Source organism: Armigeres subalbatus, chromosome 2 (assembly GCF_024139115.2).
Source record: "Armigeres subalbatus isolate Guangzhou_Male chromosome 2, GZ_Asu_2, whole genome shotgun sequence".
Classification (NCBI taxonomy): Eukaryota; Metazoa; Arthropoda; class Insecta; order Diptera; family Culicidae; genus Armigeres; species Armigeres subalbatus.
The window spans coordinates 291,859,288-291,931,376 of NC_085140.1; the positions used below are offsets into that span (position 1 = coordinate 291,859,288).

The window sequence follows — 72,089 nt, forward strand, 5'->3', positions numbered from 1 at the left end:
ACCGAGCTGAATGGAGAAGTCTTTTATGTGCAGCACAGGCCACTCCGGCCTTAGTCTGATGATAAATAAATAAATATATATGAAAAAAATGTTCATCTGATTAAAAAACGACATTGCTTACAAGTTCCATTAGTGCAAAATATGACCTTATGCAAATCGGTTTGTCCCAGCAGAAATCGAGAATGAAAAGGTTATGTTCAATGCCAAATGACTCAAAATTCATAAAACGTCAAAATCCATACCTACTTTGGCATCAACTGAACGACTTACCGGACGCTTTAATTGCTGCAAATTGAAGTTGATGGAAGTCAACTCTCTACATCTCAATGTTCTATATCTCGATATCTATCCCTATTTCGATGGTTTTCTCGGTCCCGTCACATTTGAGCATTCTACATCTCGATATCCTCCCTATTAGGTTCTGCAGCGTCTGTATCTAACCTCAAACTGATGACTGATTAGTAGTACTTCGCGTTGGACTCGGGGGCAGCCAACCAATCACGAACTCGATCCTTGTCGGAGTCAGTGGAAAGTACTACTGAACTGTCAAAAAAGTTCATTCGACGAGGACCGAATTCATTCGTGACGTCATGCTGCAGAACCTAATAGACTAACGCAAAATTAACTCCCCCAAGAAATTATGACGTTTGAGCGGGTCGCATAATGAACGCAAAATGAACTTTTGTTCGAAAAAACGACCCGCTCAAATGTCAAAATCCATCGGGTGAGTGAATTCGATGAACCCCTGCATAAGTCTATCTCGATATCTCTCTATCTCGATGAACTTTGTTTCTCTCTCCCTATGTCAATATATTCATATTTCTAGGCTACTAGACCATTTTTGGACAATAATATACACATCAACAACAAGAGATGACCTTTGTTTTGTTGTCGTTTTTCATAGCAACGAGCTTTTCTTTCCATTCCTCGATCTCTCCTTATCTTGATGGTCCCTTCAATATCGAGAGGGGCACCTGTATATGAAAATCATTGACCTATGACCTACTAGAGCAAAATCGGCTCCAGGATCATTCCATCAATTGATTTCCGTTATACCGATAAATATGTCATTCTCGTATGGATATCTAGACGTTATATGGGGTAGAAAAATACGGAAAATACGGCTAAATCAGCAAGATTTTAAGAATTTGGATTCACAATGCTCCCAGAAAAGGGTTATGTTGGGAATCAACCAATGAACCAATTTATTAAGACGTTTTCGAGTTATTTCAATTCGGATGTAAAGTCATTCGAAAGGTCGAAAGCCGAAGAGAAAGTCACTTCTGAGAACCAGAGGAACACAATCGAAATCCAGAGCCTCGGAATCGGGTAGATCCGGTCAATGGCCCCGGGGTTAAGGCTAATTCTTTCCCATCACTTGGTTTCCTACAAATCGTGTGCTCCGAATCGTCCACGTAATTTTTCTCTGGGGTGCAAAAAGGAGGCACATGGTACTTTGTTTCCGCATATAAGATCCGGTTAAAGGAAACCACCCCCGGAGTGACCACTGGACTGAACCACTGCAAGTGCAACGTTTTTTCTCCGAATGTGCGCAAGCTGTGTTTTGAAGCTTCACAATTAAAATAAATTCCAACGATAGCTGAAAATGTACCTGTAAATGTAATAGCACCGTATCCAGAAGAATAATCAATAAGGTAAACAATCAGCTTGCAATGATGGTCGGGATGCAAAACTCGCAAACACTATCCGAAAACAATGCGTTGTTACTGCTACTGAGAATATGGACATATCGGCGAACGATGTCCAGCGCAGACTAATATGGCAAATGTTCCTGATTGACGAAGCTCCCAACCTCCCGACTAAGCGCTTCCAATGTCCGAACCGTGCTTTCTGCAAGTTTTGTAATATCGACAGCCTACATCAAGTCGAAAATGTGCGGACGAGGTTTCTTATATCAGGGTTCACTCACTTCATCACCAGATGGGGGAGTTTGGCAATTCATTTCCAGTTCAATACGTAAACAAACTTGGTGGCTGTCTCATACAAAAATCCAAGATAGCTTCCTTAGCCGTGCGGTAAGATGCGCGGCTACAAAACAAGACCATACTGAAGGTGGCAGGATTCGATGTCCGATCCGGTCTAGGAAATTTTCTGAATGGACGGGACCAGCGGGAACATAATCTCCGCTCTTGATCGAGCCAGGGAAGTTTCTATGCAAAGGTAATCAACATCGGTAAAAGAGATCAAAGATCTTAAGTAAACATTTGGTCACCAGCAGGGCCAGAAAAATCCAAACAGATTTACAAATAGCTGCTATCAGAAGGGATTGGAAATCGTCAAGGGGGGACCAGAAAAGCAGCCCAGTTGAAAATGTGGTTCAGCAGATCTCCTTTCTCACTAGAGCCGCATCCAAAATCCGGACAAAACTGTGACGTTACGAACCAAATGATCAGCAAGCTGCGTGATGCCATCAAAACCAATCCTTACAGCGTACAGAGAACTGTGGTTCTGTTCCCCAACAAATCCACGGACAACGACAAGTAAGTATACGAGTAGCCGAGGTCCCGTCAGTACCATGGACGCCTACACTTACAAGAAGAATACAGCATCTCTAGACCCGGATTTATTGGCGAAGAGAATGTTCTTTGGTGAAAAAATTAGGCCTGAAACGGGTCCATTGTCATTCGGAACCTCGGGTGAAAGCAATTCGTTGATGTGAGATCACGCTAGGAGTAAGATGGGCCTGAAGAAGTAAACCTCCTGAAGATGTGGCTTAGTGGATCGGCAACTGGAAAGCCATCTTGCTCTGCCGAAAGTGACAGCCGAGGGCGTATTTAATCCCGGAATCCACCACCTCTCGTGCGGTTGAGCTACGTGAGACTCGCACTATCGTTCGTGGCCAGCCGCATCAAGCAACCACTCGTCATGAAAAGAAGCTAGCCGGAGTTCTCGGCCATGTCGTCAAAAATTTGAGTCTATTTATTGTCCAATTTTTTTCTTCTTGCAATTGGGCTTGGTAAAAATTACCACAGCAACAGTTCGCTAAGGCTGTGAACCATTCCACCGATTCGTTTAACTTTTAGTTAAAATTTGACACTTCGATGGTTATTTTCCCATCGTGGTTAAAATTTTACTCCGAAGCCGACCCATTTGAGTTTTGACAGATTGGTAGTTATTCGGAACGAAATGGATTTGGCGCCAATTTTCTCGCGAACAAAGTTTAACTATTGAACTGTCAAATCTAACCATGCTCCGGAGCAGGGTTATTTTTAACCACGGCGAAATAACCATCGAACTGTCAAATTTTAACTAAAAGTTAAACGAATCGGTGGAATGGTTCACAGCCTAACTTGGCACTTTTTAACTGGATTGCTTTTTAACTGGGCGTTCGCTAACTGGGACAAAGCCCAGTTAAAAAGTAGTTATCTGTCAAAAAACAAAAACAAACACTAGGCTGCGAGGGGAGACTAAATGGTATATTGTTGTCGTTCCATGTAAAACATTGATTATAACAATGCATCGTGAATCCCCTCGACAGCCCCGTTAAAAAGAAGCGCTCGTTAACTGGACTGATGTTTAGGCCCAGTTAGCGGATGGATGCTGTATTTGACTTCAATTGATCAATTAGCGGACCCTGAGTTTCATTTATAATTCCTCACAAAATTAGGGATGTGTGGATGTGGGGAATGCAATGCCAATAAGATGATGGAAGTCCGCTGTAAAGACGTGTAGATGCCACAGGCAGTTGTATTGTTCGCATTGAGTTAGTCCAGGCGGGCTCTGCAGAATCAACAGGAAATGTCATCCCAGAACAGAACCAGGACAGTTCGGACGCTACAAAAACTATTGGCAGTTTAGCTTTCATTTCACCAGCGAGACGTACAAGGGATTGGCCCTCCGTTTCCTGTGAGGAGGGAGACTCGCAACGTTTTTGCTATCAACGGTAAGCACCATTGGAATACATCTCACCAGTGGAGAAGTCAACTCTTCAACATCTATCGCACCTTGGGCTGGTCCGTAAGGGCTGTGCCGGAGCTCTTCCCACCGCTAGGGCCCGAGTAAACTTTATATCTCCTTTACGATCAACTTCACAAGGCACGATACGGTAAACATGTTGCTATTGAGTCTGGCCCATCGGGGCATTATGTCCCTTTCCAACATGGGCGTAGCCAGGATTTCGAGAAGGGGGGGGGCAAACTTTTTTCTAAATCGTAGTTTTATAGTAGTTTTATAAAACACATGAATATTAACGCATGAAACCAATTCCAAACCAAATCGAAACAATAATGATTAAAACAATAATGGATTTAAAAATGCGTGATTTATTGCTCATCAGATATTTTTAATTAAAGTGAGAAAAATATTAACGAACTTAGTATTCAGAAAGAATATAAAATCGGCTATAACAATTATTATAAAAATCCTGCATTCTTCCATAAGTCTTGTCTTATGCATTCTTCCATAAGTTTAAGAAAACTAGAACCATACATCTGAATTTCTAAACAAATCCTCTCTGAAATAATATTTATTATAAAATAGGCAGAAAAATCAATATGCAAGCTTTCTCCAGGAATTCCTTCGACAATTGCTCCTGGAACTCTATCCGAAATTCTGTCAGGGATTCTTTAGGAATGCCTCAAGCAACTTATTCGGCAGTGTCTTCAAGGAATTCCACTATAAATTTTGCCGGGAATTGATCCGAAAATTCCACCATTATTTACTCCAAGAAAATCTCCACGAACTTCTTTATAAGTTCTGCAGAATTCTCTGCAATTATTCAAATAATTTCGTGCTGTTTCCCATAATTTTTAAGAATAAGAATATTCCGTGGAAATTCCGCAGAATTGCCAGTAAACATTCCTGAGAATTTCACGAAAAATCTTCGAATTTCTTGTGTAAATTCCATAAAATTTTCCGTGAATTGTTTCGAATAATTTCTTGTGAAAATTTCAAAGAATTTCTCCAGAAATTCCACCGGAAATGTATACAGAAATTATACCGAAATCAACAATGGAATTTTCGGAGGAATTCCTAGATTAATTCGCAATGAAATCCTGAAAGAATTCCGGTGGAAACTTCAAGATTTCCACTGGGAGATCCTCCAGGAGTTTCTCCGAAAATTCTTCCAGGAGTTCCACCGGCATTTCCAATTTCTCTAGGATTTCCTTCGAGAAATAATTCCGGTAATTCTATCGGCAGTTCCTCTGAAAATTCTTCCGGGAATTTCGGCAGAATTGGGATTTATTTAGGCTTCTTCAGGAATTTATATAGATTTTCCACCAGAAGCTCCTCTGAGCATTTCTCCTGGAGGTCCTCTGATGATGATGATGGTCCAGCTACAAACCCCAGCAAAGGTTTCAGCTAGACGAGATTTGTCTATAAGATGAATTATCTTGTTTCCGAGAATGCTTCTGATAGTTTTCCCGGGGTTCCTTTGAAAATTCTCCCGGGAGTTTCTTCAGAAATTCTTCCAGAAAATTCCTTCGAGAGTTCCTCCGGGAATTCCACCAGCAATTCATCCGGGAGTTTCTCCGGAAATTACTCCGGGAGTTTCACCAGAAGCTATTCCAGGAAATTATTCAGGCTTTTTTTCAGGAAATCATTTAGGCTTTCTTTAGAAATTAAGCTGGAAATTCCTCCAGAAATTCTTCCTATAGTTTCTCTGGGAGCTCATCCGGGAGGTCCTCTAGGAATTCTTCTAGGAGTTCCTGCTGAAATTCCTCCGGGAGTGAAAAGGAACTCCCGGAGGAACTCCCAGAGTAATTTCCGGAGGATCTACCGGGGGATTTTCTATAGGAATTTCCGGAGAAATTATCAGAGGAATTCTCGGAGGAACTGGCGGTGGAACTTCTGGAGGAATTTATCGAAGAACTACAGGAAGGAAGGAAATCCTGGAGGAACTCTCGTAAGAATTCTAGGATGAACTCCCAAAGGAACTTCCGTAAGAATTCCAGGAGAAACTCCTGAAAGAATTCTTAAAAGAACCTCCCAGAGGAATTCCCGTAAGAACTCCCAGAGAAATTCACCGAGGAACTTCTGGAGGAATTTGTAGATAAATGCCTAAAGAAATTCTAAATGAATTCCTGGAAGAAAGACTGATTAAATTCCCGAAGGAGCTACTGGTGGAACTTAAGAGGAATATCCGATGGAATACCCTAGAGGAAGATAAAAAATATTTCTGAAGGAACTTCCGAAATCCCATTTCCCGTGAAATGCCTGCCAACTATCGTCCAGGAATTCCCTGTAAAGTTCCTGGAGGTATTACCAGAGAATTTCTTGCAAAAACTCCAGGAAGAACTCCCGGAGGAACTCCCACAAGCACTTCCGGAGGAATTCCCACATGGAAGTCCTGAAATAATTCTTAGAGAAGTTCCTAAAGGAATTTCCGAAAAAATATCTGAAGGAATTCCCAGAAAAATACCAGGAGGAGAAATTAATGCAGAAATTCCCAGATGAAATCCTGAAAGTATTCTCAGATGAATTATGCTGAAGAAAATCCCTGCGGATTGTTCCGAAGAAATTTCTGAAGGAACTCTTGGCAGATATCCGAGTGAATTCCGAGTGAAGTCCGGAAGGAATTCTAGTACACTTCCGCGGAAAATCTCCCAGGAAATTTCCTGAAGGAATTCCTAGAGAAGTACCTGAAGAAACTCCTGAAAAATACCTGTAAGAATTTCTGGGGAAATACTTGGACGAATTCCAGGAGAAATTCATGAAGATATTTCTAGAGGATTTCTTGAAGGATATTCTGAAGTAATGGCGGAAAGAATTCCAGATTGGAATGCTAGATGATTTCGCTATTGAATGTTTGGAGGTATTTCCGCAAAATTTCCTGGAAGTAATCCCGGAGGAATTAAAGGAAGAGTTCCGAGAGGAATGCCCGGAGAAGTTCCTAGAAGTATTTCCGAAGGAATTTCTTATAGATTTACAAGTGAAATTATGGAGCTAAATCGGAGGATTTCCATCATAAATTTTTGAAGAAACTTCTGGTAGAATTTTGGGAAGAAATTCCGTATGTATTCTTGACGGAACTCTCGATTGCATGTCTGAAGGAAATGCCGGATTTTTCCTGAAGAGAGAATAACCGAAGAAATATCTTGAAGTAAATCTTGGAGAGAAGAAAAGAAATCTTCATTTTTTTTCCTCGTGAATTTCCTTTAAAAAATTTAGTGGGGGGTTTCTAGATAAGGAAGAATTACAATTACATGAGAAGGATTTTCGAACGATTTTCAGAGGAATTTGTGGATAACTTTCCGGGGGAATTCAGAAGTTCCTAGGGAGCTTCTAGAAGGATTTCAAGGAGAATTTTGAGGCCGAAATGTTTCGAGTTGTTTTGAACTTTCATATATTATGGATCCTGGATGCCCTAATAAGTTTTGGGAATCTTATGAATTTCAACCACCTATTTCTGTATATGATTGGATCGTAAAGTGCACATGTTTTAGGGAATTCATTTCAGTACCCGTTAAATCTTTCCACAATTTAGGGGGGCGACGGCCCATGCTTTCCAAGGATCCAACTTTCCTGTCCAACCACGACCACCGACCTGCTGTGGGGGAAACTCTACCACAAGTCGATGTTATCTACACCGATTTATTTAAAAGCGGTTTTCGACAAGCTTAATCACAACATCTTGTTGCCCGAACTCTCACGTCTCGGAGCCATAGCCAAACTCACGTCATCGCTTGGTTCTGTTATTTGGCGTGCCACAAGGAAGCAACCTGAAGCTCACTACTGTATACCATTGGGAAGTTGGGTTTCGATAGCAAAACTATCTATTTAGACGAGCTTAAAATTTATCTAATATTACGATCTGATCATGACTGTTCTCGTTTGCAAAGTTGATTGTTTGTTCATTACTTTGTTACATCAGAACAAATTGACTAACAATGTCTCAAAGTGCTCTGTTATAACCTTCTATCGTACAAAACCATTATTGTTTGATTACCATTCCACACTTGAAAAGTTGCGGAGGTTACGGATCTCGGAGTTGTTTTGGGCCCAAAATTGACGATCAACGCTCATTATACGTCGATAATTGCCAAGGCAAACCGCCAGCTGGGGTTCATTTCTAAAACTGCGAAGGACTTCACCGATACGCACTTATTGAAGTCCTTGTACTTTGCGCTGATTCGATCACTGATTCGTAGGAATCATTTCTATCAGGGCAGCCTGCAGGGACTATGTCCAAAGGCTTTACGAACCCTCCTCACGGCCTCTGCGAGTTAGGGGGCCTGCCTAGGACGTGGTGGGGTTTGATATTGAGCTCTGTTCAACTTTTACAAAATGCTACATGTGTCCGTAAGCAGGCCCTATCAAAGTGACCGTGTGGCGCTCAAAGCGCACAGGAGCTCATTGAGTGCCAACTGGCATGGGGAGTGTCCATACTTCGGTAGGGTAGTGCGTGAGCTGCTTCAGCAGAGAGCGAGTGATCTGCTTGTGTTGAGCTGCTTTGGCGGCAGGGTGGTAGTGGGTTGAATCCACACACTCACAGTGAAGCACAAGTGGTGCACGGGAAGTGCCCCTACTTCGGAAGGGTAGCGCGTGGTCTGCTTCGGCAGAAGAGTGAGTGATCGGCCTGTGCTGAGGAAAAAGTGTAGTAGCGCAGTATCCGTAGGCCCAGGCAGTTACCACCGATAGACTCTTGGAGGCATGGCATTAGAGTGTTAGAGTGAGCATCCAAGTAATTCTCAAATGGTATGAATGTGTATATCAAGTAGAGCCTATCCTCCAGAAGTAATGCTGAAAAGCTGTCCCGGGGAGAAATTAGGATTGGAGCCCAAGGAGGGATAAGTGGATAAGAGTCTCACACTCCGGTACACTGCCATGTAGTAGCTTGGCAACTACAACGCGTGCGCTGGGTCAGTGTCCAATGCATTACTCCTTGTAGAAAAAAACCAAGGAATCAGTTTTATCGTTTGTACCTCGAATGACGTGATATGGTACCTGAGAATTGGACGTGTCCAACACAGGATTATTTAAATGGCCCTGCGTCACTTGCCATGGCATGATCCACTGAATCTTCTTCCACACCCTGCTCGGTGCAGATTGCTTAACATGGATATTCTGGGACCGGGAGCTCGAGAAGAAATCCTGAGTCAGCTTCTTGGATGGGATCAACAGTAACCAGTCGTCAACCGAGCAATGGAGAAGAATTAGTTGAGATCAGCATGATTCTAATTTCGTGATCGATCCTCTGGCTGACCACTCACATCAATTGTCGTCCAAGCAGAAGTACCCTGAACATTTCCGAGAAAAAGCACCGAGATCCGGCAGCAGACATCATGGCTTTTCTGATTCAAAGATTTCAACAAACCTTTTTCCGTTGTTTTTTTCTTCATTGCGTTTGGCTTTTCGGGATCTTTCTCACCGTTACAAAAGGCTCAAATCAGTCAGCAGATCCACCAAATTCGCATTCGCTTTATTCATAATTGATGAGCTCTCTGCAGCTTGGCATTGCATGTCTTCGAAACCAGCCAATCAGGTTGATTGAGTTGCGTATTTATAATTTACTCTGTTGACCTTCCATAGAAATCCATGACCAACCATATGCCATACATAATTTTTACAAATAATGTTCGCCTGCCATTACGACTATTTTCATTCCAAAATGTAATAATGGTTACTTGCCTTTGGCTGTGATGATATTCAAGGGTTTAGGACGGTCGTTTGAGATATGATCGTAATAATAAAATAGGAATGAGAAAATAAAACAGGTGTGTACTTACGCGTTCGAAGAGTGATGGATTAGTACATTGGAAATGATAAACAGTTAGGATAGTGATGGAATAGTTTCTACTTTTCTGCGGATTAATTGTGTGTCTGGGAGGAAATGACCATAAGTAAGTAACTTATACCAAGCAATCGTCTACTCGCAAATGATGAAATGGGATACCACAACCTTTCTAAATGGAGAACACTTTTTTGAAACCCCACCCTACCAAAATCGGAAAACACTACAAATTTATGGGAATAAGCCGTTTTCTATTGACATATGCAATACAAGTAGGTACTTGTCTTTTATTTTAAATATCTATAATTTTGGAACGCAGCATAGCATTGATAAAAGTAAACAAACAATAAATCGACACTAATAATGGTGTAAGACGATTAGAGAACAGCTAATAATAAATACCTTTGATGTGGTATCATCCAAGTAAAAAGTACAATTGTTGGAAACACAAACACACGCACAATGAAAGCCTTCACCAACCAACAGAAAATAGTGCGTTGCAGCACTGGTTACATGATTGAAGTTTTTCACAAGTGTACGCAAAATTGACCTCAGATTATGACTACAGTTTAGTGACTGTTACAAACTTAACCAAAATGAATTACGGAAAAACAATTGTACGAAAAATGGTGGAAAGTGAAACGAAGGCCAATGCTATGAACCATGGCTGCTGGCACATTGAACAATTTGTCAATTAAATATACGTTGTAACAAGCAATTCAATTCAATGAAGGAGCTTGCTGCTCGATTACATAGCTGCCAAAGTTGCCACGCAAGGTATCGCTGGGTTTCGAAAAACGTTCGATTCAAGTTAGGTCAATACTTGCTCTGTTTGTAACACAGCTGCCCGCTTTGCGTATTCCGACGCACATGACTGAACACTGGACAGGACGCGCACCGAACCAGTTCAGAAATGGCATGTTTAGGTATCTTAACTACTACGAAAGTGTTGTAGATTTCGGTATCTGATTAGGCATATTATATGGATAAAATTGTGAACCCCTTACCTTGCGTCGAGTGAGTCTTTACAGTCATATGTGTACCTACTTTTTCATATCTGTTTGTTTTACTCTCACGTTTCCGCAAAGCAGAGGGGATCATTCGCTACTCGGAAATGCTAAGGATTACGCAATTTCTGTTCGAATGAAACATACAGAGTAAACATCGGTTATTGGTGGAAGTCACAGAGTCGATTCGAAAGAAATAAACTTAGGTCTACGGGGAACGGTTAGTAATGCGTTTGTTTTAGGACTTAACAGGATCTAGTTCCGAACTTTGATCGATTTCTATCGCATGCTTCTTCGAACAATGTGAACTGATTCGATTATTGTAAGATTTGAATGATTACTGTTGGATTAGAAAACATGAGAAATATAAGGAGGAAATCGTGTCCCTTTGAGCAAAATTTTACCTCCCTGTAGAAAGCTAACTTGTTTATCATCGAAAATTCATGCTCCAAAATTGATATTGTGTCTAAAGTTGTTCTATAATTTCCAGCATACAATGTGGTAACATCCACATTTGTTCCCTCTAATTTATCCGCATTTCACGCGTACTTCTCATCGTGTATAGACAAAAGGCTTGATACTATTTAAACTTGGTACATACTAGTAGAAAGTAATTGAGTGACATACCCCTTTTGTGACTTACGCAGAGGAAGGCCATCGCGTTTTAGCAGTGTCTCTAACAAACCAGGCTCTAGTGGAAAATAGTAGTCGAAAGCATTGCTTATCTGTTTGCGCTCAGTTTCGTGGATAATAATTTATCTCGGAGATACGTGTTGGAGTGAACCTGTCGAATATACATATACGTACGCTACTATTAAGGATTATTTTCGACTTTGAGTGCTATTTAATCATTGGTATAACAGAACTACTGGGTGTTGTATTGTTTATCCGATATGAATGATGAGTGTTTCTAGACGAGCTTTTAAAAGACTGTCATCTTATCTTGCATTATGGTTGGAACTGACCGAAAACAAGCCATCACATACGAACAATTATAACACTCGGAACATTTAGAGTTATTCATCAACAAATAATGTGATATCAATTAATAATCGGTTATAACCAGCATAATGAAATACAGATGTGCCGAATAGATGGCGACATTTAAAACCATTAAATTTCTTGATCAATTAAAATCTCACCAATGTTACGCTTGTTCGTATGCGATTCCATTATCATGGGTAGAATAAACTCGAAAGCATCAATACCCTAACACGACACGAATACTTTACAATTAATCACTGTTCAATGAGTATAGATTAATGAGACACATTCTAACATCAATTACAGCGTTCGGCAGCGAATGGCACTACCAACAAGTCAACAGCTTCAAGCTGTGTTCATTATATTTTAAGAATATCCTGACATTAAATTACTATAGTCCACTAATATCTTGATATCGTTATAAGCTGTTATCTCTACCTGAATTGCAGAAAGGAAAGCAAAGAGAGAATCTTTCGAAACTCGTAACAACCCACGCTTTAGAAAACTATGTAAGGCCTTACTATCTTAGTACTACCCACTAGGTATTTAGGATTTTATAAAATATTATAGAGGAAAAATTGCCACTTGCTTGGTATGGAGAGTCGATGAAGATCCTGCCGTAGCTGGGGCATCCATTCCGTATCCTCCCGTTTTGAGTGCTTTGCTGCTGCAGTGCTGCATGATCTCATTCGCTTTTCGTATCGGGGTGCACTCATGGATACACAATCGGCAGGCCGAAGTTCAACAGAGGGCCAGCAGCCTGCAGCACCACTGGGGCCTGAACTGATCACCGGAAACGGGGAGGCAGCATCGGCAACATGGGCGGTCCCGGGAACACCATACCCATGCCCGGTACCCCTGGAATCTGCGCAATGAGGCCACCTACGGAACAATGCACCCGACACGCATTGGCAGGGTGAAAGGCAGAAAAGGGAAGAGAAAGCAAATCGGAACAAGGATTAGTACCACTGGGGAAGCACTTGCAAAACGGTGGTGACAAAGCATACAAATGTGTATATTCTTTATTCTGTTTTCAATCAATTCAATACTAAGTATATCATTTCACAATATCAAAAAGAAAAAAAAATAATTGCTTTGCAATTTACCCTGGGATATACTTCGATATATATATATACGAGTACAACGAGTACGATAATAATACTTAGAGCTTAAGGCGTATTAAACTAATGATGCAAAAATGTTTACACACAAACGGTTTAGGAGGAAAAGGAAAAATATAATGCTGAAGTAAAGTGATAGTAGAAAACAGAAACCAAATTTTTATTTTAGTATAAGTGGTGGAAGGTTAGAAAAGACAAACAACACTAGTGAAGTTAAAGTTAAAAAAATGGAAATACACACTCTCACACTCATTAGTAAAGGGAAAAACATATTTAAGACTAAGTAGAACACGGTCAGTGAGGTAATTGAGTTATTGAGAGAAGGGAATTGGTGCTAACCTGAGTCCAAACCCATGCCGAACGAAAATGGAACAGAAAATAGTTTTGACGCCTTTTTTTTGACTATGATATAGGATTGCAATATCAATGAAAATATACTTCCAAATGTTCGAATAAACAAAGATAAGATTGGTGGAGCATAACTCTCGCACAATGCACTCAACGGATCATTATTGAGCATGAGAAAAAAAACTGCTTTCTACTACTTCTGCAATTTGCTCATGTTGTCTAGTTCATATTTAAAAAAATCTGAATTATAAAATGCGACAATTTTTGTAAATTAAATAATTTATTAGAACAACAATATTGAAGCAAATAAAAACATTATTGTCCACGTTGTTTAATCGTGATTGCAATCGTGCTCGATTTATGTGGAGGTGAGCAGTGTTGGTAAAATCATACTTAAATCTTAATCATCGAGGCTTCATGCACGAACTAACTCGTCTGCAATTCGGTAAGGAGCAGCATCAAAGAAATTATCCTTCGGAGATTCAGGAAATTTCTCCTCCGAAATTCACAAGAATTTCCCTGCGCAAATTAGGAAGAATTAGCCTTCGGAAATTCGGAGGAATCCAAAAGAATTTCCCTTAGAAAACTCGAAAAAAAAAATCCTTTAGAAATTTGCAGAAATTTCCTTTTGAAAATTCGGAGGAATTTGACTACGGTAGTTGTGAGAAGTTTCTCTACGGATATTTGAAGAAAATTCGGAGGAATTACCCTTCGTAAATTTGGAAGAATGTTCCTTGGGAAATTCGGAAGAATTTTCTTTTGAAGATTCAGAAGAATATCCCTTTGGGAATGCTGAACAATTTCCCTAACAATATTCGGTACAGGAACTTCCCTTCGGAAATTCAGAAAAATTTCTCCTCGGAAATTTGGAAGATTTTTTTTCGAGTAAAAAAAGAATTATTCTTTGGAAATCCGAAGGAATTCCGTTCAGAAATTCGGAGGAATTTGCCTTGGGAAATTAGAGAAAAAATCCCTTCAGAAATGCGAAAGAAGTCCTCTTAAACAAATCAGAGGAATTTCCCCTCGTAAATTTTAAAAAATTTCCCTTTGGCAATTCGAATAAATTTCCTTTCGGAAATTCGGAGAAATTTTCTATTTGGAATTTAGAGGAATATGCCCTAAGAAAATTTAAAGAATTTCATTTCGAATTTCCTTCAAATTTCCCTTCGGAAATTATGGAGAATTTCGCTTCGAAAATTTGAAAAAAAATGTCTTTGGAAATTCGGAAGAATTTTCCGTTGAAGATTCAGGAGAATTTCCCATCGGGAATTCTGAACAATTTCCCTATGGAAATTTGGTACAGCAACTTCTCTTCGAAAAATCAAAGGAATTTCCCCTCGGAAATTCTGAAGAATTTTTTTTCGGAAATTCGATGAAATTTCCCTTCGGGAATTCAAAAAAATTACCCTTTGCAAATTCGGACAAATTTCATTCAGAAATTTGGAGGAATTCCTCTTCGGAAAATCCGGGGGAATTCCCGTCGTGAATTTGGAAGAATTTTTCTTTTGGAATTAGGAAGATTTTTTCTTCCAAAAGTAGGAGGAATTTTCCCTCGGAAACTTTGAAGAATTTTCTTCCGGAAATTCGGCGAAATTTCCCTTTGGAAATTTGGAAGAATATTCTATCGGAAATTCTGAAGTATTTCCCATCGGAACTCGGAAGAATTTTACTTTTAAGATTTAGAAGAATTTCTCAACTGGACATCTGGAACAATTTCCCTTAAAAAAATCGGAGGAATTTCCCTTCGAAAATTTGGAAAAATTTCTTTCGGGAATTCGGAAAAACTTTCCTTCCGAAAATCGAAAAAAAATGTGGATGTAGAAGAATTTCTCATCGCGAATTCTGGACAATTTCTCTTAAGAAATTCGGTAAAGGAACTTCTCATCATGGAATCAGAAGAATTCGCCTTCAGAAATTTGGAAGAATATGTCTTTGGAAATTCGGAAGAATTTCTATTTCGAACTCGAAATAATTTTCCTTTGAAGATTTAGAAGAATTTTTCATCGGGAAATTTCGGTAGAGGAACAACCCTTTGTGAAATCAGTGGAATTTGCCTTCTGAAATTTGAAGGAATTTCCCCTAGAAAATTTTGAAGAATTGCCTTCCGGAAATTCGGAGAAATTTCGCTTTGTAAATTTGAAAGAATTTTCCTTCGGAAATTCATAGAAATTTTCTATCAGAGATTTGGAGAAATTTACCTTCAGTTATTTGGAGGAATTTCCCTTCGTAATTGGATTTGGAGAATTTCCCTTCAAAAATTTGGAAGAATACTTCTTCGGAAATTCGGAAGAATTTCACATCAGAACTCGAAAGAACTTTCCTTTTAAGATTCAGAATATTTTTAATGAAATTCGCTAATTCGGAGAAATTTCTTTCAGAAATTTGAAGAACATTCTTTGAAAAATTTGGAGGAATTTCCCTTAAAAATCGGAGGAACATCTCTAAAACTTCCCATAGAAAATTCATAAAAACTTCCCATAGAAAAGTTGGAGGAAATTTCCCTTGAGAGTTTTGAAACATTTCTGGAAATTTTCTGGAATTTTTTTCTATCAGAAATTTGGAAGAATTTACCTCCAGAAATTTGGAGGAATTTCGCTTTGGAAATTCGGAGGAATTTCCCTTCTGAAATTCGGAGAATTGAAAGAATTCAGAAATCGAAAGAATTTCCCTTCAGAAATTCGGAGAAATTTTCTATCATTTGGAAATTCACTACAGAAATTCAGAGGAATTTCCCTTTGGTTTTCCTTTGGAAAATTGCCTTTCATAGGAATTTCGCTTCGGAAATTCGGAGAAATTTTCTAACAGAAATTTGGATGAAGCTTCGGAAATTCGGAGGAATCTTCTTTCAGAAATTCGGAGGAATTTCTCTTCGGAATTCGAAAGAAATCCTTCTGAAATTCGGAGAATTGAAACAATTTAGAAATCGAAAGAATTTCGGAGAAATTTTCTATCAGGAATTTGGAGGAAATTTGCTACAAAAATTCGGAGGAATCTCCTTTCAAAAATTCGGAGGAATTTCTCTACTGAATTTGAAGGAATTTTCCGGATAAATTTTCTATCAGAAATTTGGATGAATTACTCTTCAGAAATTTGTGCGCTTCGGAAACTTGAAGGAATTTCCTTTCGGAATTCGATAGATTTTCCTTTCATAAATTCAGAGAATCGAAAGAATTTTCCTTCGGAAATAGAAAATTCGGAGAAATTTTCTATCAGAAATTTTGAGGAATTTTCCTTCAGAAAATTTTAAAAATTTCGCTTAACAAAATCAGAAAAATTTTCCATCAAAAAATTTCGAAGAATTTCGGAAATTCGGAAGACATTCCCTTAGAAAGTTTGGAAGAATATTCCTTCGGAAATTCGGAAGAATTTCACATCGGAACTCGAAAGAATTTTCCTTCTAAGATTCAGAAGAATTTCCCATCTGGAATTCTGAACGATTTGTAGAATCAGAGGAATTTCCCCTTGGAAATTAATAAATTCGGTGGAATTTCCCTTCGGCCATTCGGAAGAATTTTCTTTCTGAAATTCGTAAGAATTACCATTTGGAAATTTGGAAGAATTTCGTTTCCAAAATTCGAAGATATTTCTTTTTGGAAATACGGAATAATTTTTCTTTGAAAATTTAGAAGAATTTCCTTTCGAAAATTCGGAGAAATTTTCTAACAGAAATATGGAAGAATTTCGCTTCGGAAATTCGGAGGAATCTCCTTTCAGATCTTCGCAGAAATTTCTCTTCGGAACTTCCCTTCATAAATTCGGATAAATATTCTATCAGAAATTTGGAGGAGTTGTACTTCGGCAATTCAGAGGAATTTTTCTTCGGAATTCGGGAGAACTTTCTTTCTCAAATCTGGAGAATCGAAAGAATTCAGAAATCGAGAGAATTTCTCTTCGGAAATTCAGAGAAATTTTCTATCAGAAATTTGGAGGAATTTCATTCCAGAAATTTGGAGGAATTTCCCCTCGGAAATTTTGAAGAACTCTTTTTCGGAAATTCGGAGGAATTTCTCTTCGGGAATTCGAAAGAATTCTCCTTTAGAAATTCGGAGGAATTTCCCTTTGGGAATAAGGAAGAGTTTCCTTGCGGAAATTGGGAAGAATTTCGGAGAAATTTACTACGGAAATGTTGGGGAATTTACCTACGGAGATAAGTAGAAGATTCCTTACGGGAATTCGGAGGAATTTTCCTTAGAAAATTTAGAAGAACATTCCTTCGGAAATTCGGAAGAATTTTCTTTCGGAACTCAGTTTCAGAAGAATTTCTCATCGGCATATTCCGTAATTAAACTCAGTAGAGGAACTTTCCTCCGGAAAAACAGAGGAATTTCCCAATGGAAATTTTGAAAAAAAAATCGGAGTAATTTCCTTTAGGATTAGGAAAAAAAAATCTTTCAGAAATTTGAAGGAATTTCCCTTAGGAAATTAGGAAGAAATTCATTTCGGATATTCGGAAGAATTTATCTTTGAAAAAACGGAGGAATTAACGAAAAATTCCGCAGAATTTTCTGTCAGAAATTTGAAGGCTTTTCGCTTCGGAAGTTTGGAGGAATTTCCTTTTGGAAATTCGAAGGAGTTTCCCTTCGAAATTCGAAAGATTTTCCCTTCGGAAATTCGAAGAAATTTTCTTTCAGAAAATCGGAAGAGTTTCTCTTCGGAAATTCGGAGAAATTTTCTATCAGAAATTATTCCTTCCAATTTCTGTAATTTCTGAAAAATTTGGAGAAACTTCTTTTCGGAATTGAATTTTTTTCTCTTTAGAAATTCGAAAAAGATTTCTATCAGAAATTTGGAGGAACTTCGCTTTGGAAATTTGGAGCAGTTTTGCTTCGGAATTCGAAAGAATTTCGCTTCGGAAATTCAGAGAAATTTTCTATCAGAAACTCCCTTCGAAAATTCTGAAGAATTTCTCTTCGAAGGAATTTCTATTTTGGAAATTCAGAGGAATTTCCCTTAAAAAAATCGGAGGAATTTTGGAAGAATTTGAAGAAGTTTCGCTTCGGAAATTTGGAGGAATTTCCTTTTGGAAATTCGAAGGAGTTTTCCTTCGAAATTCGAAAGAATTTCCCTTCGGAAATTCGGAGAAATTTTCCTTCTAAAAATCGGATGAGTTTCACTTCGGAAATTCGGAGAAATTTTCTATCAGAAATTTGAAGAAATTTTCTTTGAGAAATTTGGAGAAACTTTATTTCGGAATTCAAAATAATTTCCTTTGCAAATTCGAAGAAGATTTCTATTGAAAATTGGGAGGAATTTCCCTTCAGAAATTCGGAAGAATTTCCCTTCGGAAATTAGGAAGAAATTCATTTCGAAGATTCGGAAGTATTTCTCTTTAAAAACTGGGGGAATTTTCCATCGGATTTTTTGAAGAATTTCGCAGAATTCTTTGTCAGAAATTTAAAAAACTATCGCTTCGAAAATTCGAAGCAGTTTCCCTTCGAAATTCGAAAGAATTTCCCTTCGGAAATTTAGAGAAACTTTCTTTCAGAAATTTGAAGGCTTTTCGCTTCGGAAATTTGGAGGAACTTCGTTTTGGAAATTTGAAGGTGTTTCGCTTCGAAATTCGAAAGAATTTCCCTTCGGAAATACGGAAAAATTTTCAATATCGCAGAATTTTCTGTCAGAAATTTGAACGATTTTCGTTTCGGAAATTTGGAGGAATTCCCTGTTGGAATTTCCTTTTGGAAATTCGAAGGAGTTTTCCTTCGAAATTCGAAAGAATTTCTCTTCGGAAATTCGAAAAAAAAAATCCTTAAGAAATTTGTAGGAATTTTCCTTCAGAAAATCGGAAGTTTCTCTTCGGAGATCCAGAGAAATTTTCTATCAGAAATTTTAAGGAATTTTCCTTGAGAAATTTGGAGAAACTTTCTTTCGGAATCCAAAATAATTTCACTTTGGAAATTCGAAGAAGAATTCAATTTTCGCTTCGGAAATTCGGTGATATTTTCTATCAAAAATTCCCTTTGGAAAATTCGGAAGAATTTCTCTTCGGAAATTAGGAAGAAATTCATTTCTGAGAAACGGAAGAATTTCTCTTTGAAAAATCGGAGGAATTTTCCATCGGATTTTTTGAAGAATTTCGCAGAATTTTATGTCAGAAATTTAAAAAACTATCGCTTCGAAAATTTGGAGGAATTTCCTTTCGGAAATTCGAAGGAGTTTCCCTTCGAAATTCGAAAGAATTTACCTTCGGAAATTCAGAGAAACCTTCTTTCAAAATTTAGAAAAAAAAATTCTTCTGTAGATCGGAAGAGTTTCTTTTCGGAAATTCGGAGAAATTGTCTATCAGAAATTTGAAGGAACTTTCTTTGAGAAATTTGGAGAAACTTTCTTTTGGAATTGAAAATAATTTTCCTTTGAAAATTCTAAAAATAAATTTGGAGGAATCTCATTTTGGAAATTCGGAGCAGTTTCTCTTCGGAATTCGAAAGAGTTTCGCTTCGGAAATTAGGAGAAATTTTCTATCAGAATTTCTCTTCGAAGGAATTTCAATTTTGAAAATTCAGAGGAATTTCCCTTAAATAAAATCGGAGGAATTTTTCCTCGGAATTTTTGAAGAATTTCGCAGAATTCTCTATCAGAAATTTAAAGAATTTTCGCTTCAGAAATTTGGAGGAATTTCCTTTTGGAAATTCGAAGAAGTTTCCCATCGAAATTCAAAAGAATATCTATTCGAAAATTCTGAAAAAAAATCTTTCAAAAACTTGAAGGAATTTCCTTCTGAAAATCGGAGAGAAACTCGCAAATTCGGAGAAATTTTCTATCAGAAATTTGAAGGAATTTTCTTCGAGAAATTTGGAGAAACTTCCTTTCAGAATTCAAATGAATTTCTCTTAGATTTCTATTAGAAATTTGATGGAATTTAGCTTAGGAAATTTGGAGGAATCTCATTTTGGAAGTTTCCCTTAGAAAGAATTTCGCTTAGGAAATTTTCTATCAGAAATTCTCTTCGGAAATTCGGAAGATATTCCTCTCGGTAATTCGGAAGATATTTTAGTATTTTCCTTCATAATAATAAGAAAAAAAAATAACATGGATATTCACAAGAATGGAAATTTAGAGAAATTGTCCATAGATGCTTTCCTTTGAAATCGCAAACTGCAAGAGGGCTCATGATTGATATTTGAGAATGGATTTACCAAAACCAAGTATGGAAAAACGTACTTTTTTACATTTTTTGATCTTAGCGGCTTCAATTTATCGTTAATCACGTGACTCAATACTATAGCATATAGTCTGCAACAGTACTGAGATTTTCATTTTCATTGAGAGAGGTCACACGATATTTACATTTTATTCTCTCCCGTTTTCATAGAAAACAAAAACAATGAAAGGAATTCTGCCAAATTTTCACGGATTTTTATTTCATGAAAGCGCATTAAACTATTGTAAACCGGCTGTTTCTCCTTCAATAATGTTATTTCTAGCTCGAAAATCAGGAACAATATAATCATTTTATCGACTAGTCATCGTTATTTGCACAGATCTATTAAAACTATTTAGAAATTTAGATTTCAAAACAAAGCAACATTCCCATCATGACTGCTTGTAATGTGACAGGTGACCGGGAGACGGCTACATTTTCATTTGGTCTCTTGAAAATGAAAATGCAACTGTTTTCGCTTTCACATGACAGTCACGAAAAATACCAGTACTGGTCTGCAAGATGCCGAATGACTTTGCCGAGGTCTACATACAAGAAATACTAGAATAGGTGATCAGTGAACACGCCATCTTGTTTCCAATCGAACAGTCAAAAGCCGTTCCAATTCGACTTGTTTACATTTTGCATCCATAAGAAGCAACAAGCAGAAGTTGACATCAAGGATATTCACAGGTTAATGGAAATTTAGAGAAAATTGTCCATGGCCGCTATCGTCCAATATCGCAAACTGCAAGAGGGCTCAGCTTGAGCAGGAGGGCTCATCATTGATATTTGAGAATGGATTTACCAAAACTGTTTTAAGAACCATCACGACATAGTCCAAAAATGTCTGCCACAATGGTCGACCTAGCTCTCACCTCGCGTTTTTTTCCTCTCACCTCGCGGTTCACCTTAAAAAAAAAAGTAAAACCTTGGAGTCGAACCCGCAACCTCCAAACACCCATAGAATCAACAGAACGACGTTGAACACCCAGTAGTTGATTACCAAGACGTCCACTCGGAAATTTGAGGTGGATAGCATCTGGCAGCTGTGACAACCATCTTCGGTAGTTTCTTGTCTGGTCTCCAATATTATATTCATTTGGAAATAATATTTTCATTGTTCACAATCGTTGCTAATAGTCCTTAAATGTAATCCTTAACCGATATACTACAATCACAAAAAAAAACTGTTTAAAATAAAGAAGTATACGATGAAAACAAAACATGAAAATAAAAAAAATCTAAAAAATGTATCGACAGCAGTAGAGGAAGACAATAAAGTGGAACAAAAAATAATTAAAAACAAAGACTAGAATGAAAATGTTGTAAGCAACTTACATCGACATCGCGGAAGTAAGGATAGAAATGATAACTTCAACTAACCTTGGATCTGAGCAAATGTGATTCGTGTTGGGTTTTCTGGCGTTTTGGTTTTGATTTCGGTCAACTTGATTAAAATTGCAACAAACTTCAACCGATATACTTTTTTTTTGTTTTCGTTTTTCGTGTACGAAAGAGAGAGAGATAAAGGGGCGGAGGACGGAAATAGCAAATTGGGAATTATTTTGCTTGTCAGGTTGGATGATAATTAGCTTCAGGCCAGGCTTACATGTGAAGCAGGGGGTTTGAGATTTTTGCATAAACAATATGTGGTCTCGTTATTGTTTATGAAAGAACTATAATATCTCACTTGGGCACGGCAATTCAGATTAATAGACTACTTAAAAGTAAATATGGGATGAATTAAGGGTTATCGAATGTAGGTTTGCTGAAATAAAACGTTACGTAAATCTTAAACTACGTTAGGTTATAATCGGTAACTTTGTAAGCACACAATCCGCATGGGAGGATTAGTAGATCAAGCAGTAGCAATGAGCTCAAACAAAACAGTTATAATGATTAAAGTTAGTTAGATTTCTATCACTTAGTTTTGAGGACTACTCAAAAGCGCAACATTAGTTTGTCCATAAACATATCAATAATCCCATCAAAAATACACCAAAAGCTGCCATCAACTAAGCACTACCATAACAGCCTTATTGAAACGTATTTGAACCATACTGGGTTCGACTCGTGTAAGTTGTGTAGAAAGAAAAAAAATGCTACATCGGTAACCTGTGAACATCACTGCGTCTCGCGGGACAAAGATGCAGACGAAAACTCGTACATTGGAACGTTAGAGCAGTGTCCCGGAATTAGTGGATCAGGTTGAAAGTTCGCCGGGTTGGATCGAGCCAATTGAATAAACCTAATATTTGCGTTCTGCGGATTGGTGGTTTAGGAAGAGAAAGAGAAATACAAATCGGACAACAGAAACACGCAAGCAAACATAGTGTGATACTAAGTAGAAAAGCAGTTGATGAATGTTGAATAATGTTGATAACGAATTTGATTGAAAAATGGTTAGTAACGAGGCCTACGTGTGTTAGTAGTTGACATCTAATTGTACAGCAAGTGAGAACATGGAACAATTAGAATTAAACTAGTTTCCAATTACCCGCTGGGTTGCAATGATTAATTTGTTATCCGTATAGTATTGGGTGTGTACTCACCGGATACAACTAAATAAATAATAATCGTAAAAATAAAAACAAATAGAAACGTGAATACACAATGACATAGAAATGTACAATTTAATAATTGCATTTCGAACAGATGAAGGGACCATAGTTATCAAAGAGATCAAATATCTTATCATTAGTTTTAATCACTTCCTAGTTATTTTTGTTTTGTTTCAAGGAAGGGCTTTTCCAAAAAAGCCCTTTTTTTTAATTTATCGAGTTGGAATATCAGTAGTACACCCAATAGATTTTCTAACAATTTTGTATAAGAATCTACCAAAACCTGTATAAGAACTGGGCATATGCGAAATTGTTAGATTCTTATACAAAAAATGTGAGAAAAGCTTACAAAATTGTTAGATTCTTATACAATATTTGTATAAGAATCTAGCAATTTCGCATATGCCCAGTTCTTATACAGGTGTTGGTAGATTCTTATACAGAATTGTTGCAAAATCTAACAACCACCGGTTGGGTGTAGGTATTAAATATCTAAGAATCTGAATCTAAGAGATTCAGAAAGTTTCATCTTCTCCAAAGTTGATAGGGAGGTAAAAACCATTGTGTTGAAAACCAGAGGCCTAATTGCGAATCTCGAATCGAAATCCCATCACACAATAGTGCTGTCGAGTCGAAATACACAATGAGTTCTCTGTTTAGAATAGATTTTATAGGGAATTATACTTATTTTACAATTTTTTGTAAAAAAGTACAGCATAAAAATCGCAGTTTTGACTTAATTTAACTTTAACTTAACTGTTTCTTTTCCTTAAGCAGGTTTCAGCAAGCACATTTTTTGGTCCAAGCAGAAATGTCGTTTTGTTCCTTATAAGTATGTAACAAGTGTTGGTTTTTGTTGGAAAAGCATGCCTAATTGAGGGTCTGCCAGTACTAGCCCTGCCAGTACTAGGGGGACGCCAGTACTAGCCCCACCTTTTCAACTTCCGACACTTTCCGTATCACTTGAAAAGGTTCTTTGCTAAATCTATCCAAACGTTAACATTGGAGAATCAGATTCCGAATATTTTCAAATTGTGTGGAGCAAAAACTTCTATAGAATTTCGATACATGCTTGTGAGTTTTCTGTGTATTTTTTTTTACAAAACTTACGTGCAAACACTTCTATATAATTTATTGGAAAATTAGAAAATTAGTTTGTACAACACAGTAAGAAAAACATCAAAACCCCATTCTGCAAATAAAATCTTGGCAACAACGATAAGCATAAATTAGAATAATGTTCAAACAAATACCAGATATGTATTGTATTACATTGTTTTCTTGTGAAACTATCATAATGCCTGCAATGAGTAATGCTTACGGATAATGAAAAATAATCATACCTCGGATTTGCAATAAGGCATTGTACACAAATTACGTAACGCGGTATGAGTAAAGCCCACCAAAAAGATCCTTTGCTCAAGCTTTGAGGAAATTTAAGGCATTACGTAATTTCCATACTAAGAGCAGATAAGTCAACCAACACGCTCGATACTATTGGGATGTTCGTTGTGGGGAGGAGTCATCGTTTGTGTAGCTGCGTTTTATTGATCGAATGTTTCGTAGGAATATGAAATGCCAATCAATGATGGGCGAATATATAGTTGAAAACTGTTCAAATCATGCAGTGCACGCTTAAAAATGTATTAATGGGTACCTTGATTCCACAAAAAGTGATTATGCCACAGTGATGAAAGGATCTTGTTTTATCCGGTCGACGAAATAAAATAAACTTACTTAGATTTACAGAGACATCATTCGCGACCAACGTTGTCGAACCAACGTTGCTCGCTAGGGATAAAATCAAGTAAACGACATTTGCACATGAAGTAAATTGTAAAACACAAAAACTCTTACCATTGAAAGTCAACTAGGATAAAAAAAATACTAGGCACAAAATAACGGTACAGAAGTCAAGAAAACTATTTCACATACTAAGTAAGTGAGAGGGAAACACACTTGCAAGAACTTAGGAACGATCAAAAAACGGGTGGTGTTAGGCAGTAATATTGATCAAGCCAAATTAAACAATGGAAAAGAGAGCTTCACTCACATGGCTGCTGGGAATGGAGTTGTATTTTAAATTTCACATTGCATGTTTGGGCTTTTTCTCGGTTGGTAAGGTTGCACGAGAGTGAATTTACGGTAGAATTGGGATGATGTCTTGCTTTCCTTTTATTTGCATTTTGATGGCTCGTATCAATTGTGTTACACAATGCACTACCGATTATGAAAGTTTTGTGTCGATTTTTTTTAGCATTTATCATCGATCATAGAGGTTCGGAAAATGGGGAAGATTTACTCAAATAATGCCTAAAGAGCAAAAAGGTAGAAACAAAGAGAAGGTGACTATCAGATAAGCGAAAATTATCATTTGAACATTTGTTTTAATCTTGTCTGCGCAAAACTTGGTGAGAAGTATGTATACTACGAAACAGTTAAGGGTCCATTCGCAAATTTCGCAAAGTAAAATAAAACAATCGTCAATCCTACCAATCTCTTTGTAACACTTTTTATATTAAGGATCTTAAATATTTTAAAAACTTTGATAAAACCGATCAAAACCCTGAAGCGTTATGCGATTTGCGAATGAGCCCTTTTAGTGACAACTATTATAACTATAAGCAAAGACACAATGTTTGAATCATGAAAAAATATTTCCAAATCTATTTTATACGATTTTTTTTTGCACGTGGCCATGTAATAAATTTCATACCAAATTTTTGCAGTCGCATTTAGCGAGATTTAAGAGTCGAAAAACATTTTTCATGGAACGGTTAACGTGATTCTCAATATATTCAATTACTTCTACACGCTTGGACATAATAATAACACCACCACTGGTTTTACATACAAAATGGTCATGTTTGAGGATTAATATAGCGATAAGATTGAGGACATATTTTACATCCCAGCCTAAAATGACCTGAATTTTCAATGAATGATTGCTATTTGTATGCATGTTTACTGAAAAGGTATGTTTTAGTTTGAAATAATTATAAAACCACAAGTGATGGTCAAATAAAAGTGGTTGCTTTAGAATTATTTTCAACAAAAACATGCCTTTTCAGTAAACATGCGTACAAACAAATAGCAATCCTTAATTGAAAATTCAGGTCATTTTAGTCTGGGATGCAAAATATGTCCTTAATCAAATCGCTAGAAATTGGGATATTGATCCTCGAATATGAAAACCAGCGGTGGGGTTATAATTATTTCCGGGGGTGTATAATGCCACAAAATCAACCAAATGTAGATAATAATACATGAATACCATCTTTAGCTTCCGATCCGCTATGTGATTTACAATCTAAAATAGGTCTGATTATAAGAAAATTCTTCTTCATTGGCATTACATCCCCCACTGGGACATTGCCGTTATTAACTGCGAGGTTTCTAAGCCAAGTTACCATTTCTGCATTCGTATATCATGAGGCTAACACGATGATACTTTTATACCCAGGGAAGTCGAGACAATTTCCAAACCGAAAATTGCCTAGACCGACACCGGGAATCGAACCCAGCCACCCTCAGCATGGTCTTGCTTTGTAGCCACGCTTCTCACCGCACGGCTAAGGAGAACCCCAATATAAAAAAATTACTGAACTTCAAATCGCTGGCAAATAACCATATTATAGAACATCTGAGTACAAAATGGCAGCGGATGTAAACAACGCCGTTTTTAAGCAAATATTAGTTGCAAATTTGTCCATAAATAGGGGAAACCGCCAAATGTTGAACGGCTAATTTTGTCGCCTATTGTTGAACTCCCATAAGAAATGCACGTGCGTTCAACAATAGGCGAAGAAATTAGCCGTTCAACATTTGGCGAATTACCCTACATTCATTTCAGTGAGAAGCAAAATTTTCATATTCTTTCGTAATCGCAAAATCAATGCTGAGTGACGCTTGCTTGATCCCTCACGGTGTCTATGGGGAAATATTATTTTTCAAAAATCAGAATATCTCTGAAACACCCACCACGTGAAAGTAGATGCTCTTCTCTTTCATATAGTGGGTAAACTAAAATGTTCTATCGGGGGATCTAGAACAATTTTTATTTTTTTCACTATTTTTGGTGTAAACTCCATAGAAATCTCAAATGATAGCCGATTTAACCCCCCAAAAATGTATGGAAAAACAGCCTCCGATAGAACATTTTAAAAATGCACATACGTGAAAGAGGAAAACCTATACTTTCGTGTAGTGAGTGTTTTAGAGATACAACATCCAGTCGCTAACTGGGCTAAAACATCACTCCAGTTAACGAGCGCCGCTTTTTAACTGGGCTGTCGAGGGGATTTACGATGCATTGTTACGATAAATGTTTTACATGGAACGACATACCTTACATGGAGTCTACCTCGCAGCCTAGTGTTTGTTTTTGTTTTTGACGGATAACTGCTTTTTAACTGGGTTTTGGCCCAATTAGCGAACGCCCAGTTAAAAAGCGCCCAGTTAGCGAACTGTTGCTGTACTGATTTTTTGAAAATAAGCCTCTTCGTACAAACACACCGTGCCCTGATGGCCACCTAGTGGTCCTTCGGGAGTTCCGGAGCATCCGGTAAAATGATCATTTTCAGTAATTCGTCCCAGAAAGCTGCATTACATCCCCCATCTGAAAATTGTCGTCTTCCATACAGCTTAGTGTTCATTAAGCACTTTCATAGTTATTTAGACCTCATTAGAGACCGCACCTAAGTAGACTCACCATTTATGCATTCCTGTGTCATAAAACTACAATTATACTCATAGACATAGGGAAGTATCAAAAAATCTACACCGTAACATGCATGGCCTTGCTCAGAATTTTCTCCTGGAGAAATTACTGGAGGAGACCGTAAAGAAATTCCTGAAGAAAGTTTGAATTTTTGACGTAAACTACGTCTAAGGGGAAGACTCGGATACAGGGGGTAAAATGAAAATTTCAAAATTGGGGACCGTCACGAAATCATGTAAGATTTGTAACATTAATAGGTCCTTCATCTTTCAATGGATTTTAAAGATTTATATATCAATCAATTCGCAAACTCTCCACCAATTTGCCAGTAGTATTGAAACTATTGATTATCAACGCTAAACTATTGAAAATTTTAGTTCTTTCATATATCATGCATCCCCTATACGGCGTGTTCCAATCCTTGATAATTGCCTACCTTTAGGGTATTATCAATTATTGAACTGGAGTGTATGAATGGGGTGCTCTCGCTGCTAGACAGCGGGGTCCCTATTCCCCAACAGAGTGGGAGGGGCTGCTAAAGTTGGGTAGTAGTGTCGGTGGGATGGTTCCCAATCTTCCATATAGAACGGAATGATAGGTTAAGTGTACTATAGGGTTAAGGCAGGTATTTTCGTCTTTTCGTCATAGTCTCGAAAAGCAATAAAAGAGAAACTTTTTTGACAAACTCATCCGTATCAAATCGTAAGCTCAGGAGATACGTTCTGCTATAGTGGAGTTCTAGCTAAAGGACGTTCCTTTCGATGGTTTTAGCCCCTATGACGATGGACGGAAATACCTGCCGTGTATTTGGTTTTACGCAGTTTACGTCGAGCGGTCGTGTCTTGTATGCAACCTCAATTTTTTTTTAAAGAACCTTAGTTGATTCTTCTCATGGTATTCCTGACCTGCACGTTGTCTGTATTTTACCGATATAAAATGTTGAAAAGTGAAAAAAATATCTTGACGGGATAATGGTACATCTAAATCAACTCGTTCCTTATTCCGTTCTATGGCTGCGGAGGATGGATTCCGAAAAGAGTGAGAATATAATCTATGAGTAAGAAAAGGTAAATCGTACATTAATGAAGCCATATGAATGATGAACTTTAGAAATTCTATCCTGCAAGTAGTCAGACCGAAAGGAACTGCGTTTACAACTCTACGCAAAATTGGTTATGGGAACGTTTTTCAACTCATGCTGGGAAAATGCAGTTTTTCTCAGTTGATGGTGAATGACGAATTGTCAAGGTTGCTGGACACAGACAATTTCAAACAGCACAACCCATTTTATTGTGGCGTTCTTGATCTTAAAGCTTTATCCGGATATTTGTTGGCGAGTTTCAAATCCACTACAAAATAGTGCCGTCTCTGAGCTACAAATAAGATTATGTTTTACCGAAATCCGTGAATACTTTGTAGAAGTAGAAGCTTATGATTCGATCTATCGAGGAGGTACAAGAATGTCTAGATGTTTTCGCATCATGGCTACTCGATAGCACACTTGAAAACGACTCACGTCGAATTAAAACGGCTCATCACGCTTTCGAATCTTTCTTACCCTTTAAACTATTTAGTTCAATATTGGGTATGTGGTATAAGCTCGAATAAACATTATCGAATTTATATTATTAGTCAATAGACAAAAAATATATCGGTCTAGGGTTTAGACGACTATATCGACATACATTTTTTTCCTTCCTTCCTGTTTGTCCGATGTAAACTTTTCCATCTCCTGTTCCACATGGCACGGAATACACCACGTTTTTCTGCTGTCCTGGTGGTATGGGATCTTTCAGTTTGGAAAAAATGTTATTTTTCACCTTATTTTTTGGTTTAACAGCCAGCGTTAATCCACTTTGCCTAAGGATTTTTTGTAGTTTCTCGCTTAAGCATGGGACATACGGTGAGGGAACATATTTGGTCTGTTCTACCTCTCTTATATCCTGCAACCCGTTGTAGTGCTTATGCACTCGTTGCTTTAAGACATTCTGAATGAACCATGTTGGATAATTGTTACATTTCAGAATGCCTTTTACGGTGTTGATGACTTCTGGTCGGTTGCTAAATAATAGACGACAAACACCACAACTGCAACCCCACTTGCCAGTGGTACGTGATCGCCCAGCATACAACGAGGTGGAAATTGCTGCGGTGATCGAAATGTGAGTTGTGGTGGAAAAAAAAGTGTGTTGTGTTAAATGTAAAGTGCCGTTCTAAATAATTGTAATTTAATTAATGTTTATTTTTTGTTTAATTTTTTCAATAAATAAGGCGTTTGAAGATGGTCGAGACAAAGTAGTAGACCGAAACGTCACGCAAGAAAACAAATGGCGTATAGTTATTGTTCACCGAAAAATATCAATAAATCAACCCCATATTGAGTAACGGTGATTAAACCAATCAATTTTTTCTATTTCAATGGCCAAAAATTTAACTGACAAGTATATGAACAGGATAAGACAAATTATTTATATACTAATAAGGCCTTTAAATCTCTTTAATTCATTGATATCTCAGGAGATGGATGTACGGATTTCGGTTCCCCACGGTAATCATAAATTTGCTTGTATGTAGTACGTTTTATAGCATACCGTGCCGCAGGGTTAAGAATGTGTCAACGATAAAGTCGCTACTTAAAGTTTAATTTTTGAAAATCACCCTTCAAAACTATGTTGCTTCAAGCATTATTAAATACCGTGATGTGCACCTTCGCGCATTATAAAATCATTATTTTTTTTCAATTTTTAGGTGCCAGTCAAAATTGAAAAATCTGGAGGATTACAAAATATTATTGTTGTTGAATGTTTTTCACGAAAAAAAATAATTGAAAAACAAACTTGGTTTAGTACACCAAATAAAATTATTTTGGTCCTCCTATCTACCGCCATATTTGCTTGTGCTTAGCACACCGACGAAGAAAATGACATAAGTGACAGAAAATGACATAACATAACAAAACTGGCTACTTTTTGGAAATATTTGTATCCATTATGCTATGCCCTCCTTAGCCGTGCGGTAGAAAACACCTTAATAAAGATTAAAAAAAAAAAACGTGCGGTAAGATGCGCGGCTACAAAGCAAGACCATGCTGAGGGTGGCTGGGTTCGATTCCCGGTGCCGGTCTAGGCAATTTTCGGATTGAAAATTGTCTCGATTCCCCTGGGCATAAAAGTATCATTGTGCTAGCCTCATGATATACGAATGCAAAAATGGTAACCTGGCTTAGAAACCTCGCAGTTAATAACTGTGGAAGTGCTTAATGAACACTAAGCTGCGAGGCGGCTCTGTCCCAGTGTGGGGATGTAATGCCAATAAGAAGAAGAAGTACGTTTTATAGCATACCGTGCCGTGGGGTTAAGAATGTGTCAACAATAAAGTCGCTATTTAAAGTTTAATTTTTGGAAATCAACCTTTAAAACTATGTCGCTTCAATCAATATTAAATACATTTGAAGGAAAAAAATATGATTTGCACTTCAGCTCAAATAAATTTGAAGGAAATAGTGTTCGAGGCGGCGTACGATTCAGTGAAACGGAATGAATTATGGCAAATTATGCTTGAACATGGTTTTCCGGCGAAACTGATACGACTGATTCGTATAACGTTGGACGGATCGAAATCAAGTGTAAGGGTTGCGGATGAAATATCGACGTCATTTGTTACCTTAGATGGATTGAAGCAGGGTGATGCACTCTCGAATCTATTGTTCAATATAGCGCTCGAGGGAGCGATTAGGAGAGCTGGTATGCAAAAAAGCGGTACCATTATCACAAGATCGCATGTGCTCCTTGGATTTGATGACTAGATGAGGTTAAAAAAGCTGTTAAAGAGCTGAAAAACAACAAGACTGCGGGGAAGGACCAGCGCCCGGCTGAACTTCTCAAACATTGCAGAGAGCAGCTTTATGACGTTCTGCACCATATTATGTCGAAAATATGGGAAGACGAGGAAATGCCTGCTAGTTGGTTGGACGGCCTCATTTGCCCTCTCTTTAAGAAAGGGCACAGAATGGAGTGCGCCAATTACCGAGGAATAACCCTCCTTGATTCGGCGTACAAAATTATGTCCCGTATTCTGTTCAACAGATTGAGACCGCTTGAAGAGTCCTTCGTCGGCGAATACCAAGCAGGTTTCCGTGAGGGCCGATCAACGACGGATCAAATGTTTACCCTGAGACAAATCCTTGATAAATTCCGGGAGTACAACTTGCAGACGCATCATCTGTTTATTGATTTCAAGGCGGCGTACGATTCAGTGAAACGGAATGAATTATGGCAAATTATGCTTGAACATGGTTTTCCGACGAAACTGATTCGGCTGATTCGTATAACGTTGGACGGATCGACGTCATTTGTTACCTTAGATCAGCGGTTCTCAACCTTTTTCTTGAGAGGTACCCCTTCATGTGTTTGTATTCATTGAGGTACCCCCTATTTTAATAACCGTAACTCATAAGATTATCCCATAGAACCTATTGAAAAGAGACTTTTGAGCTTCTTGAAATGAAGTTTCTGACCCTTTTGAAAGAATAATTCCGAGCCCCTCAAAAGGGAGTTTCCGAGGCTTTCAAAAGGCTTTGTGGCTTCCAAGCCACATGAAAGGGATCATTCGAGCCTTTTGAAAGGAGGCTTTGAGGATCTTGAAATGACGTTGCTGAGCCGTTTGGAAGTTGACTTCTTGAAAGAAGAATTCCGAGCCACTCGAAAGAAAATTTTCCGAGACACTTGAAAGGGGGCTTCTGAGCATCTTGAAACTGGGCTTCCGAGCCACTCGTTTAGTTGGCTAAACTGATTCCGAGCCCCTCGAATGCAGGATTCTAAGCCCCTTAAAAGGAGGCTTCCGAGCCTCATGAAAAAGGGTCTTTCCAGCCTCTTGAAATGAGGCTTTGGGCATCTTGAAATGACATTTCTGAGCCTTTTAAATGCAGGCTTCTAAGCTTCTCGAAGGAAGAATTCCGAGCCCCTCTAAAGGAAGTTTTCGAGCCACTTGAAAGGGGGTTTCCGAGCCCTTGAAAGTGAGCTTCTGAGCCTCTTGAAAGAAGGCTTCCGACCCTTTCATAAAGAGGCTTTCGAACCACTTGAAAGGGGCCTGACTGAAAGAAGAATTCCGAGTCCCTTCGAAAGGTGGTTTTCAGCCGTTGCTGAACCTTTTGAAAATAGGCTTCCAAGCTTCTTGAGAAACCCGAGCCCCTTGATTGGGTTTCTGAGCCACTTTATAGTAGGCTTCCGATCCTCTTTAAAGGGGGCTTCTGGGTCTTTTGAAAGAGGGCTTCAAACCATCTGGAAAAAGGGGTATTGTGACCCTCTTAAAAAAGGGCATCTGAGCCTCTTGAATGAGGGCTTCCTATCTGTTTTGAAAGGGGGCTTCCGAAAAGAGGCTTCCGAACCACTTCAAAGGGGGCTGACTGAAAGAAGAATTCGGTTTTCGAGTCTCTTGAAAGGAGGCATTGAGCATCTTAAAATAACGTTGCTTAGCCTTAGGCTTCCAAGCTTCTCCAAGGAAGAATTCCAAGCCTTTCGAAAGGAAGTTTACGAACCACTTGAAAGGGGGTTTCCGAGTATGAAAAAGGGGCTTCTGAACCTCTTGAAACTGGGTTTGCGACCATTTTGGAAATAGGCCTCCGAACCACTTGTGGGGATTGGCTGAAAGAATTTGGAGCCCCTCTTGAAGGGGGCCTCTTAAAAGGAGGCTTTCGAGCCTAATGAATGGGGAATTTCGAGTTTTCGAGCAACTTGAAAGGGTGCTTCCAACCCTTTCGAAAAGAGGCTCCCGAACCACCTGAAAGGGGGCTGGCTGAAAGAAGAATTCTGAGCCCCTCAAGGCAGGTTTCCAAGTCTCTCCAAGCAATGAGGCTTTTGAACCGCGTAGAAGAAGGCTCTTAACATTTTTTTTGATAGAAGCCTTAATCCTAAACTTCAAATTTAATATTTCAATTATTTGCTTGGAAGGATGCTTTCGAACCGCGTAGATGAAGATTTACGAAGATGAAGATAAGCTACCAAGATTTCTTTTTGAAAAAAAACCTTATGCCTCAAGGCTTCTGAACCTTCAAATTTAATATTTTAGTTAAGAAGTATATAAGTAGATTGTTTTTGAAGATATCTTTGATCTTTTGTCCCACAGTTCTTCATACACTGTGTTGGTTGTGGTGGACATGGTTCGATATGTTTTAATTCACTAATTGCTATGCAAATTATGTTCAATTCAAAGTCTTGGAATATAAATTAATACAATTATTAAAATTTTACCAATAGTTTTTTTTTTTAAATTAGAATTGTAGTTCGTCCGCCATTACGCAATTTCGTCCGAGGTACCCCCTGGGGTCAGCGAAGGTACCCCCGGGGGTACATGTACCCCAGGTTGAGAACCGCTGCCTTAGATGGATTAAAGCAGGGTGATGCACTCTCGAATCTACTGCGCTCGAGGGAGCGATTAGGAGAGCTGGTTTGCAAAGAAGCGGTACCATTATCACAAGATCGCATGTGCTCCTTGGATTTGCGGACGATATCGATATTATCGGGATTGATCGCCGTGCCGTGGAAGAGGCTTTTGTGCCTTTTAAGAGGGAGACAGCGAGGATTGGACTCGCGATCAATACCAGCAAAACGAAGTACATGGTCGCTGGCAATCAACGTGGGTTCATTAGTGGTGGTGGTAGCGAAAAGGTGCTGGATGGTGAAAAATTTGAAGTGGTAGAAGAATTTGTGTATCTTGAAACATTAGTGACGTGCGATAATGATATTACCCGCGAGGTGAAAAGGCGTATTGCAGCTGCAAGGGCTTATTACGGACTTCGTAACCAGCTTAAGTCCCGTAGTCTGCAAACGAAAACAAAACTCGCGCTGATTCTTCCGGTGGCTTTATACGGCCATGAGACATGGACGTTAAAGGAGGCTGATCGGAGAGCTCTCGGAGTGTTTGAACGTAAGGTGCTGCGGACAATACTCGTCGGTAAACAGGAGAACGGTATCTGGCGGCGTCGCATGAATCACGAATTGTACCAGGTGTATAAAGAGCTGGATATTATTAAGCTTGTACAACACGGCAGACTACGGTGGGCTGGTCACGTTGTTCGTATGCCGGAAGAACGTCAAGCGAAGATAATATTTAGTATAGAACCCGGAAGAGGCCGCAGGCTTCGTGGAAGGCCGCGTACACGATGGCTTTTTGCAGTTGAAGAGGACCTGAAGGCGCTCAATGATCAAGGCAACTGGAAGCGATTGACCCAGGATCGAGTCCAGTGGAGAAGGAAACTCCATTCGGCGTAGGTTCATCGAAGAGCTGTAGCCCATCAAGTATCAAGTAAGTAAGTGTTCGACATGTGACTTGTTAATACGCCTAATACCGCGCACATTCAGAAGTCCATTCCAAATACCGTACTTCATCAAACGAGCTCAAATGATGAGTACAAAGGCATACTAAAAAAATATGCCATATAAAATTTCTATTTATACAGAGACAGAAGAGACATACACGGTTTCAAAGCTTTTCTTGATTCATCAATTGATTTACTTAACATTTATTTGGATCCTACAGTAATACCCAGTGTCTAAATAAATTTGAAAACAATAAGATAATTTGTATTCAAATACGGATTACTCTGATAAGTGATAATTATTTTCCAACGTTATCTGTCATATTTTTGAACATTTCACCAAATGGGGTAAATGTTCCATTTTGGACCCCTAAAGGAAGTGCTTACTGATAGCTGCTTATATGACACCTGTGATATAGGCGGATACCACACCATTTCATAGATGGAAGTCTCATTTATGAAATAGAAATTTGAAATTGGCATCAAGTGCTGATAAATCACTGAGAATTGTAACTTTCTGAAATGAAAATATTCTTCGTTTTGTAAAGTATAACATATTTTGGACCTTCAAATGTAAACATTTTGGACATTCCCAATTCAGTTTCTTCAAAGTCGAATTTCTGATTACCCTGGTCAATTGAGCCGAAAAAAAGTCTTGTATTTCAATTGGCATCAACCAATGAGAAGATTCATGGGTTTTAAATTCACAATGTCGACAAAAACTTATTATGGTGCGTTCTGGAATTTTCAGTGATATATACTTTTAAACGTAACGCATTGTAATGCTCGCCTTCTAGAACAAACAAATTTCCTCGAAATTTCATCTCTATATCGCTATTTTCTCATAGGGAACCAGTGAAACCAATGCTGAACAATACTATTTTCCTGATGAAAATGGGGGCATTAGCAGCGGCATTGTTTTTAGTTCAGAAATGAAGAGAATGTCGCCAGGAGGGTCCAAAATGTGTAGGGGTCCAAATCAAGTTGGTTACCCTAATGTGATGTTCATGATAGTCAGTTTTGTCATATTTACCAATTTTGATAAAAAAACCAAGGTATAAAGCGATGGGCGGAATTAGGGCACAAAACAAACCACATAGATCGAAATTTCACATTTTCAAACCACCTCCCGCTTAGTAGACTTTCGTAGAGTTTTCCGAAATTTTACAAAATATCATCGATAAACAGTCGATAAACAACACACTGAAGATGTCCACAAGTAGTGAACGAAATACGTATTTGTGTAGACACGTAAAAACAAAATAGTGGAAGTAAAAGGAAGATTTTTTTTTTTCAAACCGTGTAACATTTTCCCCTAAGACGCTCGAAATTAATTATTAATTAGTTTGAATCTTTGTTTACAAAATCACATTCTTTTGAATAAGTACTCAAGAAATATAAAAATATGTCTGTCTGCGACTCCTCAAAATATCATGACCAAATTTAATTACCGTGACATGCCCTATTACCGTGGGGTTGAGAACGTGTCCCCAAAACTATATAAAATTTATTTTGCAACAAACTATGTCGCTTTAATCAATACCTATTAAATACATTTGAAGGGGAAAATATGTTCTGTACTTCAACTCATAAAAAAATGAAGAAAATAGTGTTCGACATTTGACTTGTGAATATGCCTAATACCACGTACAATCATTAGAAGATTTGATTTCAAATACCGCGCAGAAAAATGCCTAATATCGTGCCTATCATTACATTAACAATAAAATATGTAAATAATCGAATAAATAATTGAATTATTGGGTCATATACTAAAAAACATCATATATAAAATAACTACCACAGATACCTAATGGAAAAAGTATCATTTCCTTGGAATGTTAGCAACTTCCTAATATTTAGATAGGCTATATCCAGTGTCATAGTAATTAGGAGACAATGGGAGGATTTGTATTCAGATGAAAAATACTCTACCTGCATTTCTAAACGAAACTGTACAGGAAAAATATTTACGTCTATAGTCTATGGTAAATATCGCAGAAATGGTATTGTATTCGTATGTGCTGAACGACACAATAAAGACGTTTTGTGTGTTCATTAGATGTATATCATCTCCATGTCTTCCAACAGAAGTTTTTTTGGTGAAGTACTGGAAAAATACATATCGCAATATGTAATTCTTCTAGATGATGCTCCCCTAGTTATCCTACGCAAAAAATGTCGGTGATATCTAACATGAATGTTTCAATACCTATACGATAATCAGGGATGGCAGAAACCGCTCTCAATAGATAACGAACAGCGATAAAAGAGAGACAAAAACCTCTTCGAATCAAAAACAAGTCATGAAAAAAAACTATCGCACTTGTATTATAATAATACAAGTTGAAAAAAAAAACTGATTCGGATAGGCGGCCCCCACCGAGGGGGTTTGATAAAATGCTTTGTTCTCGCTCATTTAGTGCTGGGGACCATATTTTTTTCGCACAGTTGTGTAAAACAAGTTGAAATGCATCATCAGAACCGGTGCCCCCAGCAATTAGGGCTTATTAAAAGAAATTTATCATGGGTTGCAGCCCCCCGAATCAGTTCATTATCGTAACAGCTACCGAAAAACGTCTCTCACGGTATGCTAGGGGAGAATGGTCCAAAAGGCACCCCTGGGGCAAAATGGCTTCATTCATAAAATCACTAATATAATCTGTTGTAGTACATTTATGAACGAACATTACCATTACAATTCATAATTAGTTATCCATCATTGAGCTCCATTGGAAAAATTAAGCAAAATCCCTTCATATTCACTCAAATTTAACGATTTGCTATTCTTCCACCACATTCGTAAGATTTTAGTTCAATGCATTAAGAAAAAACAAACAACCATGCGTTCACCATCATTTTACATGCAATTGAGTCATTTTAAGCCACCATTCGGGCGTTTTGCCCCAGGCCTATTTTTAAAACATTTTTTAAATGCGTTAGAAAGTCATGAAAACCTTATTGTTTTGAATAGGAGATCATTGTGAAATGTAGCTGGGTTTGTAAATTTTGCACCTATACGTTGAAATCGTAGGATATTTTTGTTTATATGGGCGAAAACATCGAAAAAGCTTAAGGGGTGCATTTTGGACCGTTCTCCCCTACCTATCGAGAGTGTACACAGGCATGATAAGTGAGAGATTTTCTCATTCTCCTTTGGATTCAAACCCTGACGATAATACAAATAAAGTAGTAAAAAAACCTATACGATATTGTCTAGTGGTCTATTATCCAATGTGATAGTTACGTTTTATTTTCCTGAGTATCAACCTCACGGTATGTAGCACGGTATAGACTAGTCACGATATTGGGCACAACTGGCGAAGAAGATGGCCCTATACCGCGACAATTGTTTTGATCAATAAAAGTGCAAAAACAAGAATTTTAATTACCATTTTAATACACAAACACAGCACATATTTCATAGATGTAAAAATAGGCTCAATGAGATATTAGAAGTAAATATCTTTAAAAATAAAGTTATAAGACTTGGATATATAACCATAATTTGAAGCATTCTGCTAAGCGGATGACTAATTTTGGCTGGTCGAGCCATACATTATCACATTTATTTTTTTAGCGCCAAATTGACGTCACTAATACCCACAATAATTATTAGCTAACATTTTCTACTATATTGTGCATTTCAACAAATAATATGATGTGTATGACAGACAGTAACTCTATATTCATCAATTTATATAAATTCCACGGTATTAGGCAATGCGCGGAATTAGGGCAGGTCACGGTACTTGAGGAAAAATTTAGAAATACCGGAAAATAAAATAAAATTTAGCATTTTCGTTGAATATTCTTAAATTATATCAATTTATGCTTTTATTTATTATTTCACAACACCTTCTTTATTGAAAACCCAATGGGTCAAAAGAAGTTAATATTTGTTCCGGTTTTATTAATCGAGAATTGAAACATGATTTCATCCGTTAACCTTCTATCCGATGTGCAAGTTGTTATGAATTTTTATCAGCAAAAAAAGCGGGCAGCAGCGGGGGTCATTCGAATGTACGGAACGATAAAAACAAGTCTGCTTCACAGTTACCATTTGTATTCAATTCATTATGAGCGTTACATTCGTTTTTTAAGAATATTAAACGGTACAGACAGAAACTCGGAATGCTACATGTTTAGTTGGGATTACAATTATGACAGCGTAATACTATAAACGAAAACATTAATCAGAATCAGGCTAAAACAAACAAACGCGCTAGGGTGAACTTTTCAAGCAGAACATCAGAGTGACACTTCATTACAACAGCTGTCCTAACATCACTAGTGGCATAATGCAGTTTACATTGAGCTGGAAACCAAGGAAAACTCATCCTTAGGGGAATAAAATCAAAAATATAGGTCTGTACATAACATCTGAACAAAAAAAAAAGTTCAACTTCTAGATATGTGTATAGATAAACAAGTATGATGGATTGCGTATGAGATTTTCGCGTGAAACAATAGCAGATGTGTGGTGAAATGCGTAATTTAGGTCAGCTAGCATATAAAAATAATTCTATCACAAACGCACATACATTGTGACTGTGCGAAACCAAAAAGTAAGAAAGCTATGAATGAGTATTCTAAAGTGCCTACTGATTGAACTTGCTCGTCTGGCGCGTTTATTGGTCTATATTACAAATCCTACTTGTATATGATTATCTTTTCATATAATTTTTATTGTTACGTTACACTTTCGGAGGAAAAAATGTGGAAAATAAAAAATATAGATGTAATTTTTTTTAAACAGTCTTATACTATCTAAAGAATGTGTAGTTTGTTGATTTTTAGTCCTGCTCCATTCGTGCGTGATTTTTTTTTTTCAATGTATATTTTTTGTAGTTTAGGCAGGAAAGTGTGAAACTATCTTCGATAGTATTGGTTGTACCTACCTGGACCAAGCCCCATTTGCGGAGGACCATGACGGAGCATATTGCCGCCAATAAGGGCCGCTCCTGGGTGACCAATTGCCAGCCCCTGTCGCATCATCGGGTTTACGAGTTGCATTGGGCCGTTTAGCGACATCGGTACCTGAAAGTGTATTAAAAAAAATCGACTGTTCAAACATTTTATGCTAACTCCAGAAAAGGCAATTTTTATATTGACAAAGCTTCTTGATTCGCAATCACTACCGATTAGTTTCAAGTTTGTATTACAGTTATCTACATAGCACTAATTCCCAAGCACACACAGACACACAAATAGGATAAACTGACCATTCCGATTGGCAGTCCGGGTCGAGCTGCTGCAGCCGAAGCGGCCGCTGCATTCGCTGCCTGTAGCCGTTGGATCATAGCGGCTCGATTTAGCTCTTCGATATGCTTTTGATGATTTGCTGCCGCAGCTTGGGCGTGCGCTATCACGGCTGCTTGCTGTTAAACAAGGGAGAAAGAAAAATACCATTTTTGTTCGTTTCTCAGATTCTATTGCGTATTGTGGAATTGAAAAATTAATTGTGTACGTTGTTTGTGAAAATGGTGAAATAGCGCTGAAGTGTAATGAAGTATAATCAGAAACTGAATCGAAATAATCTGTTTGATTAAAAAAATTATGATAAACAATGCGACATTACGGCCTACGAATTAGGTCAATTTTTACCGAATTTTTGCGAAAGTCTGAGATATTGGTTTTTGATTGAACATCGTTTCATAACTACTACTAGGAATGCATTCTTCAACTGGGAGATTGCCGCCTTGCAGCTTGGTAAATGGTCTTTTCGCGAAAAGTGGCATACACAAGAATGTTCACCAAAATTCAGCCATTCATCGAGCAATGATTTGTGTTGTTTGTTTGTCCAAATTAATTGTCGCACCTTCCTCTTGACTCCTTATTAAGTTTTTTACAACTTTTCCCTCACGACGTGACGTCAGCTGAAATACCTCAAACCTATAAACAAAACCTCGTCCATCCTGAAATTACGCGATTTTCTAACCTGGTCGCAACGAGTGTTTTGGAACATATCTCTCTCTTACTAGATGTATACCATAAGACCATATCAGCTGTAAAATATCATACTTAAGAATTGCAGCTCCGCGAAGTGTCACACACGACTGAGCCTACCAAATAAATAAAATTGTTGAAAACAACGTTTCTTACATGTTTGATCACATTTATCTAGATTCAAACTCAGCCAGGCAATTTTGCCAGGTGAATTTTGAGGATCCATGTCACATTTTTGGTGTCGTAACCAATTTCGTAAAATATCGTGAGCATGTCGTTATACTTCTTCTTATTGGCATTACGTCCACACACTGGGAAAGAGCCGCCTCGCAGCTTAGTGTTCATCAAGCACTTCCACATTTGTTAACTGCGAGGTTTCTAAGCCAGGTTACCATTGTTGCATTCGTATATCATGAGGCTAGCACGATGATACTTTTATGCCCAGGGAAGTCGAGACAATTTCCAATACGAAAATTGTCTACACCGGCACCGGGAATCGAACCCAGCTACTCTCAGCATGGTCTTGCTTTGTAGCCGCGCGTCTTACCGCACGGCTAAGGAGGTCCCCTTTGTCGTTATACTAATTTATACAAAACTTTTTTTTAGAATTCTAACACTTCTTCTCCTTCTTCTAGTGCTATAATAATACAACTGCAACTTGGCCGGTTTGTTCTTAGTGTTCTTCTTAGTTTTTAGTAATTTCCTCAGATAATTAAAAGCTTTTCTATTTCCACCATTGCATGAGTTGAGTATATATCTTGTGTTTCCCACCTGAAAACATCCTAGATCGGACCGAGAATCGAACTCGCCATCTCCGGGTTGACAATTCTATCAGAGGCGTCGCGTCCGCATGTGCAACCTGTGCACTAACATTTAAACTCTCGGTAGATTTCTTGTCATTCTTATTCTAATATATATTTCGATTATGTGTACATTGGCCATATGTTTTGCATAAATTTGACGATTAAGTATAAATTCATAATTGTAAAATATGTACGGTTTTTTATAGGCGGCATGTGATATGAGGCACCCGAAATGCTGCGATGGAGGCGCGTTATATTTTACTCTACGATACCGAAACGACCCACCGCCACCGCATGTTGTTCGACACGTGCACTTTCAGCCGAGAACGCTTTGTCATGCATCATACACGCATTATTTTGTACGTGCAGGTCATCCGCTCTAACCGCAATCGGCGGTACACTCTAACTTTCATCTACTCAGTGACTGAGTAAAATTGTATTGCCGACTCTTTTCTTCCCACGGAAATTTTACTCAATTTCCGTAAAAAGAAAAGAAAAGAGAGGGCAATACAATTTTACTCATTCACTGAGTAGGTGAAAGTTAGCGTGTAGTTCCTCGTTGGCAGTGCACGGTTTGGTACCAATGTAGAGAAGCACATCAGTTTGGTGCCTACCGAGTAGGTGCCCATACCGCTTCAAACAGCGCATATGTGCGTATCGGTAGGGGAAGAGGCCCCAAAACGCCCCCCCGATGCAAAACGCCTTTTGTGGTTTCCGTCATATTTATCGTCATTAAGATGGCCGTAACAAAACTAGATCTAAAATTATGTAGGTTAGGCGAAAAAAGTTTCAAAATAGTGTATGGGAAGGTCGGAAAAACCGAAAATTTCCACATTTTGAAGAAACATCTAACATTTTGGCGAGGCAAAACGCCCTAGTGGCGCTAACCTACAATGTACTTGCGTCTCCACGCACTATCCATACCAGAATGCTGATTCGCCGACGCATGGTACTTTGTTCCCTAGTAGTTGCCAGCTAAAAGGCGTTTTGCCTCATGAGTTTTCCGGCAACAGAATATCACCACTTTTTTGAAATGTGAATATTATCAATATGATTGAGATTTTTGACAATTTTTGAATGGCATCAACTAGCTATCTTGTTTAACTGTTGCATAATGTAAAAATACCCATGAATAGCATTACAAATAAGACAATAAATCAGTGTTTGCTTAGCTAGGGCATTTTGCCCCCCCTTCCCCTAAAGAGCGCGCGATGGGAACAAAATAGAAGGAGAAGAAGCGAAAGGATAATCGTTGCCAGATTTAGAACACGGGTCCGAAACCTTACTATAATCCAATGTTATGCGCCAACCGATGCTGCCGATCTGCAAGACAAAGAGAACTTCTACAGTCAACTCAATGCCGTCGTAGTTAGACCTGTGCGCCGGTCATACAATCGGCAGCCGCGGCGTAGTGGTCACTTTTGCCCCGGCGGCGGCGGCGCGCCGTTGGCTTTTATCCGCGGCGGCGGCGGCGGCGTGAACCGGCGTGGATGAAGAAATCAGTGGCAAAAAAATCAATTTTAACGCGGATTTTTGAATTCACGTGGTTTCGATTCACACCGTACGAATCGCCCGTATAAAAATCGACTTCAGTGGATTAAAATTGAAATATTCTATATTTGTCGATCATCAAACAGCACATTCCATAGTAAATTACCAGCGACACTAATAAGTACCTGATCTCAAAATGTTATTTAAATTAAAATTATTTTATTATTCTCTGATTTTGATGAATCAAAATTTAACAACGAATCCTGCTTCACTTTTCGTAACCCTTGAGCAGTATTGAGAATTAGACTTCGGTGTCATAGGACTAATTTGTTAATATTTTTTTCCAAAAGTTTTCCCAATTCAGGATTTTGATAAATTCCAGTCGATTTACTTCTCAATATATCTAAATTTCAGAAAAATTCTAACTACTATTATTTGAGTTACATATACAATTGGGCAATGTTTGAGCGGCTGTATATCTAGTATATTTAGAGAATTTGCAGTGCTACTTCGTTCACCTGCTGTGACCCTTAGATCCTGGAAAGGCATTCACGATGGAGTCCACTAATGACAACCACAATGGACAGTTTACTCCCCACCTCGTGTTCTTGTATGCACAAATCTCAAAAGATGATCAACATAACTAAAATGAGCTCTGGCTGAATAAGACTTGGGCACGATGACCAACCAAATTGAATGTTTTTCTCAAAAGTTGGTAATGTAAAAAAGTTCTTGGTGGAGTTTCTGAAGGGATTTCCGGAGGAAACTACGATTTTTTTTCTTAGTTTCATTAGAAATTCCTTTGTGAAACCTATAAGAAATTCTGCGGAAACTCCATGTAGGCATTTTTTCAAAAACCATTAAGGTTCTCGTTGGGAAATTTCTTCAGTAAAACCACATGTAAAACCGTAGAATATTCTTTCAGGATTTCATTCGAAAATTTATTATATTTATTATAGTTTCCGAAAGAATTCCTAAAACAATTTGCGAAGAAATTGCTGGAAAAAATCTTCGAAGGGGTTCAGAAAGGACTCTCCGAGAGAATATCAAAAAGAGTTTATAAAGACATTTTTTGAAGGAATTTTCGAAAGAACTTAGTCTAAGATTCACTATTGATCTCACGACTCACTTCCCACAAATCACACCAAGGAAATACAAAACCTTGCTTAATGTAGACTCGTTTAATCGTCATAAGGACCAAAGGTTTGGGCACACAGGCCTTGCTTATTATATGTATAATAGATATTTTATAATTTTTCCCGGAAGCACCGACTTCAAAAATAGGAAACCGAACCGAAGGCATTCCCGCAGAAAAATCAGAAAGAATCTTTTCAGTAAATTTCGAAAAAATGTTCTAGGGAATTTTTAGAAGAATTTCCGAATGGTTCCCAAAAGCAACTTTCGAAGAAATTTCTTTGAATTAATTTCTGAAATGATTCCCGAAAAAAAAAATGGAGAATGTTGTGACGGGATTATCGAGGGAAATGCCCAAGAACTTCTTCCTAAAGTTACCAAAGAATTTTCAAAGGATTAACCGTACAAATTCCCAAGGAATTGTTTAAGGTAGTTCTGAAAGTATTCCTATGGGAATTTCAGGAAAAGTTGTCAAAGAACTTGCTAAGGAACCCCTAGAGAAATTTCTATAAAATTTTCAACGTTTTTTTTTCTAAAAAAAACTGAAGGAATTCCTAAAATAAACCTCCGTATTAATTTCCGAAGAAATTCCTAAGCAAACTTTCAATGATTAAACATATTTCCGAAGGAATCTGTAAATGAATTTCTGAAGGAATTTTTGAAGGAATTCTAAAATATTTTCCGTCGATACTTCAAAAGGAATTTGCGAATGATTTTCGGAAGGTATATCCGAAAGAATTTCTAAGGGAATCACGGAAGAACTCCTAAAGGATTTTATGAAGCAATTCCAAAAACAATTTCCTAAGAAATTTCCATGGAATTTCCAAAAGAACGAACCTTAACGAATTTACTAAGCTTTTCTGAAACAAAGGAATACATGGAGGAAATTTTGACGTAATCACGAAGTAAATTTTAAGAAATATTTGAAAGAATTTCCGAAGAGCTTTCTGGAATTCGTTAAGGAGGAGGAGTTTTTGCAAAACAATTTGTGAGGCAATTTCCCAAGGAATTCCTGGATGAATCTTCAAAGGCATCTCTGGAGGAAATTGCGAATAAATTACTGAGAAAAATTCCAAAGAAATTCTTGAAGAAACCTAGGAATTACATCTGAAAAACCAGTAGGCATTTTCTCTGAAATTTTGATTTACTTTGAGAATTCCTTCGGAAATTACATCATAATTTTTTTCAAAAATACCTTTATCGATTCCTCTATAGATTCCTTTAGGAATTCTTTAGGGAAGTATTTTACCTTAAAAAAAATTTTTAGAAGTTCCTTTAGGAATTATTTTCGAAAATCCATTCAGGTTCTCTTTTGGGAATCCCTTCAAAAATTTATTTGGAAATTCCTGCACTAAACTCAACATAAATTTGTTTAAAAACGCCTCCAAAAATGTATTTGTGTATTCCTCCAGAATTTTATTTCTTAAAAAGGCTGTTACAAATATTTAATTAACATTATGTCCTACTGGTCTCCGAAAGGTCAAGGAGGGGGGGGATAATAAAAAATAAATATTAAAATGAAAAAAATCAAAAACCTCCTCGGATTTGTTAATGAATATTTTGAAAATCCTCAAAATTATCCGAATTTTATTTTGTTGCCCCTTCAAAATATTATTTTTTGGCAAAAAAAAATATCCGAGGAGGGAAGAGACAAAATAGTTTTTAAATATTTGTACCGGCCTAACAAAAAAAATACCGACAGGAATTCATTCGGATATTCCTCCAGGGACTTCTTTAAAAGATTATTCGTAAAACCACAGATAACAGATATTTAGGCTAGAACAAATTTTATTGAAAATCCTGTGTAAACTTTTGAATTGATATACTGCCGCTAACCGCAAGTCGAGCACATCTGTATATGGGCCTCCATATACAGATGTGCTCAACTTGCGGTTAGCGGCAGCATACGTTGGCCCACCACTGCCATCTACTCAACTGATTGCGGCAGTACATACGAACACAGCGGATTAACAACCGTCGAACGCAGCCAATGTATTTCGACAGCTGCATTCGGGCTGCGTTTTCAATAACAATGATCCTTGCTCCATCTCAAATCGATTGCCAAACGCGGTCCCAATTTATAATACATTTGAATTAACGGTTTCGGATGTTTACACACGTATCGGATGTCAGCCTCAATATCTGTTATCTGTGGTAAAACCTTCAAAATTTCCTTCGGAGATTTCTCCAGATTTTTTTTCGGAAGATCTTCCAGAAAATCCTTTGAAATTTATTGAAAATGAAGTTATTTGCGACGTAGTTACTTATTGAATTTTCGAAAAAAAATCCAAAAATAAACAACAAACAAACAAAGACTTTAGGAAAGATGAAGGCATTTTTGAAGAAATTCCTGCAGGAAGTTCCGAAAGAATTCCCGAAAAATGTTTTAAAGGAGTTGCTGGAAGAAGTTCTGAAGAAATTCCTTAGGCAAAATTTAAATGAATTCCTTATGGATATCTATAAGAACTGTTTCCAGCGATTCATGAAATAAATGCCGAAACAATTTCAAAAGGAAAATTTTTCGAAGAAATTCTCAAAAGAACGAATGGATTAAGCAGTTCCTTAAGGAATTTTCACAGGAATTGCTAAAGAAACATCCAAAGGAATCCCTCAAGGATTCTCCGATGGAGATTGTAGGAATTCGTGGAACAAAATCCGAAAGCATTCTTTAGGCAATTTCCGAAAGAAATTCGTAAAGGATTTTCTGAAGAAATCCGTAATGAAAATTTTTAAGGAATTTTCGGAGAAATTTTGTAAGAAATCTCCGAAGGAACACCCGAAATTTTTTTAGGAAGAATTCCTAAAATAATCTTTAAAGGCTTTTTAAAAGGAACTTTTCGGAGGAATATCTGAAGGAATTATCAAATAAATTTCTTGATTCATTTCCGAACTAATTTCTGGAGTTCTGCGATTTTTCGAAGAAATTCATAAATTAATGTTTGAACGACACTTCTTCGATTATTCTCCGAAATTCCAGGAATTTCACAATAAGGCTGTTAGAATACAGTATTAAATAATTTCAAGACAATAAAATTAAATTAAATTTTCGTTATGTTTGAAGGTACCTGACGTTTTAACTAAATAATTTGACTAAATACTATTCAGCGAGGCGACAACACCCCAGTTCTAGCTTACAATAGCCGTGAATAAGAAAATAAGAAGCGTTTTTAACTGATGCTCGTAATATTTGCTCAGCAATATTTGCTTTGCTGATGCTCAGCAAGTGGTTTGGGACAGTTTATTCAGAAATTGATTTCAAAATATGAATTACTTACTCGGGAGTCGGAACAAAAGAATCGGTAAAGCATTCACAGTTGGGATTTAATTATTTTGCTAAATCAGTTTGCCGTATAAGCCAATTATCCTAATAGCACGAGTCTTAAAACAAAGAAAACTGATTAAATAAGTTGATTTAAATAAATAGAAAAAAAAATTGTCAAAATAACTAATGTGCAACTTGACTTGAAATTTCTTAACTTCACTAATTTTCCAGCACCAATGCCAGATCCTTTAAGATTTGGGAACGTTTTGGTATGTGGCTTTGGGCATGTATCCAAGCCCCACAACAAACCCATTTTGCGAGTCACCTACAAGTTTAGTTGCCCGACTAAATGAGACCTTGGCTTAACGCATTCCAAAGATCAATTTAACAATTTATGTATTATTATACTATATAAATCCTCATTCAAACTCTCAAACTAATCAACCAACCTATTAATTAACCAAGACACCGACTTAGGGACACTATCGCTTGAAATAGATTTGAAATTTTATTTCGACGAGATCCACCTTAACAACATTTATGAACTTCTATTCTAATTAACTCTACCACGCTGTATTTCTTCACAGATACGTATTTCGACCTCAATTATTAGACCGAGACACTGAATCTCGTGCTTGCCTCCACTTAAGTTAATTGATTTTATTTATTGCGATTAGTCACTGGCGTGGCCAAATTATGATCGGCGGCACGCCGACCCAAAATCGTCGGCGGCGGCGGCGCGAGTAAAACCACCGGCGGCGGCGGCGTGGCGCGGCGGCGCACAGGTCTATCGTAGATAGAATCCCGAAGGGTGATATCAAGATCTGTTTGGGCGACTTCAGTGCGAAGATCGGATCCGACAACTCGAACCATGAGCGCATTATGGGACGCCATGGTCTCGGAGAAATGAGCGAAAACGCAGCTGTTCGCAGAGTTTTGTGGTAATAACAACATGGTGATCGGGGGATCGCTCTTCTCTCATCGACCGATTCACAAGGTCTCGTGACGGCTTTACAGAAAATCAAATCGACCACATCTGCATCAGCCGAAAATGGAAACGGAGCCTTCTTGATGTACGGAATAAACGTAGTGCCGATATCGGTCTGATCATCATCTCCTCATCGGCGAAATACGCCTGCGCATTGCGCGGATTCGTCGGCAGGAGGAAATAGTTGGACGACGATTCAACACACGCCAACTGGAAGATGCCGCGGTGAAACGGTCCTTCGTTGAAGAACTGGAGATGCGTGCTGCAGATATTCCGGAAGGTGGCAGCGTGGAAGACCAATGGACCGCCATCAAGAATGCCTTCATCGCCAGCAGCGTGAAAGATCAATGGACCGCCATCAAGAATGAGAGCCAAAGAGAAGCCAAAGCCGCAATAGAGCGATCGAAAACCAGAGGAGCCAAAGTCTTAGCCCGTCAACGGCTCTTGAGAAGGAAGTAAAACGCTCATGTCAGCGAGACAAGCGAGCGTGGGCAGACTCTCTGGCCGACGAAGGAGAGAGAGCCGCAGCAACCGGGGACATTCGCCTCCTCTACGATATCTCACGACGCTTAAGCGGGGCGAAGATGAATGCAACGATGCCTGTGAAAGACGCGAATGATTAGTTATTGACCGACCCAACTGACTGGATGCAAGGTATCTTAGTGAAGGTACCCCAAAAAGGGTGACATGACTGTATGCGATAACTGGCGAGGCATTATGTTGCTGTGTACCGATCTCAAAGTTCTATGCTCAATTATCCTAGCCCGGATTCAGGAGAAGATCGATGCGACTCTCCGGCAGCAGCAGGCCGGATTCCGTGCCGGAAGATCCTGTGTGGGCCATATTGTCACGCTTCGCATCATTCTAGAGCAGGTCAACGAATTCCAATAATCCCTTTACTTGGTATCCATTGACTACGAAAAAGTTTTCGACCGTCTCAATCACGAGAATATGTGGGGCGCCCTGAGACGCAAGGGGGTTTCTGAGAAAATCATCGGACTCATCGAAGCACAGTACGAGGCCTTTTCGTGTAGAGTGCTGCACAATGGGGTCCTGTCCGACCCTATCCGGGTCGTAGCTGGTGTAAGGCAAGGATGTATTCTATCACCGTTACTGTTCCTCATCGTAATCGACGAGATTCTGGTATTACGATTGACCGTGAACCAAACCGCGGGTTGTTATGGCAGCCTATAACCATGGAGCACCTAAACGACTTCGAATTGGCTGATGACGTTGCACTCTTCGCGCAGCGGCACTTTGATATGCAGAGTAAGCTCAACGACCTTGCCGAGCGCTCCTCTTCGGCAGGTTTAGTCATCAACGTCAACAAAACCAAATCGTTGGATGTAAACACGGTGACCCCTTCCAGTTTCACAGTAGCCGGGCAACCAGTGGAGAATGTTGAAAGCTTCCAATATCTTGGTAGCCAAATGACGTCAGACGGCGGTACCAAGATCGACATAGGCGCACGGATCAAGAAAGCAAGGGCTGCTTTTGCGAGTTTAAGAAATATCTGGAAAAAGGCAGATAAGTGAACGCACCAAAATACGAATTTTCAACTCTAACGTGAAATCTGTGCTGTTATACGCTAGCGAAACATGGTGTGTATCAGTGGAGAACACTCAACGGCTGCAGGTGTTTATTAACAGATGCCTGCGGTATATAATTCGGGCCTGGTGGCCTCACAACTGGATCGCGCATTTTCATCACCACCTGGATGTCGGCAATGACGAGTAGAAAACAAGCTACTGCTTGTGATTCATTGTTAACTGAACAATGTCAATATCAAGAAGCAAAATATTTTGTCCTTTCTTTTTGATAAAAGTTTACATTATAATTCAACAAACTAAAAAGATTTCAGCAACGAGTTTCATTACTTATTATAATCAAAACAATACGTTCCGAGTGCAATTGCACTTTATAAATGAGGAATACGTTTGATATGACAATCGAGCTTGGTCAGTTACCCTATATAAGGAAAATTAAAAATGTTTGGGAAATATTACTGTACCTATAAAATATTACAATCTCAAAGCATTAGAACAAACTTCAGTACGCGCCCCACACCCATGCACAAAAATAGTGTAGTAAAATGTGAATTTATCGTTTACAGAAAGAATGTCAAGTCTACCGGTATTAGATAATCCTTCGCAGAAAAAAAAGCCACTCTTCCAGCCCCAAACGGCACGGGAACACGGCGCAAGAAAGCATATTGAGAGGTAAGTTCCACGTTGGATGGAAGAATTTGCTTTTAGAGTCGACAATGTGGTTAAACAACAGTACAAATCGATACTAGTGATGTGTAATCACTTGGTGGTCCCAAAAGAATAATCAAACAGATTTTGAAAAACATAACAAAAGTTAACAAAGATGCAAACTACATAATTAATAATGAAAAATGTTCTAAGAAATAATGACAATGTGAACAAAAAATAGCCAAGGTGTAAAAAGTTGTACGTACGGTTGATCGTGTGTCGTAGGTTTTAGGCAAATAGGACACTTACCTCGTGGGGCGACAATAGCCGACTGTCTTTGCCATGGTTGCTGGTCACGATGGTGTTGGTCACACTGGCCGCAGCCGCCGAAGAGAGCGCTTTAAAATGGGCCTGGACCTGCTGTTGCTGTTGCTGAGCAGCTGCCGTGGCCGCAGCTACGGCCGCAGCCGCGTGTTTCTCCTGCTGTTTCTGCTGCAGAAGCTGTTGCGTCGCCAGGCTTATCTTTTTCTGATACTGTGGCTTGCGGGCTCGGATCTCTTCTAAGCTGAGATCCTCGGGTGGGTGCACTATTTTGGAAGTTGTACCGGTGGCGGGTATCACAGTCGAAGATTTGGCCGCATCGCCCGTAGCAGCTGCACTCGCCGCGTTTGCCGAATTGGTTGTGGGCGGCGCACTGATCGTCGCACTACTACAAAGAACCGGTGCTTTGGATGAGGAGGAACTTTAGTCAAAGTGAACGGAAATACAGACCTATAGGCAGGAAACGTGGCCTTGTTCAGAGCGGGATTGGCGGAGATTGTAGATGACGTGGCGGCTGCCGGGAATAATGGCCGCGGATGGCCACCCATCATCGGTGGCATCATCTGCATTCCGGGAGGAACCATGTAGGGCATATGGCCCATCGTTGCCATCATCGGATTCATTCCGTACGGCTGCAGATGGGGTGTCATCATGTTAGGCATTACCATGCCCTGGGAAACAGACGCTGCAATGCAAAATGGTTATCAGACATTATTTGTGAATTTATAACATACTGTGGCCTAGTTTTACGTGCGCCCTAGCCTGATTGGAGTATCCAAAGTAGTGAATTATTTGTTATGGGCTTTGTCGGTCAGGTCCTACTCAAAGTATGAGGGAGTAGATAATCGAAAGATAATTGACCGAAAAGGCCGATAAACAAAATCATTCATCACAATCACGGTTGTAAAATCTTTTTCAAGCTTAGCTTAGACTGGCTGTACATATCAATGGTTGCTACTCCGTGATTGATCAGAACTGGTGCAAATTGCACTACGATCCAAGTGAATAGTGGTTGGGATTTACCAACTACTCTCGAAGTGCACGTTTCAGCAGCTCGCAAATGTTGATCAATAACGGCGCCGGCCAAGTCCTTACAGTCAGTTGGGAAAGGGAGGGAATTGAGTGTGTGGTAATTGTTGCTACTAGAGACCGAGAATACCTCTGCATCTCACAATTAACACGGGAAGGAAGAAGTGTTAGTTGGGTGGGGTAATCTGTAACATAGATCGGGATTCACCATGGAAAGTGATGTGATCTATGCAACTTCTACACAGCAGTATTAGCATTTCCTTAATTTGTTCAATTGTTCATTCTTCGCGAGAATAAACAATCAATCGCTCAAAGTGAGTGATTGTGATTGTTCATTTGAATTACGGATTAGGCGCCCGCATCATCATTTCTTTAACGTAAGAAAAGTAAAAAAAAGAAACAGGATGAAAATTGAAAATAATTGATAGTAATCGGAAAGCTAATGTCATTCAGCAACCCTTATTTTATCTCTATTTGAGGTTAAATAAGAATGTAAATTTACGTTCATTTTACATGTCGTTTATTTTGCATTACTTTCGCGCGCGGGTGTGTGTCGCTTGCCGTGATCAGTATACCGTAATCAGGATCTCACTGGTATTAATCCTGATGTGCCGCTTTGAGCGGCACACGGTCGCTTCCCAAATCATCCTACACGACACCATATACGTTCATGTGCTGACTGGGTTTGATAGGGCCTGCTTACAGGTCGTGGAAGGTCGCCCATTTCGACGGTGGGACCTTCAGTGAAGCTATGGGTCTGGAAGAAAACACGGGAAGTTTAAGCGGCGACGAACTGGTTGCGGTCCTGTCTCGAGCTTGTGACATGCCGAGGAAGGTGCGACCACGGAACTGCAGGCCACAGGTATACTGGTGGAGCGATGAAATTGCAGCCCTTCGAGCAGCCTGTCTCCGGGCTAGAAGAAAAACGCAAAGGACACGCTTGGCGGAAGTGAGGGAGGAACGCATCGAGCAATTCAAAGCAGCGAGACTGGCTCTAAACAAGGCCATCAAAGAAAGCAAGAAAGCCTGCTTCGACAGACTGTGCCAGAGCGCCAACTCGAACCCATGGGGAGACGCCTATCGGGTGGTGATGGCCAAAACAAGAGGAGCACTGGCTCCTCCCGAGCGATGTCCAACGAGGCTGAAGACTATAATCGAGGCACTATTCCCGCACCACGGCCCAACCCACTGGCCGCCAGCAGCGAGGGTAGCAAATGATGAAGCGGTGGAGAGGGTGACGGTAGAAGAGATATTGACGGTGGCAAAGTCCCTCGACCCGAGTAAAGCACCTGGTCCGGACGGGATCCCGAATATGGCATTGAAGGCAGCCATAACGACTAACCCGAACATGTTTAGGTTGGCCATGCAGAAGTGTCTGGACGAGAGGACATTCCCGGATAGAGTTTCCATTTCCCGGCTATTTTCGTTGTCCCGGGATTCGGGATGAATTTGTTCGTATATCCCGGGAAATCCCGGGATCCCGGGATTTTTCAATGTTTCCTTAGAAAACTTATTTTTTGATTTAAAAACAATTGTATTCAATGTTCAGAGATAAAGTTCATATTCTAGAAAGGCCAGATAATACAGATGTCAATTCAACTCAATTCAATTCTAATTTTAATCGATTCTTTTGAAAAATAAAACGACTTCAAGAAGCAAATAATATTCACGTTTTTCTCGGAAGGTAGAGTACCCTTTTGGAATATATGATCGCCGAGTTCGAGAAGAAGGGTTCGCTGGCAGTTGAAGTCGGCTTGATTATTTGCATTGTTTTGAATATGTATTGGGTTTAGACAGTTGCTGGGATTGCATTTAATACCCTACACAGAAAAAATAAAGAACCTAAAAAAAAGTTCAAAGAACTCAACTTTGAGTACGAAGTTCAAATTTTTAACTCAATATTTGGTAGTTTTCTCACTCCCTCTCATGAATGATATTATGATCAAAGAGAGCTGCATCGACCCAACGTATGCTGTTCCGTGGAAGAAGCCAAATTTGAGTTGTTTTCACCATAGTCTCGAGTGAGTGAAAATAACATAAATTTGAGTTGGTGAAACTTCATAGTGGGTGAAAATTCAACACGGGAATAAAGGCAAAGTACTCACCGGATTTTTTCGCATTTTACTTATTTTTGGCTTCTTCCACGCAAGGGCGGATTTGAGTGAAAGGAACCGTAAAGTGAGTTGTTTCGCGGTTCCGTGTAGTGACGAAAGATGGAAGATGCGAAGCTCAGGAAGACTGACTCAATGTTGGGCGGCGCGATGGGATTAGCAAGGCGAATATCAGCTAGTGTACACAACCTCGCTGTAGACGTGAAATGGGTAGAAAGCAGGCGCCAAATAGATGTAGCTGATCTTGTACTGTAGATAGTTGTCATTTAATTAATAAAGAGCTGTAGCTGCTGGAAAAAGTATCAGACGTAGCCCTCCGTTGAGTGGTATAGGGGAATCTAATATTTTGTGTGGGGGTGTCTCCGATATTTTCATGTCTGTTCCTCTTTTACTAATTTAATAATAAGATGATATCGATTGTGCATCACAAAAAAAACTTTGGCTCCGTATACATGCCTGAGCTTACCAAATAAACGAACTTGGAAAAAAATCATGTCTGATGGGAGGTATAAAAATATGATATGAGTTTATCACCTAAGTTGGATTACGCGTTCAAAACAAATTACTTTTGTAAGAAGAAAAATTACACTGTTTGCGAACCAGAAATGAATCAGTATTTTTTGTCCCGGATATCCCGGGATTCTCGGGAAGCTACTGGAGAAGTTGATCCTGAACAGACTGTCGCCGTACGTCGAGGAGGTAGGAGGATTATCGAGCGAGCAATTCGGCTTTCGGAGAGGAAGGTCTACTCTGGGTGCCATTAAATCGGTGGTTGACACTGCAAAGGTCGCCATCGAATGCAAGCGGCGCGGTATACGTTACTGCGCAGTAATAACACTCGACGTGCGGAATGCATTCAACAGTGCGTGCTGGATGGAGATCGCGAACTCGTTGCTTCGGCTGGGAGTACCGGTAGGGCTGTATAAGATTCTGGGAAGCTACTTTTAGCATCGAGTACTGATTTTTGAGACAGAGGAAAGCTTGCCTAGCGCCCCATCACGGCTGGTGTCCTAAAGGGATATATTCTGGGTCCACTGTTGTGGAACTTGATGTACAATGGCGTTCTGAGGTTGAAGCTTCCGCCAGGAGTCAAGCTAGTGGGATTCGCCGATGACGTAACAATGACCGTGTACGGAGAATCCACCAAAGATGTCGAATTGACAGTAGCCTATTCAATCAGCCTAGTGGAGGAAATGGTTGCGCAGCAAGAAGCTACAGTTGGCGCATCATAAAACGGAGATGATAGTCGTTAACAATCGGAAATCGGTTCAGGAGGCGACAATTAGAGTCGGCGGCTGTGACATCACCTCCAAGAGATCTCTGAAACAATTGGGGGTGATGCTCGACGACAAGTTGAGCTTTAAAAGTCATGTCGACTACGCCTGCCAGCGCGCGTCGACGGCGATAGCGGCACTATCGAGGATGATGGCGAACAACTCTAGGGTGTGCTCCAGCAAGCGCAATCTGCTGGCAAGCGTGGCGGTTTCAATACTACGATACGGAGGACCAGCTTGGGTGTCAGCGTTGAGCGTAAACTGCAACGTGCGAAAGCTGGAGAGTACTCATAGGCTAATGTGCCTGAGAGTTATCAGCGCATATCGCACCGTATCTCGCGAAGCGGCATGTGTACTCGCGGGCATGATGCCTATCAAACTGGTGGTAGAGGAAGACGAGGAGTGCTACGCCCTCAGGGGCACCGATAACGCTCGAAGGAATATAAAGGCAGCAACGGTAGCCAAATGGCAGAGAGAGTGGGACAACTCGCCTAAGGGAAGGTGGACCCATCGCTTAGTCCCAAGTGTGTCGGCATGGATTAGCAGACCTCATGGGGAGCTAAACTTTGGCTTGACCCAGTTCTTAACAGGCCATGGATGCTTCAAGTGGTACCTACACAGGTTTGGTCACGCGGCTTCTCCCACCTGTCCGCAATGCCCAGACGTGACAGAAACGGCTGAACACATCCTGTTCACATGTCCTCGGTTCGAAACGGAGAGGAGTGCGATGTTGGGGCATGCGGAACGGACACCAACACCGATAACATCGTCATAAAATGTGCCAGAACCCAGAGCAGGGGAGAGCGATTGCAAGAGCGACGTCCAGGATAGCCGACATCCTGCAACGAAGTTGGCGCATAGAGCAGCAGCAGGCAGCCGTTACGGATAGCGGACCATGAGTCGTGGAAGTCGTGAATATATATGTCGATAATGGATGGGAACGACAGCGTCGCAACTGTATTCAGCTTGCGGCGAGCGCGTAGCCGCAGAACGTGGCGAAACGGCCGGGTTCGGAGGAGCTCCCGCTTTCGGGGAACTTCTCGTCGGAGTAGGTTAGATCCGCCGTCGGGGACTATCCGAGTCGTTCGCGATCGCGACCGAGGCGGGAGCTAAATGGCTCAATGAATAAGGTGAGAGCTGAATGGCTCAAGGCAAATGAAACTCGGTTATCGGAGTAGGCTAGGTCCACCGCCGGGGATCAGCTGAGTAGACCGTGGCGTGCGAATGTACCGGCTTCGGGTCGTCGGGGCACCATTGAACTGGAAGTTATCTCCACCCGGAATCTTTGGATTGATCTCGGCACTCGCCCGGTCACCCGTTGAGACGGGTCGTCGGTTACGGGGGAGCTTCCGACGTCGGGGAACTCCCTGTCGGAGTAGGATTGATCCACCGCCGGGGACTATCCGAGTAGTCCGCGACCAAGGTGAGAGCTGAATGGCTCATCGGTTAAGCAAGAAGCTGAAAGGCGCAGTTCATGGGAAATCGGTTAATCGGAGTAGGCTAGGTCCACCGCCGGGGATCAGTTGAGTAGATCGTGCCGCGTGAATGCACCTGCTTCGGGTCGTCGGGGCACCACTGAACCGGAAGCTATCTCCACCCGGAATCTTTGGCCTGACCTCGGCACTCGTCCGGTTGAAGTGAGAATGTGCGTAGGACTTGAGCGGATCTATGAACATGCATACCAGGTGAATGTGTAGTGTTGGTAATGTAACAGCCATCCACGAATGCGGGTCGTCGGTATCGGGGGAGCTTCCGCCGCCGGGGGACTCCCCGTCGGAGTAGGATAGATCCGCCGCCGGGGGACTATCTGAGTATCTTGCGAGCACGTTGAGAGCTAAATGGCTCTACAGCTAAAGAGGAAAGTCGATGCGTTGCTGAATGGCACAAGGAAAAAAAAGGAAAGGGCTTAAGGGCCCACGCTTTTGTGTGCTTGCCGGCACCAATAAGGGGGCCAAAGGGCTCAGGCGTATGACCAAACATCGGAGGGAGGCACTGTGAAAGGTGTTGTTTTGGGAGGAGTACTTTTAGTACTGCTTTTCCCCACAGAAGTAATACTGAAAGGTAGTCCCGGGGGGAATTGTGCATTAGAAGAGAGGGTAACTCAAGTAACCTTCTGTTGCTTGGGTGGGTTTAGTGGGTCCGGCGGTCTGGCCTTCTGCCAACCGCGCCAACCCCACTCCCTGAGTGATAATTTCAGGTGTCTGTATGCAGATTTGCCTTCATCCCTCTATAAAAAAAAAAAAAAAAAAAAAAAAAAGGGCCTGCTTACAGACACATGCAGCTTTTTGTAGAGGTTTAACAGAGCCCACTGTCAAACCCCACCACATCCTAGGCAGGCCCCCTAATTCGCAGTGGCCATAGGGAGGGGTCGTCAAGCCCTTGGACATAGTCCCTGCTGCCCCTAACGGTTGTAAAATCTTTTTCAAGTACCCAAAGTAGTATATTTCCCAAAAGACAAAAGAAGGATTGTTACGGAGTTCCAAGTACACACCGACTGAAAACATATCCGCACGACCCTGAACTAAATCCTTGCCAAATACTCATGAAATATTATTTTTTGTTATTTTCTCTTCAAGCACGTTTTATGAAGTACTACGGATTTTTTTGTATATGATTCTAAGTTGCACACGAGTTTATATCAAATTTCAAAAAGATCTCGCAACTAGTATTATAACTTTTCTAGATTTATCATTAGAAGTAACGAGGCTAAGTAAACAAGAACCGAGGCAGTAAAATCTATTTCAAATTTCTCTGTGGCGATGGTTTGCTAGGAGTGCTATCAGATTGGACAAGCCGACGTTTGAATCTTTGTTCACAAAATCACATACGTCCTTGTGAATAAGTACCCGAGAAACAACCATCGAACTGTCCAAATTTAACTAAAAGTTTAACGAATTGGTGAAATGATGCGTGGCCTGCAGAGAAAATAATTTCTATTAAAGATATTTTAGTTACCAGATAAAGATTGTCGCTTTGGTTCCCTTTGTTCTGCTGTCCGAAACATGTGTGGTACCTAACTGTCAAATCGTATGTATTTTTCCTTCATTGACATTTAGATCCCCTATCCTCGCCAGCAAAAGATGTTCCGGACAGCGACAATCTTTATCTGGTAACTAAAATATCTTTTTGTATGCTCTGTTCTAAACAAAGTGCAACATTAAGAATAAAATCAGCAGTGATGCAAATCGTTCGGGGCTCTCAGTTTGAATATGAATCTGAAACGTGCTGAAACATTAAGTTTCCCAGCAGCTGTTCTAGATTCATTTTTTATACCAGTCAACTGTCAAAAAAATAAAACTGGTATAACGCTCAGTTCTATTTTCTGCAGATTTGAACCACGATTGAATCACGAGATTCAAATATTTTTCAATTGCTTTGGTGTATGAACGCGTCATTTCATCTACGGATCACTCCACTTTGCAGTTACGGCACCTTTCTTGGCAGCACCATAATAATTTTATGTAATTAAAAATTTGAAAAACATGAATGGAACACTGCTGGGGAAACCAGCGAGTTTTTTCTATTTCGCTCCAGATTCAAACTAGAATAGTGGTCGAAAATTTGGAATGAGACTGAATCATTCCTGATTTTACTCTAGAATAGAAAACAAACAGATAGCCAACTTTGATAAGAAAATTATTTTGAGCTTTTTAGTGGAATGTTTTCACCTGTCATAAGACGAGTTTAAACAATCCCATTGAATTCCACCACTTAATTGTATCCTGACAGATACGTATTTCGACCTCAACAGTAAGGCCGTCTTCAGTGTCTCGTCGAGTCAAGTACGAGACACTGAAGACGGCCTTACTGTTGAGGTCGAAATACGTATCTGTCAGGATACAATTAAGTGGTGGAATTCAATGGGATTGTTTAAACTCGTCTTATGACAGGAGATAGCCGACGTTTAGTCAGATTTTGATTCATTCGCAAATAACCCATTCTGCCAGGTATTGGTTTACTGGAAATTCACGAGAGTAATTACTGCATTTTTCGCTTAACTTTTCAAAAGGACCTAATTATTTTTTTTCATGAATTATTTGAATAGCGCAATCAACAGAACAACATGAAAACTATTTATTGTGTATTCAAATTAATTCATGAAAAAATGTTACTTAGGTCCTTTTGAAAATTTCAGCGAGATTTAATAGATTTCGCAAAAATAGCATCTAGTAATGATTTTGTTTGCAACAGCCCTGCATTGTTTGTTAACCTGCCATATATGCGAACATTGCTCAATGGAATATTCCATTGCGCGTTATAAAAAGAACTATCCTTCAATCCAACTTCCCGTCTACATACCTTCCTGTTTCGGTTTCTTGTGTGCCGGTTCGTCCTCTTCGGAGTCGGACCGGGTGCCACCGTTCTTCTGCTTTTCGTGCTCCCGAATGTCATCCGGCGGGATGCCCTCCATCCCGTAGATCTCAATCTCTATGTTGGACCGATTGGGCAGCGAGTTTGGCACTTTGTCAATCGATTCCTTGTGCACCTGCATACAGTGGATGGACAGCCCGGGACCGGTGTAGAGCTTCTTGTGGCAGATGTGACACTTGAAGTGTTTGGCCTTCTGGTGCTGCACCAAAATTTTTTCATCATCGAATTCGCGATTGCAGTACCTGAATGGAAGAGAGGGCGCGAGGGCGGAACGCTAAGCTAAGGAAAATTGTTTTGTTGTCAATCGGAATGGCACATTATGTAACCAAATCTCATCAAAACAAGGGAGTATTCCCCAAAAGCATAACGAAGCAAAACGTAATATAAATAATTAATTTTGGCTATAAAAGGATACCAGCACCAGGGCTTCGATGCCTTCTTCTTTTTGCGACCCATTATTGGATTTTTTTCTCTTCTAGCTTCTGCTCTGCTGAACCTGGGTGCTAACCAACGAGGCACAAGGGCGAATATTCTAAGCCTTTTTTCTGCTTTAAACACCAACTAAATCTAAACTTCAACTATCGAATTTTGACTATCACAGCACAAGTTTCTTCTAAACACTAGAATTTGGTGAATACGCAGCAATATTTTATTGGAAAAACTCGAAAAACTACGGCGCAAAATTTTCACCCTTCGATCGAACACGAAGAAAAATGGAGACGAGAGATGAAATTTTTGACGAGTCGAGGACGAAGTGAAGTTGACTGCGGGTTGGGTTGTCATTTGCATCGTTTTGTCTTGACGTTTTTGATAGGGCAAGGGGTAGACCAGAAAAGACGCGAATGCACTGCCATCTAATGGGAAATAGAAAATATTTACTCCTTTTATTTTTAATCGCAACAAAAAATGAACGTCAGATAATCGCCCAAGAAAAACAGAACCTGAAGAAAAAAAGCGACTTTGACATTTTTGAAAATTTTTGCCGCCACTTGGTGAATGCTTAGCTAGCAAGTGCTTTTTGTTCTGCGGAAATTTTACACATCTTACATCTATGGCAGCCTTGGAAAATGATTACAAAAATTGTAATTTTGTTACAAGGCACAATGTGGTTCGAGGCCAATGAGCTAGACTTTACTATTCCGTGTATAAATCGAAAATTTGTTTTCAATAAAATGAAATATCTGCAGTTATCAGACGTCGCAACTCATTTCTGATTAGTGCGCATGATAGTATTTACATCCATGCGTGCATGATGCGCATCCATGCGTGCATGAAATATTTCAAATTGTCGCGACTCGCGTCGCAGCGCGAGTGCTCAATCGCGCGGTCCGGTTTGGTGCCGGCCCGACAATAAGGTGGCGCAGATCAGCGCTGCGTGCCACTAGTTCTCTCTTTTACTCTCCCGCTGTTCTTATGCAACGCAAAAAGTGACGTCACTATTTGCGTTGCATAAGATCAATGGGAGAGTAAAAGAGAGAACTAGTGGCACGCAGCGCTGATCTGCGACACCTTAGTAAAGTCTAGCTCCTTGGTTCGAGGCTGCATCTCTCCACCCTCGAATGCGCCCGACGCTCGCCAAGTAGTTCTGCATCTGGTTAGCCCACGCACCACGCCTTCTTCACTGAAAAATGTTCCGTGGTAAAAACTACTATTTTGTAGACTACGCTCTGTTTTTTAAACTACCATGAAATTTCAGTAAATTTTACCATGGTTTCAGAGAAATTCACCACTGTTTCAGTTCTTGTGACAACGTTCCGCATGGGCCACAGTTGATTTTTACTGCTCGCATGGTAAAATCGAAAGGGTTTGTTTTCTGCTGAAAATCGTCGGTGTATATGCTTGAAATAACCCTCGGAATGGTACACTCAGAAATTTAAAAAACCATTAAAAGAATAAAATCTATACTATTTTCTTATTTATGCGATTTATTCATTGCTTAGTATAACACGTATACTACCATTGTATACAAAATAAACTAGTGAAGATTTGGGTGGACGTATTTTTGTTAGTATAATCGGTGTTGACAGTTCTCTTCAAGCATGATAAATGAACGCTCTTTAGATTTAAAAGTTAAACTTTTATTTAAAAAAATAAATGCATGGCGATAGTGAAGCATTATATATGCGTGAAAGGTAAGTTGTGCAGAACAAATATTACACCAGTCTGTAGTATTCAGAGTAAGCGGTAAGTAAGAGTAAGTAACTAATGATTTTAGTTTGTATAAGTGATTCTAGACTATGAATTGATTCTGCTATTGCGGATAGTACATTAAACATAAGCAATCAATCGTGAAATCACATATTTCGCGTGCCTCAATTTACCGTACAATGTTACAAGTTTTACATTAGACTTGATTCGAACTCTCAATTTTGCATATGCACTAATCACGATAGAGAAAGAATCTGTGCATGATTGAGTGCATGATTGTGCAGTGTGGAATGGTGTTGGTAGCGCCATCAGGTTGAGTAGCAACGACGAAGATTGCACCGTCAGTTTGTTGTCGAATTTTAAAACGAACAGTCGCACCGCTCTTCAACGGCGGATTCCATTCAGCCGTTTTCGGCTGGAATACGACACAGTCCACGCTTTCTTTTACGTTCCACGGAATATAAGTTCGAAATGTTATTTTGTAGGCAATGCCGGAGAAACAATAATGTCGGTCAGCCAAGTTCAAACTCAAATTCAAGCCAATGCCGGAGAATTGATAATGCTACCTTCGATGTCCAGGATCGAATCACATGGATAAACGGTTCCCTGAAACTAGTAGGATTACGAATTATTTAATAAGCAGGCTGCAGGAATACCGTGGCAAGAATAAATAATCTGGATGCTATGAAAACTTAACGATCTACCGTGTGTCGTATTCTATGAATCCAAAAAGTGGGTTTCAGTCTGATTAATACCTAATTATTTGTTATTAATACCTATAATGTTTGTTAAGAATTAGTTATAAGATGCGTTGAAAAACTATGTAAACGCGAAATAAAAACTGATATTTATGATTATATTTTCATTTCCATTATTTTATAATCAAAACAAAACATTCGTTCAATGCAGAATCCAGCTATAATGTCAGCCAAATGAAATTAAACTAATGTTGATTATAGCCAACTTATACACTCAACTAAATTATCTTAGGGACATCATAAGCCTCATCTTATGAAGCGTGAAAAAATAATCGATTTTTATTTTCATTGAGAGTCTTATGAAAATTAGTCGGTCAGTGATGAAATTCATTTTTGTATCTTATAAAGTTCATACTAGTTGTATATAGAAAAATAAAACATAAGAGTTGTCTTATGATTTTTATCACTTCTATTTATGTGAAAAACTCATAAGACAAATCTTATGAAAAGAGAAGTCAACATGGCGAAATAAGTATAGAGCATCAACTGGGAAAACATTTGAGTATCGTCTGTTTCTATTTTCTTACAATCTCCAGATTAACCCAGTTAAGAGCCGGATATAAATTGTAGGATAAAATGTGTAAGTAAATGATTCCTCTAGTTAAAGTTTTCTATTGTGTTGTTAAGAAACAAAATCACGATTTATATTTTACAGAATTCTGTTGGCGACAAGGCGCATAAAGATTCCAGCCCATCGGTATCATTAAACGTTTTCCACCATCTGTAGAGGAAAATACCAGCGCGGCGGTGAGGCGATTCTCGAGTCTCCCAACTGATGCGTTGTAACCACGAAAAGACGAAATGATCGGGGTTGTGAAAAATCGCGCCAAACGGCATAATGACTGACTTGTTACATTTTCTTTGTAAGGGGAGAACATGAATTATTTCATATCAATTAATGCATCCAATTGTTGTACGATATTCTCAGTTATGGCACTGCGGGATAATAGATACGATTTGTGATCTATTGAAAACTGGGAAAGTGTCGGTTAATGTTGGTGAATTGTATATTAGTTTATTTTAAAGATCATTGAGCGTTTACACGAGTTTAAAAATTAATAAATAAATAATTTTTATTATGATTCGCGACTTTTATTTCCTTCTCTTTTGAATCTAGTTCTCCCACACATTATATACAAATCGTGTTGAAAATATTATGACCTTCATATGCAAGCATTATTGAAGTTCATAAGATTCTCTTATGAATTTCTTTATAGGCTTTGAAAAGGCTTAATATTTTCATAAGAATATCTGATGAAAATCATTCTCGGTCATATAACATTCAGTTCATAAGAAAATCGTACAAAGTTTATTAGTAATTCTTATAGCAAAAAAACATAAGATGTTCGTATGATTATCACTAGTTTTCTTGGTTGAGTGTACATTACTCCCAATAAATCCAAGTTATACTAACGCGGTATAGTACACACCTAAACTAAGCTGGGGTCAACCAGGCAAATAGCCAGTTAGTATGACTTTTAACCTATTTGGTTTTTAATTTTTCCAGAGTGTAGTTTCAACTGCAATATTTGTTTGCGTGTTGTACCTGCCGGGCCGTCCACAAAGTACGTCACGCCTCTAGGGGGGAGGGGGGTTCTGGGCAGCGTGACGATCCATACACAAATTTTAGGGGTTTGTTACAAAAAACGTGACGAAGGGAGGAAGGGGGGGGGGGACGGCGTCAAGATTGGTTCGGAAAAGCTGCCTACTTGTCTGCACAAACTGATTGTCAGAATCTGGGAAACTGAGCAACGACCGGATAAGTGGAAGGAAGGGGTCATATATCCCATCTACAAGAGAGACGACAAGCTGGAGTGTGAGAATTTTTGGGCGATTACTATCCCAAATGCCGCTTACTAAGTAATATCCCAGATCATTTTCCGCCGTCTATTATCAATAGTGGGCTGCAAAATGGTGGGTTGACATCAAGGAAGGAACGCCCAACAATGCTCTGGTCCCCACAAGTTCCTATCTCACGCTTCCACGGGTCGTCCGATGACAAAAGACCACCAGCTAAGGGTTGTGTACTTAGCTGGTAGTGCAGCCAGGGGACTGTTGTCCTTCTGACATCAGCTAGAGTGAGAAGGACGCCTCGAGTGTCTGTCTGTGCGGCTCAAACAGCGTCCCAGCGGCTGATCAACGAAATGCTGTATCGCGTCAGCTATACCTACACTGAAAAAAAATCCGTGGTAAAAACTACTATTTTGTAGACTACGCTCTGTTTTTAAAACAACCATGAAATTTCAGTAAATTTTACCGTGGTTCCAGAGAAATTCACAACTGTTTCAGTTCAAGTGACAACATTCCGCATGGGCCACAGTTGATTTCTACTGCGCGCATGGTAAAATCAAACGGGTTTGTTATCTGCTGAAAATCGTCGGTGCGTATTCTTAAAATAACCTTCGGAATGGTAGTTTCGACTGCAATATTTTTTTGCGTGTAAGGTGGCAGCCCTACCAGCGCGATATGGTCCAATGCACCGAATGAACACAATGACGTTTGACACGGGCGCTGTTTACTAAAAATGAACACTTGCATGAACTCGATGAATGAAAAAGTATTCATTCTTAGTAAACAGCGCACCGCTCAAACGTCAATGATGAACTCGGTGCATTGGACCATAGGTAACGCGACCCCGGTAAGGTAGCTTAGGGTCTGTTCACAAATTACGTAACGCTTCTGGGGGGAGGGGGAGGTCCAACTTGCGTTATACTTTGTTACACTAAAAGGTGGGAGAGGGGGTGGGTACTACCAAAGGTTATGCATAACGCAAATAAAAATTTATTTGAATGTCTTTTTTTAATCACTGTTTGAAGTAATTGCTGTTTATCGTTATCGTATATTAGTCATTATAGGAATCAAGCATGCTGATATGCGTAAAAATACCAAGCGAATATTGTAACTCTCGACACCACAATTCCGCAAAACTATGGGAGTATTACTTGCTGTTCGTAAATGCATCAAGTCGCGCATTTTGTGTCCTCCCGGATATTTGGCAGTTGAACAGTTGTGGGTTGCAATCACTGCCAAAGAGAATACAATCTTTTTATGTGTGATTTACACTCCGCCTGACATGATAAATAACGATTCTCTGATTGACACACATTTGGCGTCACTAGAATGGATCGTTAATCAAATGGGCCCTAATGATAGCATTGTTATTGTGGGTGACTTCAACCTCCGTGGCATAACCTGGCAGAGCGGCTCGAATGGTACTCTATTTCCAGACCCATCTCTTTCTTCCATGACAATGGCATCTAGATGCCTTCTTGATGCATACTGCACTGCGGGACTCAAACAGCTCAATTCAACTTTAAACGACAATCACCGAGCGCTGGATCTGTGCTTCGCTAGCGAAGATTTTTGTGACAATTACACTGTCATGCGGGCACCGTTACCATTAGTGAAAAACTGCAGGCATCACCCCCCTCTGCTTGTTAATTTGAACAGTTGGTCCCAATTTCAATTTAACGACACATCCGACAGCATTTTCTACAATTTCCGCAAGGCCGATTTCGAAAGAATGAATGCTTTTCTTCGCGATGTAGATTGGACAGAAATTGTCCTCGATAACGATGTCAATCATGCTGCATCTTTGATGTCCAACATCCTACTCTACGCCATCGAACAGTTTGTGCCGAAAGTAACTCGTCGCGAACCTGTCAAGCCGGAATGGTCGAATCCACAACTTAAGCGTCTAAAACGCTTCAAAAGGGCTGCTCTGAGAAGACACAGTAAACACCGCACTGATGCAACTAGAATTGCTTATGCTGAGGCCAATCAACAATATTCTAGGCTCAACGAGCATCTGTTCGCCATCCATCAAGCTCAAATTCAAAGCCGTCTCAAGTCGGATCCACGAGGTTTCGGGCAATACGTAAATAATCAACGACACCAGTCTGGTCTGCCGTCCTCAATGACTAACGGCAATGCAGAAGCTAGTACTGTGAAGGAAATCGCCGAATTATTCCGCTCCCAGTTCAGCAGCGTTTTCTCTGACGAAAAGCTTAGCGCTCATGACATCGCAGCCACCACAAACAACGTTCCTCAACTTTCTTTCGCAATCTCGCAATTGACTGTTTCATCCGACATGGTCTCACGCGCACTGAAAAAACTGAAAAGTTCAGTAGGTTGTGGCCCAGATCGCATTCCATCGATTCTGCTCAAGAAGTGTTCGTCATCCTTAGCGCTACCACTAGCCGCAATTTTCAACGCCTCGCTATCTACTGGTACGTTCCCGTCGAGCTGGAAGAACTCATATGTATTTCCCGTGCATAAGAAAGGATGTAAACGAAATGTCGTCAACTATCGAGGTATAGCTGCTTTGAGTGCGATTTCCAAATTATTTGAGTTGATCGTACTTGATAAGCTTGTGCATACATGCGCTCATTATGTATCCACAAACCAACATGGATTCATCGCCAAACGTTCTACCAGCACTAATTTAGCAATGTTTACATCATTCGTCACCAGCCAAATGGAGAAAGGTTACCAAGTTGATGCTGTCTACACAGACTTGTCTGCAGCTTTCGACAAAATGAACCACGGTATTGCGCTTGCTAAATTTGAAAAACTAGGCTTAAGTACCATTATACTCAAGTGGCTTCGATCCTACTTGACCGATCGCAAAATGGCTGTCAAAATCGGGGATCATGTTTCGTCGCCGTTTTCCGTTAGCTCAGGCGTCCCACAAGGTAGCCATCTCGGACCGTTTTATTTGTACTTTATATGAACGATGTTAATTTTATCCTAAGCTGCTTAACTCTATCGTACGCTGACGACTTAAAATTTTTTATGTCATAAGATGCCCAAGCGATGCTACGTTCTGCAGCGGCAACTCGAGGTTTTTGCAGCCTGGTGTCAGCTTAATCGGATGGTACTCAATGTCTCCAAGTGCTCCGTTGTTTCGTTCGGACGGAAGCATGTTCTATATCAACATGAATACTTGTTGTATAATAGTATCATCAAACGTGAAACGACCGTAAAGGATTTAGGCATTATGTTAGACTGCAAATTGACTTTTAAACATCATATATCGTATGTTGTGTCCAAAGCCTCATCACAATTAGGGTTTATCTTTCGCTTTGCTAAACAATTTAGAGATGTTTATTGCTTAAAAGCACTGTATTGCTCATTAGTCCGTCCTATATTAGAATATTCTTCAACAGTCTGGGCACCATACTATCAGAATGATACTCAACGAATCGAATCAATTCAGCGCAAGTTCATCCGCTTTGCTCTCCGTTTCCTTAATTGGCGAGATTCCTATAATTTACCAAGATATGAACACCGATGCATGCTTATAAACTTGGAAACGCTTCATGCTAGACGAAACGTTGCAAAAGCCTGTTTTATAGGAGATTTGCTTCAAGGCCATACAGATTGTCCTGATCTGCTTGAAAAAATTGAAGTAAATACGCGAAATCGTAATCTTCGCTCGCATTCATTTTTGTATATTCGTGCTTCTAGAACTAACTACGGAATCAATGAGCCCATCAAAAGCATGTGTCGAGTGTTTAATAGGTGTTACAATGTATTTGATTTTCATGTTCCTCGTATAACTAATAAGAATAGATTTAAGAGTATTTTGTGTTAGATATAGTGCATTCAATTTTTTGTTTGTATACCGTATAGTATGTCATTGGGGTGCGTATGTTTCACCTGTTGGCAGTTGCTGCTAAATAAATAAATAAATAAATAAATAAATGGTTATGATCGCAAATTCTATTTTCGTTTCTACTAGCTGCATTATTGATATCCTTGATTGATCATATGCCGTCCCTATTCTAACAGTGTTCAAAAAATACCAAAACCCAAATGCTTCAGAGAAGGAAAAAAATTTCACAGTTACGCGTTACATGGGGGAGGGAGGGGGTACCAAAAATGTTACTTTTTGTTACGGGGGGGAGGGAGGGGGTGAAAACCTCAGATTTTGCGTTACGTAATTTGTGAACAGACCCTTACTGAAGCCTCTCAAATGCCACGAAAAATGGAGATAGAAGAAAAAGAGAACGTTATTTTTGGCAACCGACCCGGCAACGAAATAAGGATTATGATTGGAAACTCGGTACCTGGAATGCCAGGACCCTGAATGAACCTGGACGAATGAGCCTTCTAGCTTGTGAACTGCAGAATATTGGAGAGTGAACGTGGCCGCTATTCAAGAAGTCCGATGGCCTAGATCCGGAGAACGTGAATTCCGAGCCGTGGACTCCACGACCAACACTGCATTCAAGTATAAGAACTATCACAGCGGCGGCGGAAAAGCATAGCATGGAATTGGTTTCGTACACAGCAAAAAAAGTTGTTGAATATTACATCGAAATCGCTGCAACCCGTTGAATCCATCGGTTGTTGAATATGGTCCAATGCACCGAATGAACACAATGACGTTTGAGACGGGCGCTGTTTACTAAAAATGAACACTTGCATGAACTCGATGAATGAAAAAGTATTCATTCTTAGTAAACAGCGCACCGCTCAAACGTCAATGATGAACTCGGTGCATTGGACCATTACACTGCTCGACGTACTCGTGAGCTTGCTGTGTAATAAACATGAGCGATGTAATTTCTGCCGATGTAATAAATAAGATGAGGTAATCGAAGCGATGTAAATGAATGTTATGTAAAATCGTCCTTAATGTTAATTTTCAAAGGGGGGAAATTTTCGGTTTAATTTTTATTGAATTTGAATCTAAATAATAGTTTATTGTTTTCATTTTATATTTTCTATGACATGCAATTTGAACAAAGAAAATTGATGTTATGCTCACAGATTGCGTTTTTTTTCTACCGCTGAAGCGATAGTGCGATTCAGCAGATTATGTATTGAGCATTATCCACACACCGATAGAATTATGTACTCGCAAAATAGAAACCTAATCGTTGTCCTGATCGGTCCATCCGCAGGTTATAATGGTAACACTAGCCACGGGAAGCGAGTCATCCTTAACATAAACTACCGATCACCGAAATGATATGGCGAAAGGTGAGCAACTTCTCACTAGAAATTCCTAGGTTAGTTCCAGACCATCGCGTATATAGACCATATCGAGCAACACGGAAGTCGGTGTTTTTGGACGACGTCGAACGCTGAAAATAAGTATAGGCGATGATTAGTGTTTTAATGAAATTGATTGATTTTAATTAAATTGAGGATTCCGCAGAATGGCCTCGAAGCAGGCTCAGAGGTCATTCTGGGATTCCGAAGGAATCTGATCCCTGATCCTTGGGATTCTGACGGAAATCTTTTTGAGATTCCGACGGGAATATGATCAAGAATCCAAATGGAATCCTTTTGGGTTTACATTGGAACTTCTTTTGAGATTTCAACGGGAATTCTTTTAAGATTTTAAATTGTAATTGTAATTTATTTATTATCATAACGGAAACCTACAGGAATCCGTTTGGGATTCCGGCGAGAATCCTTTTAAGATTTTTACGGGACTCCTTGTGCAATTCCGACGGAACTCTTTTTGGAATTAAGACAGGTTTTTTTTCGGGATTCCTCCGGGAATTCTTTTAAGATTTTAAATTGTAATTGTAATTTATTTATTGTCATAACGGAAACCTACAGGAATCCGTTTGGGATTCCGGCGAGAATACTTTTAAGATTTTTACGGGACTTCTTGTGCAATTCCGACGGAACTCTTTTTGGAATTAAGACAGGTTTTTTTTCGGGATTCCGACGTGAATCCTTTTAGGATACCGATCCTTTTCGGATATCAAAGAAACGTGTATTGAGGCTCCGAAATCTTTTTGAAATTTGGGCGGGAATCTTTTTGGGATTCCGATAAAAACACTTTTGGGATTTCGTCGGGACTCTTATTGGGGACTCTCATCGGAAAGAGGGTTTCCGTCAGAATCGTGTCATAATCTCAAAAGGACTCCTTTTGAAATCCCGACGGAAATCCTTTTGGGATTCCGACGGGTATCCTTCTGGGATTTCAACAGGAATCCTATTAAGATTACGACGAGAATTTTTTGGAATCCTGACGAAAATCCTCCTTCCGACAAGACTTCTGTTGATATTCCGACGGAATTCCTGTTGAGATACCGACGGGAATACTTTTGGGATTCTTACGGGTGTCTTTTCGAGATTTCGACGGAGCTCCATTAGGATTCCGACTGGTGTGAGAGACACCCTATTACAACGCCGCATTGATGATGGTAATGATGACTGTAACCACACTCACACAGGTCAACTATGTTACGCATGTGCAAGTATGCTTTACTGCAGAGCTAGACATGTGTGAGTGAGCATTACCGCGGAGCGAGGCTTTATAATACATCCGACCGTTGGCACGCGGGCCCTTTTTCTGCATCCAGTGCTCGTCGAGGTAGGTTGTGGTTCCCGGTGCAACCGGTTGGGTGATTCCGCTTGTGAACCGCGTTTGCGGAGTTGCACAACTGGTATCCTCTGAAAATACCTTTTGAGATTCAAATCGAAATACTTTTGGGATTTCAACGGGACTTCTTTTGAAGTGACGACGGGACCTTTTTAAGGATTCGGATTCCGATGAGCACCCTTTTGAGATCCCGACGGATTTTTTCTGGGATCCAGACGGAAATCCTTTTGGAATGCCAATGGGAACCCTTTTGAGATTCCGACGGAAATACTTTTGGGATAGCGACGAGAATTCTTTCGGGATATCGAAGGAACTACTTTTGAGATTCCGACGGGAGTTCTTTTGGGATTTAGATAGGAATCCTTTTGGAATTCCAAAGGGTCTTCTTTTCGAATCCCGACGGGAATACTGATTCCGATGGGAATCTTTATGAAATTTCGATAAGAATCCTACGGAATCCTATGGGGAAGTCTTGAAGATTCCGACGGGAATCCTCCAATGATTCCGATGGGAATCGTTTTGAGATTCAGATGAGAATCCTTAGGATTCGGAGGGGAATCTTTTTGGGATTCCGACGAGAATATGGTTTAGAATCCAACGGAAATCCTTTTATGATTCCGATGGGAGTCCATTTGGGATTTTAAGGTCTGAGGGAAGCTCTCGCGCGGTAGAGCGCTATTTTCGCAATTAAATGGCTATAACTCTGAATGAATCAGATGCGCTATCGTATATGTAAAAATAGTCAGCATGAGTAAACCACCTTAAGTTTGCATGGCGAAAGACATCTAACGCGGGTTTTCTCAACAGTAGGAACTTTTCACGAAAAACTATTCGGTTCCAGTCAGTAGGAAGGTGTCCGCTACTTCGCCTACCCAATATTTTTTCGATTAAGGTGCTTATTTTCGAGATATTAAACATTAGATGCCTTTCGCCATACTGATTTCCAAAACTTATCTCTTAGTGAGACGCTGTAAGCACGCTCAAAGCAGGCGATTCATTGGGAAGGAATTT

General features: G+C 39.6%; 1 protein-coding gene and 2 long non-coding RNA genes across 7 annotated transcripts in view; all 3 read right to left on the bottom strand.

Annotated features, from left to right (window-relative positions):
• Positions 1-9,941: 9,941 nt before the first annotated feature.
• Positions 9,942-11,485, bottom strand: LOC134212410 (uncharacterized). Its single transcript, XR_009979270.1, has 2 exons — positions 11,329-11,485; positions 9,942-10,829 (listed from the first exon to the last, which is right to left on the bottom strand). It is a non-coding gene; the product is annotated as an uncharacterized LOC134212410 (long non-coding RNA).
• A 500-nt stretch (positions 11,486-11,985) lies between these two features.
• LOC134212405 (BUB3-interacting and GLEBS motif-containing protein ZNF207) lies at positions 11,986-60,564 on the bottom strand. 5 transcript variants are annotated; one of them, XR_009979268.1, is made up of 8 exons: positions 60,238-60,563; positions 59,751-60,064; positions 51,488-51,722; positions 51,026-51,425; positions 40,120-40,275; positions 39,796-39,934; positions 24,913-25,172; positions 11,986-12,567 (listed from the first exon to the last, which is right to left on the bottom strand). XR_009979268.1 is itself a non-coding variant. In XM_062690234.1 (7 exons), the coding sequence occupies exons 1-7, from the start codon at positions 60,276-60,278 to the stop codon at positions 12,473-12,475; spliced, it is 1,377 nt and encodes a 458-aa protein (XP_062546218.1). In that variant the 5' UTR covers positions 60,279-60,563; the 3' UTR covers positions 11,986-12,472. The 5 variants fall into 5 exon arrangements, 4 of the variants coding, with proteins under 4 accessions (XP_062546218.1, XP_062546217.1, XP_062546219.1 ...); XM_062690234.1 differs by lacking the exon at positions 24,913-25,172 and having other exon boundaries at positions 51,026-51,422; XM_062690233.1 differs by lacking the exon at positions 24,913-25,172.
• An 8,865-nt stretch (positions 60,565-69,429) lies between these two features.
• LOC134216538 (uncharacterized) overlaps positions 69,430-72,089 on the bottom strand; it is an 11,068-nt gene continuing 8,408 nt past the window's right edge. The window contains exon 4 of the long non-coding RNA XR_009980712.1: positions 69,430-69,822. This is a non-coding gene — a long non-coding RNA (uncharacterized LOC134216538). The remainder of the gene's footprint in view (positions 69,823-72,089) is intronic.

Coding starts and splice junctions, on each gene's coding strand:
- LOC134212405 (XM_062690233.1), bottom strand. CDS start 60,278: ATGGGTCGCAAAAAGAAGAAGGCATCGAAGCCCTGGTGCTG. Junction 51,723..59,750: donor CAAGAAACCGAAACAGGAAG/GTATGTAGACGG, acceptor TTTGCATTGCAG/CGTCTGTTTCCCAGGGCATG. Junction 39,935..40,119: donor CCGGACTGCCAATCGGAATG/GTCAGTTTATCC, acceptor ATACACTTTCAG/GTACCGATGTCGCTAAACGG.